Source organism: Glycine soja, chromosome 15 (assembly GCF_004193775.1).
Source record: "Glycine soja cultivar W05 chromosome 15, ASM419377v2, whole genome shotgun sequence".
In the NCBI taxonomy this organism is placed as follows: domain Eukaryota; kingdom Viridiplantae; phylum Streptophyta; class Magnoliopsida; order Fabales; family Fabaceae; genus Glycine; species Glycine soja.
In genome coordinates, this window is record NC_041016.1 from 49,796,468 (window position 1) to 49,868,556 (window position 72,089).

At 33.3% G+C, this 72,089-nt stretch overlaps 4 protein-coding genes and 1 long non-coding RNA gene across 19 annotated transcripts in view; 3 read left to right on the plus strand and 2 right to left on the minus strand.

Annotated features, from left to right (window-relative positions):
- The window catches only part of LOC114386728, an 8,663-nt gene extending 1,943 nt beyond the window's left edge, over positions 1–6,720 (minus strand). Inside the window, exons 1-11 of one of the 14 annotated variants that reach the window (XR_003661169.1) lie at positions 5,240–6,574; positions 5,022–5,090; positions 4,684–4,785; positions 4,371–4,594; positions 4,165–4,277; positions 3,981–4,081; positions 1,558–1,769; positions 1,313–1,454; positions 827–1,072; positions 657–753; positions 1–203 (exon numbers count right to left, since the gene is read on the minus strand). The exon at positions 1–203 is cut by the window's left edge and continues 1,943 nt beyond it. This is a non-coding gene — a long non-coding RNA (uncharacterized LOC114386728). The other 13 variants (XR_003661167.1, XR_003661160.1, XR_003661161.1 and 10 more) reach the window with 13 other exon arrangements.
- Positions 6,721–9,785: 3,065 nt separating this feature from the next.
- Positions 9,786–18,108, minus strand: LOC114387495 (ALA-interacting subunit 3-like). The gene is made up of 8 exons (XM_028347693.1): positions 17,759–18,108; positions 17,042–17,100; positions 16,839–16,913; positions 16,641–16,751; positions 16,427–16,497; positions 11,784–12,081; positions 11,072–11,361; positions 9,786–10,148 (listed from the first exon to the last, which is right to left on the minus strand). Exons 1-8 carry the CDS (start codon positions 17,832–17,834, stop codon positions 10,094–10,096), a joined length of 1,035 nt encoding a protein of 344 aa, XP_028203494.1. The 5' UTR covers positions 17,835–18,108; the 3' UTR covers positions 9,786–10,093.
- Positions 18,109–24,862: 6,754 nt separating this feature from the next.
- On the plus strand, positions 24,863–42,572 carry LOC114388228 (succinate-semialdehyde dehydrogenase, mitochondrial-like). 2 transcript variants are annotated; one of them, XM_028348599.1, is made up of 20 exons: positions 24,863–25,069; positions 25,881–25,994; positions 26,202–26,301; positions 27,651–27,699; positions 28,229–28,316; positions 28,420–28,530; positions 30,168–30,230; positions 30,349–30,459; positions 31,026–31,091; positions 31,176–31,253; positions 31,351–31,428; positions 33,897–33,963; positions 34,569–34,654; positions 34,927–34,959; positions 35,061–35,093; positions 35,605–35,705; positions 40,956–41,041; positions 41,219–41,325; positions 41,410–41,487; positions 42,221–42,572. In XM_028348599.1, the coding sequence occupies exons 1-20, from the start codon at positions 24,944–24,946 to the stop codon at positions 42,257–42,259; spliced, it is 1,614 nt and encodes a 537-aa protein (XP_028204400.1). In that variant the 5' UTR covers positions 24,863–24,943; the 3' UTR covers positions 42,260–42,572. The 2 variants fall into 2 exon arrangements, with proteins under 2 accessions (XP_028204400.1, XP_028204401.1); XM_028348600.1 differs by lacking the exon at positions 24,863–25,069 and adding an exon at positions 25,192–25,322.
- A 7,683-nt stretch (positions 42,573–50,255) lies between these two features.
- On the plus strand, positions 50,256–52,569 carry LOC114388275. Its single transcript, XM_028348687.1, has 2 exons — positions 50,256–50,408; positions 50,692–52,569. The coding sequence occupies exons 1-2, from the start codon at positions 50,318–50,320 to the stop codon at positions 52,245–52,247; spliced, it is 1,647 nt and encodes a 548-aa protein (XP_028204488.1). The 5' UTR covers positions 50,256–50,317; the 3' UTR covers positions 52,248–52,569.
- Positions 52,570–56,583: 4,014 nt separating this feature from the next.
- LOC114386262 (uncharacterized mitochondrial protein AtMg00810-like) lies at positions 56,584–57,486 on the plus strand. The gene has a single exon (XM_028346227.1). The coding sequence runs from the start codon at positions 56,584–56,586 to the stop codon at positions 57,484–57,486; it is 903 nt and encodes a 300-aa protein (XP_028202028.1).
- Positions 57,487–72,089: the final 14,603 nt, after the last annotated feature.

Consider the following 72,089-nt stretch of genomic DNA (forward strand, 5'->3'; position numbering starts at 1 on the left):
TTGAGTATGGTCTGACCCTCCCAAGTGTCTTATTATCCTTCCTTTTACTATCAATATATATTTGAGCTGGGTCCTTCTGGGGAGGTAGGGGTTGGGATGCCAACATAGTTGGGATGTCAGGCCCTTGCTCCTTTTTGCTAAAAAAAAAAACCTTCCATTCACCAGAAAACGTTACAGGGATGCATCCTTAACATTTATGGATCCTGAGACAATCAAGACAAAAAAAAAATGATCATCATGAAAAGTAAAAAATTAAAAGATAACAAAAAAAAAAAAGCAAAGCAAAATAAATTAGTTATAGTTGAGAAAGATTGGGACATTTTATTCATATAGAATGATCACTAAAAAGCAAGTGCAGGCCTTGCTTGTCATGTGTATGTACAAGTTGGACTAGAGCATCACATCATTAGTGGCTTTGACAAGACTAAGGTTCTGCTGAGAATGCACTAACAATTCATTAAGGATGACAGGTTTTTAAAGTACTGCATTTACACTAGAGTACATCTCATGTGAAGTAAATCCATCATCCTTCATGTAAAACAGGTGAAACACTTTTATCATTTTCCAAAACAAATCCTAGCACTCTCTGGGAACTACACTTCCTTTTTCCTGCAAAATTAATCTCAGGAGTTCTCTTCTTTTTTCCTCAGCAATACCTGTCATCTCTTCCATAGCATCTTCTTCAGTAATAATTCCATTGCCATGAGCAATGTGCAAAGGCAGCACGTTCAATTTCCCTTCCTCAGATTCTCTCTACAGCAAAAATAAAAACATTAGTTGCCATAAAACCAGGAAGGGGATCAAAGAGCAAGGACGGACTATATACCTTAAAACTGTGAATGTCATTAAGAATACGACCACATCAGTTCACGAGCTTATATAGAGAGTTCAACTCATGATTTTCAGCATCTTCATCTGAAAGCTTAGGTCCGACGAGATAGAGGGCTGGAAGGATAATTGGACCTAAGGCAAATGATATGTATGCATTTTGCATATAATCATCAATTGTTGGCACAGTCTTGGTTCTCAACCACTCAGCTTCTCTATATATTGATTGGATCAAATTCAACCACTGTAAAAAGTAAACAAAATTAATCCATTGGTTAAGAAAATTATCTTAATTGGGAAAACTCCAATGTAAATTTTTAAGTCATTCGTAAATTTAAAATAAAGTGTCAAACTAATATTCAGAAGAAAATTTTCAGGCTTCACTTTTCATATTCCCCAAACATTGTCATTGACAAACGACTACTGAAAAATCAAAATAACATTAGTCAAAAAATGCGGGCAGAAACACGAAGAAATGTCTCACAATTTTGATAACATTGTTTTTCACATTGTGCCCTTGCCAATTGACTGATTTCTCCCCAATCTCACAAACTGTGCTGTGAATTGAAGAAAATATTATCGTAACAGTCTCAGAACAACAAACAGTATTGATATCTACATCCCACCTGCAGTTCAGTTGTCAAGACATCACTGTTTGTGCATGAAAATTGTGATAGAATTCAAATATAAATCAAGAGATGGCCGTTTCAATTAATAATAGGAATATACTTCTCAACTAGTTGAATAAGATCCACTTGTTCCTCTTCAGAACCCCCAACATCAAAGAAATCATCAACAGTTGTGAGCACCCCATTTTCGCCCCTGATATGCGAGCATAAAAAATTTAAGGGGAGAAAAGAGTAGCTGCGCAGGAGAAGTAACAATAAGCCAGTTTCTGCCTTGCAAATTTTAGTGTGTCTAGTCTGGTCTCAACAACCCACCTGCATATGATAGTGTAGTAAAGTTAGATCAAACTTGAGGAAATGTGATAGGACAGTTATGTGATGTGTTGTATGGCAGTTAGGTGTGTTCCTTAAGTAGGTGTGACATTTTTCTAATTCATTATGTGTTAATTTGCTGATGGTTTGAAGGAGGAGACTCCTTGGGAGGGCTTTGGCCCGTGTTGATGTTCTATCTTACAAATCCAAGTTTAATTCCAGAATTGTTTCTCGAAAATCTTCCAGGTTGTGTGTTCAAACTTTTAAGTCTAACATTAGGTCCAACTTGTGGGATGCCATCGATGAGGATGGACTCAAGTGGAGGGATTTGAGAAGCAAATGAAGCAGATTTGCAATTCAAATAAACAAAATCAAGAGATCCAATTCGGACCATCATGATCAATTAAGAACAATGGGGAACACAGTGGAAGCAAATCATAGGGGACTTTGATGAGATGAGATCCTTGTTGAAGCTGACAGTCCAAAGATCAGAGAACAGAATGCAGGAAGTTCAAGCCATTATAGAACTCCTGTACCCCATGATACGCACCTCATGGATGTTAACTCAACCAATTATGAAGATGAATCATTTGAAACACTGAAGAGGTGGAGCTGCCCAATTTTGATGGGAATGATCCCATTGGTTAGTTGGCTTGAGCTGAGAAATGTTTTGAAATCCAAAATGCCAACTAGAACTGAAAGTGCCACTATTGTTTGTGTGTGGAAGGAACAGCAGTGCTTTGGTTCATAATTTGAGGAATAGCATTGAGATGACTTGGGAAGCACTGAAAACTGAATTGTTGCAGAGGTTTTCATGTAGTGGTGCTGCAAACCCATATGAGCAACTTGATGCCTTGAGCCAAAATGGTTGGGTAGAAGATTATGTTCAAAAGATGGAGAAGTTGGCAAACTACCAAAAATTCTCAAATAAGAACTAACAAGCATTGGATAATGAATGGCTTGATTGAGGTGACAAGAAGAAGGATTTATACTCATGACCTACAGGAAGTGTCAAAGGCCATTATTTTGGCAAGATCAATCAAAGAAAAGTTGTATGAGATAGTAACAGGTTTTCATAGCATCGTGCAGTGAAACCTGGTTCTGTTTGGTCAAATCAGACAGTTCAGGGAGCAATAGCCAAATGCATCAAGGTTGTTATTTTATGTCAGGGCATGGATTCTGGATATAATCTAGCCCCAGCAAGTTCAAGCCAAATGGGAGATACCTGCCTGAACCAAACTCAATTAGCCAAATATGCTTCTTCTGCTGCAAATTCCAATAGCAGTGTGGGTAGCAATAGCCAAACAGGGAACCAATCCAGAAACAAAGACATGAGGCATTAGCCACTCCAAGAGTATATTCACAGAATGGAAGGACACTGCTTCCAGTGTGGCCAGCCCTCTCCATAGATGTCCTATGAGAAAGCTTTAAGTGCTAATTTGGGGGGGAAGATGATGATGTAATTGGAATTCCAGAAAGGAAAATTGAAGCTGCTGAATTGGTGGAGCCTTTGGTGTCAACTGAACCCGTTAATGATAAAACAGTTTCCTAATTTCAGCCTTGAGGACAAGGATGCCTCTATACTAAAGAATTGATGACAGTTCTGATAGATACCCATTAGTTAGTTAGATAATAGAAAAATTGGAGTTAGTTAGTTAGTTAGTTGAGGGCTGGAATAATTAGAAAAATATAACACGTTTCCTATAAATAGGAAGAGGGGTTAGAGGAGTAGTAAGCCAATTAGAGAGCTAGTATTGTGGTTAGGGAGAGTCCTGGATCTCTTGAATATCCAGGGAAATTGTGCATTCTTTCTGTTCATCAATAACAGTATGTTCTTTGAGTGCTCAACCTGAACCAGTTTCTATCATTATCTGATGTGTTGTGTAGCAGTTATGTGTGTTTCTTAAGTGACAGTTTTCTGATTTATTGTGTTAATTTGCTGAAGTTGGTTTGAAGGAGACTCCTAGACCTAGTTAAGGCTTAGGCCTGTCTTAGTATTATGTCCTACAAATTCTGGTTCTTCTAATTTGTGCGTTCATACATTTGAGTTTAACAAAATGAATGTTCCTCAGTCGAAATATGAGTTGATACTATCTTTATGATACATATTTGAATAAAGTTGCTAAAAAAATCAAGCATTAAGTAGTAGCATGAGCAAAAGAACCCAACTATATATCTTTGAAATTTTCAAATGAGAAGAAAAGGAAGATATACCTTGAAAGTTGTTTCAACTCTTCAATGTGTATTGATTGGCAGATATTGAAATCTTCTACTGCTAGCTTTAGAATTTTTTGGTTTGCAAGATCTGGACCACACTAACAATCAAGAATTTGATCTCAAGAGAAAGGAACAAAAAAAGAGAACTTGAAAGAAGGGAAACAAACTAGCAGAGGCCAACCTATATGATGTTCTTAAAATTCTTGTTTCTACTGCATTGTAATGCTCCATTGATCTCCTGTTCAACAATCGCTCCAAATTTGCATGATAAGGAAAATTAAGAACATCCTTGACCTAAAATACAGAAAACCTTGCAGCTTTCGGGAAGGATTATAAGATTGTATAAAACTATGTAACCAGAGTTTTTGAAAGAAGACAAGAAACTACCTCTAGATCAACATAACGACGAAGTTTATCAGCATATAATCTGTAAGGGGAGGATTCCTGCTTCAGAAGATGTTTTGTCCACAAACTTTGTCTGACAAAAATTGATTCATCGGGATGTATAATGGCTTGTGAAGCCCTATATAGTTCTATAACAGCACCGACATCCTTCAAGTACCCTTTCAAGGATTCAGCAAATTTATCTTCAGAATATTGATAAAATGGATCTGCAAAGACAACATACAGATTAACTTCTTTGGCCTTGATCTAATAAGAAAAAAAACTTAAACTATTTAAATGTTACTAACGATCCAACCTGAAGATACATCATAGCCATTGAGACGCAGCATACGAAATGCCATTGCACAGGTGGTGGGGTCTAGGAATATATTCTCCACTCCTTGTATCCAATATCTGTCTTTTTCGCATATTATATATAGAGGGATTCAACAGATGAAAATGATAAGTATCTATGCTTTGACAAATATTTGAGTGCTTTCAAATTTACTATCAAAGAGTGCTGAATACTTTAAATAGAATGGTATCTCTATATCTTCATCACATACTTTTATAATTTCTTTCCAACTTCTCCAGTTACTGACATAAAGTTAATATTTTACATAAACAGGTGTATGCACCTCAAATGATTATTACCTGAATATTTCATCCAATACACTTCGAATTTCCTCTTTGAAATGATGATTAACACCCAACCTTTCAAGACTATCAATCATATAGAGAGGGCATATATATCCAGAGGATAAGTTGTCAGAACTGATTTTATTTTCAAAAACAAAAAAGAAAGGCCAATTAATCTACAAAAAAATAGTCAGTAAAATTAAATTAAGAGAAACATAATGCTGGAAACATACATGCATTCTCAAACTTTTCTAATACAGATCGGAGGTAACCAAGACATTCAGCATTCTTAAGGCGCTGAAAAACAGCTGCTGTTGTAGCAGGTGAATTAAACAAATATCCATTCTTTCTTTGATATTTCATGATTGATTTCCAGTCTTGTGATTCCAGCATTCCTTCTTAAACATATGCTAGATATGCTCTCCTCCCATCTGAATTGCTCTGATATGAAGCACCGACACTGACACGGACACCGGACACGTAAACACCTGTCAAACACATCAAACTCAACCCGGACATGGGTGTCGGTGTCGTGTCGGACACCGGACACGGCAAGGAGCTGGAGTGTCCGTGCTTCATAGTCTGACTACCTCAAAAACAAGCACCAGAAAGAGGTCAGCTTGAGGAATTTAAGCGAAATGAAAAATAAGACTTCTCTACTAAATTCTTGGCACCGAATCACAAAGATCAGAAATATTTTGAAGACAGGAAAAATCTTGAAATACATACAAGATATAGCCTGTAACAGTCGTACCAAAAAAATGCAAGTAAAGGGAGGAACAGAGAATTTTATTACTGAAAAGCAAGGATCTCAACGGAATCCCGCAATTACAGAGACAACAATGGCAGAAATGTATGATAGAAAAAGGAAGAACAGATTCCCAAAGGAGAAGGGAAATGACATCACACAAATTCCATGCCTCACTCCCTCCCACGTTTTGCTATTTATTCTACTTCCGGGACCACACATACTCGGCTAGCTTGGAGTTGGTTATTTTGAGCCTTGTGCTACGCCTCTCTCCTCCTAGTTCTGCCACGTGTCCCCCTGTTTGGGCCCCACTTATTCCTCCTTCATTGCCTCTTGCTGTTGCATTTGTTACATAGCCCAAAATGCTACCTTTGGAGCTCTATTTCTCTCTTCTGGATCATTACTTCCAAGCTTGTAGCTCCAATTGGAAGGTTAATGCCAAAATTTTGTGCATATTCAATCAAAGAAGGAAAAAGTATATCAAATCCTATGGGAGGGTGTTGATTCTCATCGTTGATTGAAGTAATGTTTGACTCAATAAACTGAGGACATAAACAAAATAAACATTTGCCCTTTTATATAATGATGAACATAAACAAAATAATCAACCAAGCAAGCAATAAACACCCCATTCTGGACCTAGAATCACATTTGAGAAAAAAGTTGGCCACTGCAAATTTTAAAACCTGTGCAACACTTGCTAAATGCAGCAGCTTCACCAAACTCTTGAAATGAAGAATGAAAAAAATAAAGAAAAAGAAGAATGATTCCATCTAAAAAAGTGAAAATCTGCATAGCCCTTTTGAACACAGAGAAACAAAGATGAAAAGGGACCTGAAGTTGAAGAAGTGCAGCAGAGAGGAGTGAAGTGTGAGAGAGACATGGCATCATCCAGTGACTGTGAGTGAAAGAAAATGGTGTCGCTGTTATTGCAAACACCAAAGTGGGGGCAAGTCTAAGTGTGCAACAAAGTGGAGTGCATGTGACTGTGCTGTGTTGTGTTATGTAGTATAATAATATACACCTTGTTTTAAAAAATATCATTATTATTATTAATGTTTTTTCTCTCTTCTAATGTATAATGTATGTTAATATAATCTCTTTCATTTAATTAGGGGTATTTTTAATGTAAGAATAATTAATAGATGAGATAATATGAATTGGGTTTTATGTAAAAAAAATAATCAAATTTTAAAAAATTATACGAAGGTGATAATAATTGATTTTTATGAATAGAGGAAATAGAGGAATGAGTGGGACCAACAAACAAAACAACAACCCAGGTGAGGTGTACTACTATACTACAGTCTACAGGTACACGACACTCTTGACGAGGTAACGAATTCGCGTATATTTCTTTGGATCTTTATGACATTAATGTGCACTAATGACATGAGTACTACAATTGCTAACCTTTTTTAAATAAAGAGGGCAGAAAGTTTTTGTTGAAGATTAAGTTGGAGTTGCATTGAAAATCACAGGATAACGTGTTATAATTAAATATTTTAATTTTTAATCCTTTAATTTGATACAAGAAATTTGTTATAGTTTTCTAGAATCTTAAGTTTGAAACATTTGTTTTTCATGCTTGGTTTGATTTTTAAAAAAGAAAACAACTGTTCTCAGGAAATATTTTCTGAAAAAACTTGGCTACTTTCCATGAAAATATTTTCATATCAATGGAAATCTAATTTGCTCAGATTAAAAAATAGGTTTTATTATGATAAAAACATCACGTTATTTTTATTAAATTATTTAATGTGATACATAATTAAAAATTGTGATAAAATAATATATTACTCTTTTTATTTCCAATAAATTTATATTAAAATATTTATCATTAACCAAACAAATTTAATCATTCTTATAAATTATCGTCTTTAGGATTCATGATTCCTAGAAATAATGATGATTCTTGGACAAAAAAAAATATTCTTTGTACCAAATAACCCCAAGAAACTCGTTAGCAGTATTCTTAAATAAATTAGAATAATTTCTACTGATCAATATCGAAATTCCTATTAAACATGTTATCCCTTACTGACCAAAATTTGTTAAAGTTTACAAAAATTTTATGTGTCTCTTTCTTATTTAATAGTCACACTTATGATTTGTAATTTTTAACTAATAATAACGTGTTAAAAAATATATATTAAAGAGTATATCTAAAATACTATTCTTCATAGAATGCTAATAAAAGAATAAAGTGAACATGTTTTTATTGAAATATAAAATATTTATTAAACCTTAATGTTTATTATTAATTATTATACAGTTGGAATACTTAAGATTTAATATTTTTAATTAAAATAAAATATATTGACCGACAAAATCTACTATTTTTATATTTTATTATTTTCATTTAAAAATAAATTAAAAAATTCAAATTCTAACTAATATTTGTAAAAAAAAAATAATTGAAGAAATAAACGTAAACATTTTTTCATTAATATATAAATATTTATTATTCCAATTTATTATTTATTTTAAATAGATTTAAATGTGTTTTTTTATTCCTAATAAATACCTGATTTTTGTTTCCTAATAAATTGTTCTGTGTTGAGTTTATAATAAAAATAATAATTTTATTTTTTATTGTTGATATTTTATTTTAATATTTGATAAATTAATAAATTTTATGTTTGATCCCTAATTTTAGTCTTGATTATTAAAAAATAAATTTTTTTATTAATAAATAAACACAAAATTCATTAATTTATCACAAATTAAAAAAAATATTAATGACCAAAAATAAATTATCATTTTATTAGAAACTCAAAAAATTTATTAGAAACAAACATAAAAATCAAATATTTATTAAAGATCAAAAATATATTTAAATCTTTTAAATAATTAAAAATATCTAATAATTTATAATTAATATTTTAACTAATACTTTAAAATGTATTATCCCTTTATATAGAACACATAAGAACCTTGTTAGAAATTTACTTGGTTTATTTTATAAGACTTGCTCTAAATTATCTCTTGTATTAATTATATTTTTATTAAAATGCTCTTAATTATTTTATAACTTTTTTAGTCAATAAATAATAAATATTATAAATTAATAGTAATATAAATTATTTCTTCCTCTTGTAATATTTGGAAAAAATGGTGAGTTCCAATAATTTTAAGAGTATGATAATGAGTCTAAAAATTTTAAGATGATTTTGAAAAGAAAAAAAGGAGAAAATAGGTCACAATAATTTTAAAGGTAACTTTATTATTAAGTAATATAATTGAAGTTAAAAAATATTAAGACATCGTTTAAAATAGTTTATATGAATTCCATAAAGTTATTACTTTTATAAGTTTTTTAAAATTACTTTAATAACATTTTTAGCAGGATTTATTAAAATAATTTTTTAACTTATTTCATTAAATTTATAAGAAAATAATATTTTCATAACGGAGTATATATCTATGTACTAGGACACACCTACATGTACCAAAATAATAATATTTTACTAGGACACACCTACATGTACCAAAATAATAATATTTTACTAGGACACACCTACATGTACCAAAATAATAATATTTTCATAAACATATCAGTACAAAAAAAGAGAAGATACATCGTATAATTTTCCAGGTACCTCTCTAATTAGGTAAAAAAAACAAAATCAAAGTACAGAGCAATGACCATATTCGATTATCCAAAAAAATTTCAAAATTGATGCCAGTTAGACTGACAGGTGGCATTGATGTAGAGATAAAAGCTCCAGGCGTTTTAAGATAATTTTCATGGAATAAATTATTTTTGTCCTAAAATTTAACCTCTCCTAATAAACCAACTTCATGAAGGGGAACATGCTAATGTTCAAGAAGCATTTCACATGAAAATATAAGATTGACTTGATAGTAAAGGTATAAGATTGACTTGATAGTAAAGGATGAAGGGAGAGATAGATAGGTCATGGATTTAGATCCCCCACACTAACAAAAAAACTAAAACTGACAAATCACATTTGCCGATTAAAAAAAAAAGGACATTTCACCTATTTTAGATCAGGAAAAGCCAAACAAAACCAAACAAGAACAACTATTTTCACCAGATTGTGTATGAACTGCAACTAGAACAACATATATTGGGACGCTATATATTATCAGAACATACAAGATATTTCAATTCTGATGCATAACACAGAAAAAGCAGAAAAAAGAAGTGTTTTGGTTTTCTTGTGTTGGGGAGAGGGGGGGATAAGAACACCTAAATTCACAAGTACTACTAGTAATTGGGTTAACATACATGTACAAAACTACACCCGCATTTGTAGCATACCCAAGGCCTATAATCATGGAAATGACCAACAAGCATAGTGAGTTTCTTTGCTCAGTGCCCTCCTGGATTCCTATTCCATGACAAATATGAGGGATCTCCAAGTTGCCTACAAAAAGACAGATAGAAAGATAGGTTAGGAATTAATAATAATTCAAAATTTCCTGTTGAAGTATGAATAAAGTTTAATTATCCAAGGGGCAATTTGTTTAAGCTTTAAAAAAAGGTGATTATATGAAACTGCTGTTTTTAGCTTTTTTTCTCCAGAAACTGCTACTTTTGACTTCTGAGAAAAGGACTAAAACAGATTTTCTTTGAGGTTTTTGATTTTTATTTAAAATCATAATTATTATAAATCTTTAAACATATATTTCAATTAAAAAGAGCTTAGAACAAACAGATCCTAAACTACTTTACACAATCCAACATATACGAATTTAAAACAACCTCAACATTTTTTCCTATATAAGTTCTAAACAAAGCTTTTAAATTATTAATCTCTAAATTATATACCTTGAATAACACTAAAGGGAGCTTCTTTTTTTAACAAAGTTAGTAGTTCCAGTAGGAAACAATATCATTTTCTTTCATTTTTGCTATACAGGAAGAAAACTCTCATAGGAGACAAGATTTCATAAATACACAGAATTCACAACACTGAACACACAGGTCATAAATATTACTCGGGATTTAATCAAAATTGACTATATAATCAAATGCAGATTTTAGAGTTAAAAAGGGAGAAGGGGTTTGGAATTAAACGCTCGGGCCTAATACTCCAATTAGTCTAAGGTCTAATTGCATGGTGTGTTTGTGCCAACTTTGCTGGTAAGAAGTCACAGAAACAAAAATTTAAGTTCCATGTGCTAATGTGTGAAACAGGTAAATGCATCAAACCCCATTTTTGATCAAACAAAGTTAAAAAATCAACAAAATTAGTAAGCCCATGCAAGGTACCACATGAATTTCCCTGCTATGAAAGGAACTTTCATGGTCTGAACATACAGCAATAAAGGATTTAAAAGTATTTACCTTGGCTTGACAAAATATACAACGGTAAAAGCCAATGCCAAAAAGAAACACAACCCTCCAACAGTGAGATAGGCAATGCCCAGGAAGTCATTCTTCCCACCAAGCCAGCTAGTAGTTGATAGAACAAGCTTTTTCTTGCCATTAAAGCTGTATGTGTTGTAGTTATTTTGCAGTGTTACATTTATTTGATCACCTGCATTGAGATCCACCTCTATCTTTCCATACAACTTCCTAAAAGTTGGCAAAGCAGCAGTACGCATCCAGACAATAAGATCCTCCTGCTTACTCAACTGTTCCATAAATCATTTAAAAAAAAAAGTGAGCAATATATCCCATTGATGAAAACTAGATTGCGAATACTTGGACTAACCATAAGATGAACAGAAAATATACTTGAAGTAATTGAAAAGTTGAAAAGGAGGTATATGGAACAGTGGAATAATTTTCCATGTGAAAAGTCATTACTATATGTACAATATGAATACCAATAGAAGTACCAACAGCACCAACAACAACAACAACAAATAAACCAAAACATGCAAGCTTAACACAAAAGCCCATGCAAGGTTAAACAAAGGCTAAATTAAGACTGCAATAACCAAACAACATTTAATTACATTGCTTTACTTTGTGAAGAAAAATAATTATACTTGAGGATAGAAGTTTAATACAATATTCCGATCACAATGAAAGCTCTCATGTAAATACTCACTGGTATGGATTCATTGAGACTTGCACCACCTCTAATAGCACTACTCTGGAAGTTTTTGGGGAAAACATCTTTTCCAAATTTGTGCTCTCTATCACTTTTCCAGGAGATGCCATTCTTGTTCACAGTCAAATTCTTATTGTCACGGGAGAAGCTGTATGTGTCATTGAATAAACTCCAGGCTATAAGACCACAAGGTACAATTGCCTTTCCATTGGCTATATCTTCAGGATTACAAGCACTTGTTGAGTTCTCTTCCCTACGATCCCGCAATTGCTCATCACTTCGGCTTTTAACATATCTAAAATATACAAAATAGCCATGATTATAAGAAAATAACCAATCATACACAACAGAATCCATTATAATAAATATATTATTGTACAGAGAGTTGCAGTATTCAACTGCACTCTCAGTTAAGTCAGTTAGGAGTTAGTTTGATGCTCTAAGTTAGTTAGTGAGTTAGTTAGTCATAACAAACTATCTAAGTCTCTAAATACTCAGTTAAGTGGCCAATATTCATTTTTCACTTCTTCTGTCTAAAGCTTTTCTCTCTCAAATTATCTTCTATGATCTGTTAGAAGCTTGGTAAGGTTGTCCATGGCTGCACAAAGCACCATGTCTCTTTCTTCTTCTTTTCCTCATTTGATTGCGCATAAGCTTGATGATTCGACTTTCCTTTTGTGCTGTCAACAAGTTGAGCCAGACATCAAATCACATTGCCTTCAATGTTTCGTTGTCAATCCTCAGATTCCCATTCATTCCCTTTCTGAAGATGATCATGAAGCTGGAATAGAGAACCCTGCGTATGAAGCATAGGAACAGCAAGATCAAGTGCTGCTTACTTGGCTCCAATCAACGCTATCAACGTCGATCTTGTTGCATGTGTTAGGATGCATTCATTCCTATGAGGTTTGGGAGAACATTCATGACTATTTCCATAAACAAGCACATGCTACAGCACATCATCTGCAAACTCAGCTTTGAGCTACACGTCTTGCAGAAAAATCGATGCGCGAGTTCTTGTCGCAGATCAAAGCTCTTTCCAATTCTCTTGCCTCCATCGGAAGGACAATTATGTTTCAGGAACACATTGATTCAATTCTTGAAGGCCTTCCACCAGACTATCACTTCATCATTGCAATTATTGAGAGCAAATTTGAACCTCTTCCAATCGAGCAAGTCGAGGCCCTTCTTGCTCACGAAGCGCGTCTGAATAAATTCACCAAACAAACACAGTCTGATTCACCTTCCATCAATTATTCGCAAGCACAACACAAGTCTTCCGCAATTAGCTCCGATGGATATTTTGTGCCAAACAAGACAGATCAAGAGAGTTTCTCGGCTTTCCGTGGCGGATCTGGCTGTGGTGGTAGTTCTCCCCATGGCCGTGGTGGTGTTGGCCGTCGTGGTGGTGGCAGTGGTTGCAGCCATTGTGGTAGCCGGTTTGCTAACTTCCAGTGTCAGGTGTGTTTCAAATTTGTTCACACTACTTCTGTTTGCTATTACCACTATGATCAATATTATCAACCAATTACAACAACTATTCACAGAATAGTAACAATTCTGGTGATACTAGACCTGCTAATGTTTGGACTAATACCAGTTACAAGTCTACCAGTACCAATCATCAGTCAAATCCTGGTGCTATGCTCACAGATGCTCAGCCCCAATCTAATTCCAATAATTGGATTCCTAATTCTGGTGCTTCATTCCATGTTACTAGAGAATCTCGAAACATTCAGCAGCTAGAGCCTTTTGAAGGTCCTAATCAAAATCTTCATACGCAATGGTCAAGGTCTGCAAATCCACTCCTCTGGTTCTTCCTATTTCAGTTCTCCATATAATCCCTCTATCTCTTTATCTCTTAATCATCTATTACCCGTGCCTACAATCACTAAAACCTTATTTCAGTGAGCAAATTTGCTGAAGACAATGATGTTTATTTTGAATTCCACTCTAATTATTGTGCTGTGAAATCTCAGGTTACCAATGAAGTCTTACTTCAAAGAAATGTTGGTTCTAATGGTCTTTACAGTTTTCCTCACATTCAATTTCAACCTTCAACTGGTGTGGCTTCTTATTGTTTGTCTAGTTCTGTCAATTCCTCTGTAAATTCATGTAATAAAAATGCAAATTTCATTGTTAATCCATGTAATAGGTCTAGTAATCTTTGGCATGACAGACTTGGTCATCCAAATCATCATGTTCTACAGCTTGTGTTAAAACATTGTAATATACCCACTGTTAATAAAAATTTGATTAGCTTTTGCTCTACTTGTGCTGCTGGAAAATCTCACAGACTTCCCTCTTCTCCCTCTACCTCAGTTTATTCTTCTCCTTTGGAATTGATTTATAGTGATCTTTGGGGCCCATCCCATGTTACTTCCACCAATGGTTTTCTATACTATATTGATGCCTTCTATAGATTTACTTGGATTTGTCTACTTAAAAGCAAAGCCGAAACTTTCACTGTTTTTAAGAAATTTAAGCCATGGCAGAATTGCAATTCAACACCAAACTTAAAAGTCTTCAGACTGACTAGGGAGGGGAATTTCATCCATTGGCACCTTTGTCCTCACACACATCATTAGAATGGGGTTGTTGAAAGGAAACATAGGCATGTGATAGAACTGGGTCTTACTCTGTTGCACCATGCTTCTTTACCTCTAAAGTTTTGGGACTTTGCTTTCACAACTGCTGTTTACTTTATAAACAGACTTCCCACAGTCTCACTGAATTTCTCAGTGCCTTATCATGTACTTTTCAACATATTTTCTGATTACAACTTCTTGAAAACCTTTGGCTGTTCTTGTTTCCCTTTGCTTAGACCTTACAACAATCACAAATTGGATTATAGGTCACATGAGTGTCTTTTCTTGGGTTATTCTACTTCCCATAAAGGAGACAAATGTCTTTCTCCTTCTGGCAGAATCTTTATCTCTAAAGATGTTTCGTTCAATGAATCCAAATATCCTTATTCTGCCTTGTTTGAGTCCCCACTTCCTTCCAGTCAGTCCTCTTCTTCTACTAGCATTCAGTTTCCTTCCATACCTATCATTGCTCCTAATCTGAATTTTCCTATTTCCTCCACTCAGCCTACTCAGTCTGAACATTCAGAACCTGCTACTGTTTCTTCTCAGTCTGTACCTAGTAATGTTTCTGTTCCATCAGAAACTGCTACTGTTCCTCTCCAATCTTCTGACACTGAGCAAACAGCTTCACCAGTAGCTGATGATGCTGCCATACCCTCACCTTCCATTTCTTCCCCATTCAACACCATCTTCTTCTTCAAACATCTCTCCTTCTACACCTAGACCAGCCAATACTCACCCTATGATTGATTAGAACTCTTTTATATTAGGACTGAAAACAGTAGAAAAAAACAATCAGTTAAAGACATTGAAGTGATAAATTACTATAAATATAAGATGAATACACACATAAAAAAATTCAGATGCGTGGAAGTCTCTATAAATTACATCCCATATAAATAGTAATATGCTATCTGCAACAATCCCCTACAGTTCTAGAAGTAAGATAACAGAATCATAGTTACAACTTTAAATATGCATAATAAAAGTTTTGTTGCCTTAAAAAAGATTTTTTCCAATTTAGATGCTAACTTATAAATGAACTTCATGCCAGTGCTCAAAAAATTTATTTTCTTCCTTTTTTTCCATTTTAACTTTATTATGTACATATGAACTTGTAAGTATCACCAAGGGCAAACAGCTCTGAATTAATATGTTCTTCTGACTGTACTGAAATTACAATTCTAATACCATGAAGTAAAAATCTACACGAATTACAATTTTACAAGTACAAAAATGCCACCCCCACAATTATTTCAAGTGAGTTGCCACATACTACATAGTCAAAAACAAGTTGAGGTGCCAGTAATGAGCAATGCTGGATACAATGATCTCAAGAACTGTTAAAGGATTTAAAGCAAGGCAATTTTTAATTTTTAAAGTAATTAAGATAGATGGCACTGGCTAGGGCACAACCATCAACTTTGATGTAGAAAGCTTGATTGAATTATATATATATATATAAAGTGATTCTGTATGTGTAACTTATCGCCAGACATTAAATATTAAGACTTCTGACAGAGTATAGAGCAGAATAATTAACAGCAGCAAATTGGGTCACTATAGAGGCATTGTGCAGTGTAACAACCTCTGGCAGCCTCATGTTCACCATCACATGGTGTTTTTTATACAGATCATGACTATGATTGCAGCCAATCTCAGCTTTAGTGCCATTACTCTAATTGCCCCCATATTTTAGGGAGGACCTGGCAATTCTACACCATTTTTTTACTTTATAAGCATTTTATGGCATATGAGGCATATACAAACTGAAACACAGCAACCAGAGATAAATATAACTAGATTATGCAGAGTAAAAGTGGAAAATAAGTTTTACATAAGGTATATAAAATTTCATTAGTGTTAAAAAGGGTTATGAGAACAAGCTTAAGATAAGCTTTTTAAACAAAAGGAGTAAAAGCATCAGTTTCTGGGCAGTTTCCCCTTCCAATAAAATATTTGTCAAAAACCACACTTTTCCCTCACTTTGTAAATGTGGAAATGAAACAGAAGAAAAGAATGTAAAATGCATGAGATAGGGTTATTACATACCGGCGATGATTCTGGTAGAAGTTGTCAAGCTGATAGTAGACATAAATAGGCGACTTCATATGCTTGTCCACCTTTTCAAAAGAGAAAAGTTTAAGAAAAGAAAAAATTTCCTTCATGTGACCTCCATGTATTATCAACCATGGGAACTGAGTTAATAGAAAGATGAGAGTAAAATGAAATAGATAAACAGGTGTCAACTGTCAAGGAAACTTACCGGTAGTGATATTTTGCACGTTTTATCTGCAGGACTCTGAATGTATGCTACCTTGTCAGTAACTTCATGTGGTATGCATGTTGATTCATACCTAAAAACAATTTCAACAACCTGATAGATACAAGAAAGTGAAAGTTGTACTCAGCATTATAGACAACTGTAAGCATAAATTCAACACATTATAGCACTCAACATTACCTTCCTTGAAGCAATTAGTGAAGCAACTCCAATAGGAACGAATACAATGCTAACAAGCAAGAATGCTGAAATAACCTGCATGGAAAAAATTAAACTAAGTACAAGCTATACCACCACATAAATAACGACACCAAGATGCATTGAGGTACACATTTAATAACGAGCAACAATGCAAAGTATTACAAAAAAGTAGATAGTGTTACCGCTCGTGGTGTGAGAATCGGCTTACACGCTGGAAGTTCTTGCTGGGTAAACTTTGAATCTGAAAGGCATTGAATTTTCAAAGAGATCTCATGTCAGCTCAGTATTCAGTGGGCACCCAAAAAAAGCACTGTTAAATCAGCCAAATGAGATCCCCTGCGATTTATTTCAAATCTGCAGGGTTTGCAGTTCACAATCCCACCATTAAAATTAGTTAAATTAAATTATACTATAAGTTAAATTTATCATTTAATAAAATTAATCAAACGTCAAAATTGATGCAATTCACTTCAAAACAGTAGAGAATCACAATCTAAAATCAGCACACACTATCCAACTGCATTGAACTCTTCCATTAGGTCAACAATCAACCAATATGAACATCGGAAGCTTTTTTAACACCACTACTCACTCTAAAAAGTTCAAATTAAATAATAAATAAAAAGTGGGTTTTTAGCTTTCACAGACGATCATATCATAATGAAATAGAACTCCAACAAGGGTACCTCTACCTGGGCATTATAAAGCCTTAATCCTAACACAGAAAAACCTCAACAAACCCAAAACCCCTTTTCTTCCTAACATACCCAAATAAAAAAAAATACGAAATTTCCATCACAAACCAAAAAAATCAACAAAAAACAAAAAATGGGTCACTGAAAATGGAGCTAAAAAGTCGAAAAAACACGAGATCAGAGAGATTGAGAGGGCATTATTACACTTGGGTCGCTTGGTGTTTCTTCTGGCAGCTGTGGGATCGGTGGATCCAGCACCGGTTGCGCTCGAAGACGCCATTTTTCCGAATCGAAATCGATCAGAGACTCTTCGATTTCGAAAACCCTCGTAATTCAGAGAGAATGGGAATTGGGGGAAGTGGGTGTGAGAGTGTGATTTCTGAGAAAAAGGGTATTGTATTAGGTTTCTTTCCCTTTCTCTCTCTCTCTCTCGTCTCTAACTTTGCTGTGGATTGAAGAATAAAGGAGAGAGAAACGCAGAAGATTAGAAGAATTGGAAGGTGCCAGAGTCAAACAAAATTACCAATGCAATTACGCACGCTTTTTGTTTTTGCTAATTTTGGTTTTGGCTAAGAGATGTTAATAAAGATATCTTTTTTATTATTATTTTTAAACAAAATTAACTGTTTTTTTAGAAATAACAAAACTAACTTTAATGCATCCGTGTTTACAAAGTACACTTTCTCAAATAATAATTAAATATTTTAATTTTATTAAACTCTCCATTTTTGGTTAAAAGAAATTGTTTCACAATTGAAATTGGTTACATTATGATTTGGTAAATAATTGTAGGATATATGCAAGTCCATTTTAGTTAGATTTGATTATATCCGTGACCCAAATCAATTCAATTTAAATTATTTTTGATCGATTTTTTAAGAAAAAAAATAAAACTCAATCCAAACATACCCGTTTATAAAAAATTTGAGTTAAGTCAATGGAATAAAACATTTAATTTATCTGTTTTTTTTTAAATCCAATATTTTTTATAGACTAAAATTTTTAATAAATAAAATATTAAATACATTACTTATAATTGTTTGTTATATGTAATCAAATAGTGGAAGAAAAGATCAAGAGGGGAATCACATTGTTGTCAACGGTATCACTTAAGCTAATATACTATGTTAAACATAGTTTAAAAATTGAAATATAATAAGCAAACACCACACTCACGAAATAAAAAAAAATCCAAAAACTATAATTATTACCGCATAGTTTGACCATTCATATGTTGTAAAATAGTCAAATAAGTAGTGCAATTAAAATTTTACCTAAATCTAAAATAGTTTAAAACAAATTAAAAAGCATAATAAATGTTCTACAACTAATTTTGCTGCAACAAATTTAAACCACAAAAATTTGAATCGAGAGAGAGATAATTTAATTCAAACTAAGGGATTAGCGGGCTCAATCAACAAGCCCATATATTAAAACCCATGACCTAAGTCAAGACTTAACAAATTTGACTGAGTTGGATCGGGTTTGACCCAAACACAAAAAATACCTAACCCAAGTTGTTTGAGTTGGTTTGGGTCAATCCAGGTTCAAATCAATTCAAGTTTGCATCTGTTCTCATTCTTGAATTAAAAAATGAAGACTTGAAAATTAGTCTCAGGTTTTTGTTTTTAATAATTTTACAATATCAAACAAGTTTTAAAAGATGTGACATTTGTATTGGATATTTCTAAACTAGGCATAATGGGTGATTTAGTCTTAGTTTTCTTATATTCATGCTTAGTAGAAACCAAACATGGTAGATTAATGAATTGATCTCAAAGTTTCATAGAAGTAATGAGTTTGGCACAGTGTAATCGATAACAAAGTTTAGTAATCAATTACAAAGTGTTAAAACAAACAACATAACTCACTTCTACTTGAAATTTGGCAAGAATCATCGAATTAATCGATTGTCAGTTTCAGTAATTGATTACATAAGCCAATTTCAGTAGAAGGAAGACTTTGTGACTCGAGATAATTGATTATCATATTTTGTAATCGATTACCACATTTCTAGAAGTGCATAACAAAGAGAGATTTGAACGAACTAATCGATTAAATCAGTTTTAGCTATTAAACTTATAAATATCCTCATTTGTTTTTCTCATTAGTGACTCTTGATACGATCTTATCTTTTAGAAAACACATTCTAAGAGTCATCTAAGGGAATTACTCTGTATTTTTTCAAGAGATTCAAGTTGATAAAGATTCATTCATTTTTCATCATGAGTTGATAATCAAAGGAAGAGCTTGAAGATGTTGTGATATGCACATCAAGGTGTATTTAATTCCAATTTTGATTTATTTCTACTTTCTTAATTTTGGTTAAGGTTACTAAGAGTTTTCTGAGTTGATAGGTTTTCAACTCTTAGAATTTCTTGTTGTAGGGTTCAACAAAGTTTTGGTTTTTCTCTTGTAGGGTTTAAGGAAAAAGTATAATTTTAGGGAATTACATGTGCATAGTGTTCATACTTGATTCTCTAATAGTGAAAGTTTTAAGGAATTTTAGAATAACTAGATGTAGATCTTCATGAGGACTAAACTAGTATAAATTCTATGTGTGATTCTCTCTTTTTCTAAACCTTAGTTTTGTGAATCAAACTTGGTAGTAGAATTGATGTGAAAGAGTCATAAAACTCATTTTTTTTAAGGTTTTTAAATATATTGGTTTTATGTGTTGTTGATCTTTCTTCAACAATTCTTTTGAGAAAATCTTGATTTGTAAAAGGGGTATTGATTTTTATTGAATCTAAGAAATAATTGGTAAAAATTCAAAGAATCTATTCAACCTTCCTTCTAGATCCTCGGTTATTCTAACACTCGTGAACACCCCTAACTAATTTTGGGTATGTCATTGTTAGAATTCATTTGATTCATAATTTGAGGTTGTATGTCTAACGGGTTCTTAATTTTAAAATGGATTTTGAACTGAAAATAATTTTGTGTTCAAGTGAGGTACTTGATGGGAAATTTCTTGCATTTGCATTTACACCTCTTTTTAATATGATTAAATAACTTTTTATTTTTATAATATAACTTTTTTATATATATATCCTTAATTTTTTTCATTTGTATGTCTATAATATCATATTATTTTAGTCTTCATCATCATGATTAGGTTAATTGATGAGGTGAGGTCGCTAATAAAAAATTATCTCACCATATCTATGTGGTAGTCAATTAAGACGAAAAAAAAGTTATACCTTAGCATGTCACATGTGAGATACATGTTTCCTTTTGAATGAAGTATTTTAGTGTTTTCTTTAGTAAAAGTATTCTAGTGTTAAATAATATGTATTTTTATTATTTTATTTATTTATGAGAGTAGTTTAGTCTTGTTATTTGTTGACTTTATATTTCTCTTTTGTTAGTCTTGTACATTCATACTTGTTTTTTGGTATATAAAGTTGAGCCTCTTCATCACCCATTTGATTTCTCTTCTTTTTCTTCTTCAATCTTGTTTATATTTGCTTTGTAAACATGACATCTGGAGTAAGTTTGAATCAAGTCACAACTTTCATGGATCCAACTATCAGTCATCTATAGTGCAGTTCGCATAGTTTGCATTCCACCAAACAATAATTTTTCAATTTTTAACTATAGATTCATTACTATTGGATCGAGCTAATTTTTGGACAACAGGTTCAGCAGACGTGGTTCTTTATTTTGTATGGTTGGATCATCGAGAAGATGTCTAGAGAGGGAGAAAAGTTGTTAGCGGTAGTAGCTCTATTTTCTTGGGCTTTTCACCTTTTTGTTTCTTATTTGTGAGCATTTGCAATAGCGATTTGTAGCAATAGCTATCCGGATGACCCATATGTAGTTTCTTATTGACCCTATCTAGGGATATAAATAACACTAAAGATGACTATTTTGTGTCCCCAAAAAAACACGTATGGACCTACGAATATGAATTTTTTTTACCTAAACTTAATCATATTTTGATCCAAATTGAAATAAAAGAAAAAAAAATAGAGAGAGAGAGAGATGATGTAATTGACAGAGAAAAAGGTGGGAGAGGGTCTAAAAATTGCACTATTCACTTCATGCATATGTCTCTTCAACATCTCCCACACTCCACCCTTCCATCATTACATTTCTTCATCATGTCCCTTAATTTTCTCCAATCAAAGGCCACCATTGGCCATCTTTGTCACCTTCCCTTGACCACCATTATGCCCAAGCTTTTCTAGAGTGTTCTCCCTCAACTATAAATAGACCTCAAGACAAGCTCAATTAATACCAATATCAACTAGCTTCCTAGTGCTAAGTTAAAAGGAAATTGCGAGTAGAAGAAAGCTTGGAGATGGTGCCTTGCTCTTGTAGAGGTTCAATCAACACTTGGAGGAGGAGAGGAGGAAGAAAAATCAACCACCACCTTGTCTCTAAAGCCACAAGAAAATTAAGGTGTGGGGAAATAGGGGTTCTTTCATATGTGATGTTTTCCCATGGTTTGGGTTGTATTGTTTCTTGGTGAACCTGCCACTTCATATTCTTGTTAAAATGCTATTTTGAAAATCCACAAAATGTTTGTATTCTTGATGTTTTGATACTTTATAGTGGCTGCCATGTTTTTTATTACATGCAACATTGTTGGTTTGAGGCACAAAATGCATAAAATGATGAGTGTTGTTATCAAAACTTTTAGAACATGAAAAGATGATGAGTTGGTGTTGGAAATAAATGAGATGCATGTTGAAATGAGCCATGGTGTGACCATGAGAGAAATAGATGAATAAAAAAAATTAGGTCATGCATGTGTGAGTGTGACATGAATATATGTGTTAGTGGGTCATGGTGTTGACAATTTGATTTCTAATGCATTGTTATAAAACTCGGCTTAGAATGGTCAATTTAACTTATTGAATCGAAAATCAATCATATGGTCAGTCCAAACACCTCCATGGATCGATTACACACTCAACTCGGTATAAATCGGTATGAGTCTACCTATTTTTTTTTTATTTTTAAGAAAGTCAATTTTTGAAGGAAAAAATATTGGTTGTTGGGTTAGCTGGAAAACTTTACCGTTTAATTTCTTAATTCAATTAAAACAAACTCTTTTGATTAATCAAAGTTTTCTAAAAAAATTGTCACAAAAAGATTATCAAACCAAGAAAACAATGAAATCAATATCATATGAATGCTATGATCCAAATTTGTTTGACGATAATAAAAAATAAAGATCTAAATGCTATTCTTTTGGGTTATAATGCTAAAATCTCAAGTAAGCTCTCTCGTCTTTATCTTGATCTTTTAAGGCCTCTTGAATATTCTACTATTTCTTTCATTTTTTATTAGCCCTTTAAGATCAATTTCATTACCAAGATTGGAATACAAGACTAAGGGTCAGAGAAAGAGAAAATAACACACGATTTATACAGGTTCAGTCCTCAAGAGAACCTACATCTAGTTATTCTAAGACCCCTTAGAACTTCCACCAATAGAGAATCAAGTACAAACATTATGCACATGCAATTCTTTAATTTTACTCTTCCCTTGAACCCTACAAGAGAAAGAACAAGAGTTGAAACTCTATCAACTCACACAAACCCTTGGTAACCCTAACCAAGATAAAAAACAAGAAAGAAATCAAAATTGGATTAAATACACCTTTATGTGTAGATCAATATCTTCAAGTTCTTCTTCAAAGAATGATCAAATCATGATGAACAATGAATGAATCTTGATCAACTTGAATCTACATAAGAAATGCAATGAAAATCCCTTAGTTGACTTCTTGAAGTATTTTCTCAAAGATAAAAATGTATCAAGAGTCACTAATGAAAAAAAACAAGAGAAGATATTTATAATTTTAATAGACAAAATTGGTTTAATCGATTATCCACCTAGGTAATCGATTAATTTGCTAAAATCTATCTTATTTTGCATTTCCAGAAATGTGGTAATTGATTCCAAGAAATGGTAATCGATTATCTCGTTTTAAACAGAGAACTTCTCATGCTTTTGAGTTTTCTGGAATAATCGATTATCTATATAGTAATTAATTATTTCAACCACACAGAGAATTCCTTAAGTTTTCAGACACATTTAATCAATTAGAATAAATTGTAATTGATTATCTCAAGCTACATAGACTTCCTTCTTCTAAAACTGACATATATATTCGATTACAAAACCAGTAATCGATTAATTCAATGCTTCTAGCCAAATTTCAAGTAAAAGATGATTTTGTTGCTTGTTCTAACACTTTGTAATGGATTTAAAAAACCTTGTAATTGATTACACAATGTTGAACTTAATGTTTCTAAGAAACTTAGAGATCAATCCACTTGTCTAACATATTTGAATCATGCTAAGCATGGATATAAGAAAACTACAACTATATCAAGCATCATGCATAGTCTAAAAACATAAAATACAAATGTCACATTTATTAAAATTTGTTTGGCATTGTAAAATTATAAAACCAAAACCTTAGGGCTAATCTTCAACACTTCAAACTTGAATTAACAACTCTCCCTTTTTAGTTTTGATCATGTTAAAAAAATGATGAGTATTGATGTTTTTCTTTGTCATTGCATCTGTGAAGTCTATATATAACTTAGCACAAATAGGTCTCCCATAATAAGTGTGTTTGTGATGGGAAAATGTCTTGACTCTTTTCATGAATGCGCTCACGGTCCTTGATGAATATTAGTAACCGTTTCCAATGAGACAACTTCATACCAATACTATGGTTAGCCAAAAAGGGGGGGGGGGGGGGGGTTCAACTATAGGGTAGGTATTTGATTAGCCAAATGCCAAGTCCTCAAAATAAGTATGATATGCTTAGCTCTCGTACCTCCTAATTCAGTATAGATGTCCCTTAGATTCCCTCAAGTAAGATCTCGTGTTCGAGTTTTATAGATGAAAAAACGTGATTAATAAAAGAATTTTACTAAAAATGATCAATCATATTTTTTGACGGAAATTAATTATCAATAAAATTAATGAATATTTTACACTAATATTGACCAAAAAAATATAAGGGGAGATTTTTAACTCTAACTCAATTAAGCAGCCTAAACTCATCTAAAATCTTGAGACATTTTTGTTGCATAAAAAAATCACCCAATATCCTTTTTATTCATAAAAGGATAATTTAAAATGTAAAACTTTATTTTGGATTATCTTTTTAAATTAGGAAATGGTGTTGGATGATTTTATTTGGGTAAGGAATCAGCCCAAATGGTCGTAGTGATCCGAATTAACCCCACATTTGTAGCGTTTTTCTCATGAGATTATGCCAATAATCATGCATCCAAATATTATTTATTAATTAAATTACATTATGACACATTGGCACATACACTATAGCTGATTCACTTCATCCAGCGCAAGTAAACAAAAACCACTGCAATTTTTCTATTAGGACGACCACCGCAAATGGCAGCATTGAACCTTTGCCGCATGGCACTTCGATCCTCGAAGCTTCTCTCTCGCCCTTATCATCGTCTTTCTGTTCAGTTGCAGATGCAGATGCAGCCCTCTTCTCCTTCACTCACTCGAAAGGCATGTCCCTTTCTGTCTTCTGAATTTTGCACCGTTTTCATTTTCTGACATACCCATTTCCCCACTGTGTCTAAATGTTTGAATTTTGATTGCAAAGTTTCAATCTTTTCTAATATTACCACGACCCATTTGAGCCTTTTGTGTGTTTGGTGATAGTGTACATGTTTTTCACCCATTTTTTCAAGAGTTTAAGTTTGATGTCGCACGAATTTTGCACTGTCCTTAGAAATCACCCCCTTCACATGAGTTTAAAGTAATGATTTTAAAATTTAATAATTTTCAACTACATAGTCTCTTGGAATTGCTCTTCATATGACTTTTAGAGTAATTATTTTAAAAGTCAACAATTTTTAATTTTATGACAATCCATGATTGAGTGATACTATAAACAACCTTTAATTCTTAGTTAAAAGTGTGGACGACTTGAATGTGATTTCTTTTTAGTATTGTTAATGGTTTGATGAGGGCGAGCCCTGGTGCAGCGGTAAAGTTGTGCCTTGGTGACTTGTTGGTCATGGGTTCGAATCCGGAAACAGCCTCTTTGCATATGCAAGGGTAAGGCTGCGTACAACATCCCTCCCCCATACCTTCGCATAGTGAAGAGCCTCTGGGCACTGGGGGACGAAGTTTTTATTGTTAATGGTTTGATGTCGAAAATTGACACCTGAATGACCAGTTTGATGTAGTGATCATTAGAGGACCAAGCGAATGACACTTAAGCCTTTCAGGGACTACAAAATGCATGTTTATTATTATTATTTGGGATATTCTTGTTACTTGTGCATGAGTCAGGGGTTTGTTTGAATGGCAGATGAGCATGGATGCACAGAGTGTTGCTTCTCAGCTTAATAGTTCTGGATTGTTGAGGACTCAGGGCCTTGTTGGAGGGAAATGGAGTGATGCTTATGATGGCAAAACCATAAAGGTATACATGTTCTTTTTTCTCCTTTTCTTCTTCCAATGATTTTTTAGCAAAGTACAATGGAAGAGGGGCAGCATGCACTTGCTGCTTCATGGTCATTGATGCTGCTGATGATCATAGTCTAAAGATGCAGCTTGTTTTATAACTAGAAATTTCTTTGTTTTAATAATACTGTTGTCTAAGCATCTTATATATTCAATGCCGTGGCAGGTTTATAATCCAGCAACTGGTGAATCTATTGTAGATGTTGCATGCATGGGTGGAAGAGAGACAAATGATGCAATTTCTGCAGCCTATGATGCATATGGATGTAAGAAACTTCCCAGTTTGATGCTGTATCTTATATTTCAGAATGGAATCAGAAGTGTAGGAGAGGATTAAGATATAATACCATAAATGACTGTATATATGTCTTTGCGTAAGATACTTAGGGGGTGTTTGGAAGAGCCCATAAAGAGCTTATTTCAGCTCTTTATGAAACTTAGGGGGTGTATGAAACTTCCCAGTTTAATGCTATATCCTATATTTCAGAGTAGAAGTAGAAGTACCGGGGAGGATTAAGATATATCTCATAAATGACTGAATATATGCCTTTGCCTAAGATACTTAGAGGGTGTTTGGATGAGCCTATAAAGAGCTTATGACACTTATAAGCTCTTTTTAGTTTATTTCATTAAGCTTCTTGGTGAAGTTTATCAAAACAAGCTCTTCTTAACTTATTCCAATAAGTTTTATGGTCAAATTTATAACTTAAACTCTCATGTGATAAGAGCTTAATGAATAAGTACTTAATTAAGTTGATCACCCAAACACACCCTTTTGTGTATAATTATTAAATAAGTTGGGTACTGATGTTTCTTTTATAACGTCTGGGATAAGTTTGCGTGAGATGCACACATAGTGTGATGGTTATGTTGAATAACAATAACAACTAACAAGTTTGGTGTAAGAAATGAATTATCTCCAGTGACTGGTCATTCTTTTTGTTTTCTTTTCTAGTGGGCTTGCAGACCTGTCAAGAGTGACATCTCTTGCTTCATAACAAAATATTAACTTCTGTTAAACAAAGTTGGGGTGGCTTCCAATTGAAACTGGGTGTAGATGTTAAATACACTATGCATTAAAAGAATTGCTACTTTATAGAGAGTATGGACAGACGACAGAGTTTTAGCTAACATTTGATGAAATTAAATATTAACCCCTCTTTTTTTGTGTTATTATGTTTTAGGATGACTTGCATAAAGTGAGGGATTAATATATTTCAATGTTCAGTCTATGCTCTGTGGTGGCTATAATGTAGTTGATTTGTTCTATCGTTTTAATCACACCTTTTCACTCACAATTTCCCTTTGCTGATGGATTAATGTTCATGAGTCCTTTTTGATGCAAAAGATGAATTGACTAAAACAATCTGTTATTTGTATCTTTGGACTGAGGGCGAGCCCTGGTGCAGCGGTAAAGTTGTGCCTTGGTGACTTGTTGGTCATGGGTTCGAATCCGGAAACAGCCTCTTTGCATATGCAAGGGTAAGGCTGCGTACAACATCCCTCCCCCATACCTTCGCATAGCGAAGAGCCTCTGGGCAATGGGGTACGAAGTTTTTATTTGTATCTTTGGACTATTCACAGTATTATAATAACTAAAATTTCCTGTGTGTAGCATGGAGCAAAACCACTGCCGCTGAACGAAGCAAATTTCTGAGGAAATGGTATATTTGTTCTCTGGTGATTGACCCACCTTTTTTGAAATACTTGACTTCACTTCTAACATGCATTTTTTTTAAGTTTTGGGACCATTATGTTGATGTTAATATAAATTTGATTTATTTTAGCCACAAATACAGCTTTATCTAGCATTGTTATTTATTAGTACCACTTTGTGTCAATTCAATTCATAGAGTTTTTGTACTGTATCACTAAACAGTTTTTGTTCATTTGATATGCAAACCTGTCATCTCCTTGTAATTGCAACTGTTGCTAGTGCTATGTGGAACTCCTATTACATTCATGTGTTGCCAATATTGGACGCTTGCAACTGCAAATTTTAGATGGAAAGGAAGTTAATTAAAGGCGTTAGACAGGTTTAATATAATTGGATCTTTTAATTTATGATGAAATTTATGATGCTGGAAACAAAGGTAGATCAGAAATTTTATAGTTACATCATGGAAGTTGCCTGAATTGTAATTTTCTCATGATAATAGTTACATCCTGTTAATTTTCTCTTCAATTTCCAAGGTATGATTTGCTAATGGTACATAAAGAAGAACTTGCACAGCTTATAACCTTGGAGCAGGGGAAACCTCTTAAAGAGTCTGTTGGGGAGGTACACAATGGGTGAAGAATTATTGTTTCTTTTCTTTCTTATGTATGTTCCCTAGTTGAATTTGGTTATTGGTGCAGTATATATGTAAATGACTATTTTGCAGATAAACTATGGGGCTGGCTTTATTGAGTTTGCAGCTGAGGAGGCAAAACGTATATATGGGGATATAATTCCTGCACCTCTATCTGATCGGCGATTATTTGTTCTAAAGCAGGTAAACTTGGTGTCTTAAATTTTTATTTCAGAAGTTTTCTGGGATAACTTTATACCTAAAGTGCAGGAATTTCATGATGGGATGTCTGTACCTAATGCAATGTACTAAAAGAAGTGGAGTATGGTATTTTTGGCATTAAAAATCATATCAAAGAATTAGTTTTGCATTTTAACATTATTTTTTCCTGGTCTACTGTAATAATTTAAACTATGACTCTTTCCCATCTGATAACTTAAATATATAGCAATGGGTGTACATGAGCTGCATTTCTGCAAGGTGATGAGAATGCCTGTGAAGTTAATTACTCTAATCATACCTCACAAGTATGGTAGTTGTTGATGTTTAATAAGATAGTGGAAACTCAACTCAAACTAATATAAGGGAAAAAAGTGAATCAGAGTAGGCAAAAATAAAAGAATGGTTTGTTTGATTGGCATGTTATCTTGAATCATATTCTTTAATTTATCTTCTTTTGGTGGTCTAAGGATGTTAGTTTTTGATGATTTGAATTGGTTACAACCATGGTCAATATAGCTTTTCATGGAAGGTCAACACATTTTATATGCATTGAAGTTTGGGGTTGCTTTCTTTGTTGCTAACTTGCTATTATTTACAATGACTTGACAATTGCTTTCTTTGTTACTGCAATTAGTCTAAATTATTAGTTGCTACTTTTGATTTGCTTTTAAAATGCTGTACATCAACTTGGAATATTTTATTTTATTAGCTTCTGGGGCTTGGTAGAACTAAGAAGGGTGAGGCTTATTGGATAATGGGATTCTGCTATCTATGCCACTCTATGGTGTATTTGGCTGATGTGAAATGCCTATATCTTTAAGGATTCTTCTCAGCTTAAATCTGACATGGGACAGAATCATTTTTATGGCTTCTATTTGGTATTTGGGTTATGGTCTCTTTATGGGAGTCTCCTTAACAGATACATAATGGGATTGAGAGCTTTATTGAATTACTGTCTGTATTTATTTCCCTGTTTATTTATTTTCTGGAGAAGAAAAAAAGAACAGTTTGGTTAAGTAGGAAATGGCACTCAACCAGTGTTGTTAAATAGTGGCCATGGCGCCACCATGGCAGAATGGTGTGGTGGTTTTTTTTGCCAACCACCATATGCAATTTGTGAAGGGATGCCTGCCATGGTGGCGCCATAAGGCACACTGGCGTGTTTATATGGCGGAATTTTGGCCTTCCGCCATCCGCCATCCGCCATTGATATTACTGCACTCAATTGCAATTGAATTTTATTGATGTGAAACATGGCTACTAAATAAAGCCAAAATATTGCAATGTCCAAGTACTGCTGAATTTTTTTATCTGAGATCATATTAAAAGAAATAAGATTTGATTCTAATGAATTGTAGCTACATATTTATATCTTGAGTAATTGGAAAGAATATTCCTTTGAATGTTGAGGAGGCACTTTCCTCAGCAAATGAAAAGTAAATTCCTGTCTTGATATCCAATGATTTAGTCTGTGTGAATGCTGCAAGAAATGATGGTTTCAATTGCCTTTAATATTGAAAGTTCTAGAATATGATTTTACTGATTTTAATATTCAATTTCTTCTTCATAATCCTAATATTTAAATACATGGCTCGTATTTATCTCTTTGGGATTTGCAGCCTGTAGGGGTTGTAGGTGCAATTACACCTTGGAACTTTCCCCTTGCTATGATTACTCGAAAGGTATCTTTAGTTTTGAATCTTCACTCTTCTAAATTTACCCATTTTCACTTTTTTAAGTGTTTTTAGGAGTCGGGGAATAACAATCATTTTAGGAGTTATTTGTTTTCTAATATATCAGGTTGGTCCAGCCCTTGCATGTGGCTGTACAGTGGTCATAAAGCCCTCTGAACTTACGCCTCTCACCGCTTTAGCTGCAGCGGAACTCTCCATTCAAGCTGGAATACCACCGGTAGTTTCTTGAACATACTTTTATGACTGCAGCGAAAGTTCATTGCATATTTTTCTGTCGTGATGTTTTGTAATTTAGTAATCAAATTTGTTGAAAATTGTCATTGTAGCATGGCAATTGTACATCAACAGCTTGATTATGATGTTTATAGAAAGTTCATTCTGATATTTTGGTATGTAATCTACTATGTGTTTATGTCAAAACTATATTTGAACATATGCAGTTATTTTGGTTTCTCTGAATGTGTCTTTTAGTAACTTTAATGCTTTACTATAATATTTTGAAACTGTACAATGTACATATTGTACACGTGAAGTAGGTCTTCAGAAGAGAAATACTAAGTTTGCTCCTAATCATCATTTGTTTCTTCCACAATGTTGTGTAAATATTTCAGCAACTATGAACCCAAAGTCTCTAGTTTACCCATCTCTTATGTTGCTACGTGTTTGCAGACCTTTTCTCTGCTTTTTCGTCTTTCATTCTTTTCCCATAAATGAAGCATCCTTTTTTTCCCCCTTCCGGCCCTTCTTTTATGATTTTAATGGTTATGGTATTTAATGACATAGGGTGTCGTGAATGTGGTAATGGGAAATGCTCCTGATATTGGGGACGCTTTACTTGCAAGTCCACAGGTTTTGTGACCATGTTATTTTACGAAGCAATTACCTTGTGAATGTAATTGAACATCTGAGAAAGAAATTATCAACCTTATTTAGGTAAGGAAGATCACATTCACAGGCTCGACGGCTGTTGGGAAGAAATTGATGGCTGGTTCAGCTGAAACAGTTAAAAAAGTATGCTTAGATATTGTTGTGAATTTCTTCAAATACAGGATCTATACATCTTGATCTTATATATATATATATATATATATGCCTTTTGAACTTCCAGGTATCTCTTGAACTCGGCGGCAATGCACCTTGCATAGTTTTTGATGATGCTGACCTGGATGTTGCAGTAAAAGGAACTGTAAGTTAGAAAGGACGAGAATGCATGGTGGCTGTAATGATGTTTTTGTTAAAGATATTGCTTTATATGGATTTCTTGTGTCTGATTTGTTTACAACTTAATCTATGCAGTGCCTAAGACCTTTTGATTATGCCTCTTAACAGTAGTGGATAATTCTTGTATTCTCACTGTGGCCTCAAAATGAATATTAGAAATGCAAGTAATTAATGCTGTATTTTTGTTTCTTGTGTGGCGGGTGAGCCCCAGATAGTTTGTGTTAGATTGAGAAAAAGTTATGGGGTTTCTTCAGCTATGTAGAACTTAAATTGCACAGGGAAAATGCAACTTGGCAGTTGCCCTTGTACTTGGGTAAAAAATAAGCTCTGAACAAAATAGCTACTCCATATTTCATAGAGAAACAGAAACCTTGATTGCATGTGTCACCAATTACCTATATGATTATTGGTCTTAACTTGATGACTGGGGATTGCTGGGTATTAGAGTAATATACAGAGAGTTGCAGTATTCAACTGCACTCTCAACTAAAGTGAGTTGGTTAGAAATTAGTTAGGAGTTAGTTAGTTGTTATAACTGACTTTTCTGGTCTATAAATACCAGATTGTACCACACTGTTCAGTGGCTTAATATCATTTTCTTTTCTCTCTGTTAAATTCTCTCTCTCTCTCAAATATCTCTCTTATCTTCTTTATGATTCTGTTAGAATGCTAATATGGTATCAGAGCTTGGTGAGATCTTCCATGGCATCACAACAGAATGCGATCCTCACTTCTTCCTCTTTTCCTAACTCCATTTCTCACAAATTTGATGATTCAACCTTTATTCTCTGGCATCAACAAGTTGAGCCAGTTAATAAATCCCATCGCCTTCAGCATTTTGTCGTTAATCCACAAATTCCGCTACGATTTCTTTCTAAAGAAGATCGTGAAGCAGGGATTGAGAATCCTTAGTATGAAATGTGGGAGCAACAGGATCAGGTTCTTCTTACGTGGCTGCAATCGACACTTTATACATTGATTCTTTCTTCAAGTCAAGCTTACTAAAACAGGTTCAGATTTGTTTTCTGATCCTACTTTGTATAGGTCAGTGGTGGGTGCTTTGCAGTACTTAACCATCACTAGACCAGAGATAAGCCTTGCTGTAAACAAAGTTTATCAATTTATCCATTTGGACACTCACTGGATGGCAGTAAAGAGGATTCTAAGGCATTTGAAAGGAATAGTTCTTCATGGTCAACATCTAAAGCCTGCTGTTTTAGGACTTCCCTACTCCATTAGGGCTCTTTGTGATGCAGACTGGGCATTTGATGTCGATGATAGGATCTACCTCTTGTGCAGTTGTATATTTTTGTCCTAATCTCATTTCTTGGTGGTCTTGCAAGCAGCAAGTTGTTGTCAGATCAAGTATATGTTAGATTTCTACTTAAAACCAATTAGCACTAACTGAAGTTGTCCAACAAATATATAAGCTGCACCTCAACAACTGAGGTAGGCGATGTGGAACTTCCTAACACCCCCCTCCACAGATGCTTGCCAATACAGGCGAGCCTACTAGAATAGGCAAGAACTAAGATGAGCTATAGGCTCTGATATCATGTTAGATTTCAACTTAAAACCAATTGGTACTAAGTGAAGTTGCCTAACAGATATATAAGCTGCACTCCAAGAACTGAGGCAGACGATGTGGAACTTCCTAACAGTATAGAGGCAGAGTATAGACGTCTCGCTCAAACTGCTGCAGAAATATCCTGGATCCATACTTTATTGACTGAATTGAGAGTCTCTTTCAGAACTCCTATTGTCTTTTGTGACAATAAAAGTGCTGTTGCCATTGCTCATAATCCAGTACTTCATGCAAGAACAAAGCATATGGAAATTTCTTTGTTCATGAGAAAGTTCTGACCAAACAGCTAGTTGTTCATCATGTTCCTGCTCTTGATCAGTGGTAGATGCTCTCATCAAGCCTCTTTCTCCGAATATATTTGGTTTTCTAAGAGGCAAACTCAATGTAATTGAGACTCCATCAAAGTGTCAACTACCTTGAGTTTGAGGGGGGGTATTATAGTATTGTAAGAGTTGCAGTCATTCAACTGCCCTCTCTGTATTAGTTACACTAGTTAGTTCTAGTGAGTTAGTTTACCAAGTTAGTGTTAGTTAGTGACAGCTGTTGACAGCTGTCATAACTAACTGTTTAGTCTATAAATACTAAACTATAACCTTGAGTTCAGTGGCTAATAAAATTTCCCTTTCACTTTTCTACAGTTTTTTAGTTCTTTTAAATATCTTCTCTTTAGAATTCTATTTGGGTGGTATGGTAACAACTAACAAAACTGCATAAAATGATATGGAACAGAAGCTTCCAATTTTTGGGTTAATTGCTAAAATTGAAAGTTAAGGGGTGTGCTGTGATTCTCCCTTCCCCTCTGTTATGATGATATCATTAATCATAACATTTCATTAATTTGGTTGCAGCTTGCAGCAAAGTTCCGTAACAGTGGACAAACATGTGTTTGTGCAAATAGAATTATTGTGCAAGAAGGTTAGAGATGAAAATGACAGTAAAATATCGATTTTATGATTACATTGCATTTATCTGATTTGCCATCTCTTAAAAACTTTATATTTGAATATAACATGTTTATGGTTCCAAATTTAGGAATACTTTTAGGAGAATTTGATACTTTTGTTGTTTTCTAATAGCTCCTTCTCCTAAATGGACGAGTTTCCGGAATGTGTCACACTCACATTCTAGCTGTTTCCTTAAAGTGCTTTTTTATCAGTATTGCTGATATAATCAAGATGACATTGTGAATCTGAGCAGGATTTTTACATAGCCTTTTGTGACCTTGTCATTTGGCTTATTGGTTGTGACTACTGCAGTGAGTAGTTTCTTATTTAGTTTTGACCTCGTGATATGATATGGTATTTATAGTGTTTTGAAAAAAATATTTCAGCAATGAAAACAGGAGAACACGAGATAAAGAATAAAGAGCATTGCAGTGACATTCTTATATTAGATTTTTCTCTGAAGAGTAGTGTTTGTGTTCGGCTGTTTGAAGTTCACACCAATGTGAAAATGTGCATTTAGATACATTCTTTGTTTAATATTAATTTTTTTTTACTTAACCAAGTTTCTTTGTGAAGGTATATATGAGAAGTTTGCAAATGCTTTACGTGATACTGTTCAGAATATGAAAGTTGGGGATGGTTTCAGTGAAGGTGTGGCACAGGTAGTTATTGGTCTTTGTTTTTTTTTTTTTTTTAAATTTATGAGTTTCTGTTTTTCTATTGAACCAACTGCCTATGGATATTGTCTATCTTGCATCTCCGTTTTTCCAACTTAATGGGGGTAATATTCATTCATATAGACTTAAGGTATTTTTTGATAAATATTTCCTTTCCAATATTCCCGTTATAATATGTTGTGTGCCATTAGAGTCCTCTCCTAAATTGAGAGAAAATGAGTCATGGTGTAACTGATTTCATATCCATCTCTAAACAGGGTCCTCTAATCAATGAAGCTGCTGTCAAAAAGGTTTGTGTTTCTCTTAGTATTTCATTTTCTTTATGCATTTTTGCAGGGTGTGTTCCAACTAAAAGGAACTTCTTGGTTTGCTTTGCGGTTTTTTCTTACAGGTTGAGTCCTTAATTCATGATGCTACATCAAAGGTTTGTTGCTAATCTCTATTATGACATCCTATTCAATGTCTTGCATTCTAAATAAAGGATCTATGGGAATTGAATAAGCAAAATTTTGATTGTGCAAACTATTTTGCCATCTATGATCCCTTTTGGCATTGCTAATGTTTATTAATAGTGCAATTTTCTGATGCATTTTTTCTACTGCATTGTATGCTTGAGCAACAGCGAGCCTTATTCCACAGGATGGGGTTGGCTACATTGACCAAACTATTCTGTTAACTTTATCAAAACCAAAATTTCAGAAATTTCTTTTATATCAACATCTTTTGTAATGGTTTCTTGACCTTTTCTTCATTCTTCTATTGCTGTGATGTATATACTTGAACAGAGAAACTTACATTTGAAATGATTTTTTGTTTTTTATTCTCTAATGTACATTTTCCTTTATTTTTCTGTTTGGAAAATATAGCAAGATGAATAAGTATGTCTAGTAACAAATAGTAATAGTTCTGACTATTCAAATCCTTTTTATCTGAAGGGGGCAAAAGTAATTCTTGGGGGTAAAAGACATAGCCTTGGATTTACTTTTTATGAACCCACGGTCATCAGTGATGTCAACAGTGATATGCGCATATCAAGGTAAACCTTTTATGATGTTATCTAGTTTTCTGATTTGCGTCTCTCATAAGACTTTTAAGTTTTGACCAGTAACTTTGACATGATAGTTTAATTAATTTCTAGACTAACTGATATTAATAACTATACAGTCTATACTTCACAGCTTGGTTATGTTATATTGTGTTGTAAGTTGGAAGTTGATGCTGCACATTAAATTTGGTGTCCATGCATTATATTAGTGAATTCAAACTTCAAAATACGATTAATATGATTGTTATTGGAAATTCAAAGGTTGTTTTTGAATATGCCCAGCTGCCAATATTGTTATAAATCTAAGTGTAGATATATATATATAGAGTGAAAGTGTGTTCTAATATTCTGGAATGAGAGAATACTTTTCATTACATTGATTAACAGAAGTGAACACTATTTATATGAGAGTAGGATGCTTGCAGTGGAAGCCCAGTTGTTTGATACAGCTGTCAACAAGCTTAACAGAATTCAAACAGAATCCTAATGAGCTCTAAAGCACTAAACTAACTACTCTAACATGGATGTTGTGTGCTGTGTTTCTGTTTTTAAATAGTACTAAATGGAAAAGTTGCTAATAAGAGGTGACACCCATGCGAATTATCAGCATAGACATATTGGAATGGGGGTTGTCAGGTCCATATTGTAATGGCGATGCTGAAAATTGGAGAAAAGTTTTGTAAGATAATCAGAGATTCAGAATAAGAGAGACTATGTAAAAATTTCCCCCAGCTAGATGCTTGTGAAATATTGACAGCATATTCTGTCACTGTCATTCTTGCATTCCTTAATCATACTCCAGTCAGTCACCTAGAATCTCTTCCCAATTAATCATCCTTGATTTTGGGGTAATAAACACTTCCTTAATTGTTTTCTAATTCTTGGCAGATCAATTATGGTTTCTCTGTCACTACAGATTAATTTATAGACTGTCTTTTCTGTGTTTTTAAGATAATAAACTGGAGGCAAATTGGGTTATGCATTATTGGAGTGCTGTAAAGGATCTGCAGTTAGTCAACTGCAGTCCTGGGTAGTTAGTTTACCCGAGTTAAGTTTGCTCAGTTAGTTAGAGTTAGTTGCTCAATTAGTTAGAGTTAGTTAGCTGTCCTAACTAACTAGCCTATAAATATAGAACTGTAAGCAGTGAATCTTTTGGTTTATGAAACTAGTTTTCTCCCCTTGATCATTTCTCTGTTATCTTTTCTATTATGGTATCCAGAGCCTAGTTCGATCAAAGTGATCAACAATGGCAGAATCAAACAAATATTTTCCCTCCTCATCTGCATCCCCTTCTGCTTTCCCCAATTCGATTGGTGAAAAGCTTGATGATTCCAATTTTCTGTTATGGCGACAGCAGATTGAACCGGTGATCAAATCACACCGGTTTCAATGTTTTGTTGCAAATCCTGTGATCCCTCTGCGATTCCTCAAGGATGTCCATCGCAAAATTGGAAAAGAAAATCTGGCGTATGAGGTGTGGGAGCAATAGGATCAAGTTCTTCTCACATGACTGCAATCGACGCTCTCAAAGTCGATTTTGTCGTGCTGCTTGGGGAGCATACATTCATATCAAGTCTGGGAGAAGATTTGTGAATATTTCAACAAACAAACATGAGTTCAAGCAAGGCAACTGCGCACTGAGTTGCGTTCTACGATGCTGAAGGATAAATCGATGCATGTGTTTCTTCTCAAAGTTCAAGAGATCGCTGATTCTCTTGCTTCAGTTGGAAGTCTGATATCTCCTCAAGAGCATATGACTGCTTGAATGTCTTCCCCGCGGTTATAGTTCTGTCATTTCTGTAATTGAAAGCAAGTTTGAGCCGCTTCCAATCACAAAAGTTGAGGCTCTTCTCTTAGCTCATGAAGCTCGACTTCACAAGTTTGATGAGGTTTCAGATTAGGGTTTGGTTGAAAATTCTGATCATACCAATGGTGTTAATGAGAAGCAGTATGTCCATACTTGAAGCAAACTTGACACTGAAAGTTTGCAAAGCGACCACCGTGACCGCGTGCACCACCGTGATTGTATCTACCGCCATGGCCAAAACCACCACGAGGTGCAAAATTTTCCGGTTCTGACTGCTGAAACTTATTTTAAGCAGAATGCGTATTAGCTCCGTACGTATGAGTCAGATTGACAGACGGTGGATCTGGCAACTCATCAAACTTGCGAAGCTGAGCTTCATGAGCTAAGAGAAGCGCCTCAACCTCTGCAATTGGAAGAGGTTCTAATTTACTCTCATTGATAGAGATGACCAAACTGTAACCTCGAGGAAGGCCTTCGATCAAAGCATCCACATTTTCTTGAGGAGAGATCGGACTTCCAACTGAAGCTAGAGTATTCAAGATCTCCTGAACTTTGAGAAGAAAAGCACGCATCGATCGATCCTTCAGCAAGGTGGATTGCAACTCAGAATGCAGTTGCCATGCTTGAGCTCTGGTTTGTTTGTTGAAGTACTTGTGAATCTTGTCCCATACTTGATACGTTTGGATACTTACCAAACATCACAACAAAATCGACTTCGAGAGCGTCAATTGCAGCCACGCGAGAAGGATTTGATCATGTTGCTCCCATATCTCATATGCCGGATTCTCATTTCCGATTTCACGATCAGCATCCGAGAGAAACTGCGGCGGAATCACAGGATTCACGACGAAACATTGAAGCCGGTGTGATTTGATCACCAGATCAATCTGCTGTCGCCACAGCAGAAAATTGGAGTCATCAAGTTTCTCACTAATCGAATTAGGGAATGCGGAAGAGGAGGGAAAGAGATTGTGTGATTCTGCCATTGCTGATCACTTGGATCGAACTAAGCTCTGATACCATAACAAAAAAGATAACAGAGAAATGAAAGGGCAGAAAAATCAGTTTCATTAACCCAATGATTCAATGCTTACAACCCTGTATTTATAGACTAGTTAGTTAGGACCTCTAACTAACTGAGTAACTTACTCTTAACTAACTAAGCAAACCTAACTCATGTTAGACTAACTACCCAGGACTGCAGTAGAGTAACTGCAGGTCCTTTAATATACTCCAATAAGTGGCTAAGGGTTTCCATCAAGTTCAGGGTTTTGACTTCAATGAAACATTTTCTCCAGTCATAAAACCTGTCACCATTAGACTAATCATTACTCTAGCATTAACTCATCATTGGGATCTCTTTCAATTAGATGTCAACAATGCTTTTCTCAATGGTACTCTTGAAGAATTTGTCTATATGTCACAGCCACCTGGTTTTGAAAACTCAATCGCTCTCTGGTACATAACTAAAGAAGGCTCTTTATGAGCTCAAACAAGCCCCTAGACAGTGGTTTGACAAACTTCAGTCTATTCTTCTGCAGTACAGTTTCACAGCAAGCGTGATCCTTCCTTGTTTGTTTTTAAAGCTCAACATCAAACTGTTCATCTTCTGGTATATGTTGATGACATAATAATTACTGGTAGCTCTTCTGTGCTGATTCAGAAACTCACTTCTAGACTCAATTCCAGCTTTGCTCTTAAGCAACTTGGAAAATTGGACTATTTTTTGGGAATTGAGGTCAAAACTCTGCCTGATAACTCTCTTGTTCTCACTCAGAGCAAGTATGTCATAGACCTTCTTCAGAAGACTAAAATGACAGAAGTTCAGCCTATTTCATCACCCATGACAACTACCTGCAAGTTGTCCAAGTCTGGTTCTGACTTGTTTTCTGATCCTACCCTTTATAGGTCAATTGTGGGTGTCTTACAGTACACTACGATTACTCGACCAGAAATAAGCTTTGCAGTTAACAAGGTCTGCCAATTCATGTCTAATCCTCTGGACACTCACTGGACAGCAGTCAAGAGAATTCTAAGATACCTAAAAGGGACCCCCAATCATGGACTTCAACTTAGACCAGCTATATCAGATCAACCCATTCCTCTTGGAGGTCTTTGAAATGCTGATTGGGCCTCAGATGTTGATGACAGAAGGTCAACATCCGGAGCTGCAGTCTATTTAGGACCCAATCTTATTTCCTGGTGGTCTAGAAAACAACAAGTGGTAGCCAGGTCAAGTACTGAAGCTGAATACTGAAGTTTAGCACAAGTAACAGCAGAGATTTTATGGATTCAAACTATCTTGTCTGAGTTAGGTGTTTCTTTCAAAACACCAGTGGTGTTTTGTGATAACCAAAGTGCTGTAGCACTGGCTCACAATCCGGTGCTTCATACAAAGACAAAACACATGGAAATTGATGTTTTCTTTGTCAGAGAAAGAGTTCTAACTAAGCAGTTGATTGTTCATCATATTCCTGGTCTTGATCAATGGGTTCATGCTTCAACCAAACCCCTCTCTCCAACCAGGTTTCAGTTTCTAAAAGGCAAACTCAATGTGATTGATACTTCTCCCAAGTCTAACCACCTTGAGTTTAAAGGGGGGGTATTGGAGTGTTGTAAAGGATTTGCAGTTATTCAACTGCAGTCTTAGGTAGTTAGTTTACCTGAGTTAAGTTTGCTTAGTTAGTTAGTGTTAGCTGCTCAGTTAGTTAAAGTTAGTTAGCTGTCCTAACTAACTAGTCTATAAATATAGAACTGTAAGCATTGAATCTTTGGGTTAATGAAACTAATTTTCTCCCCTTGATCATTTCTCTGTTATCTTTTCTATTATGCATGTGCTTTTATATACACTAGCAAAAGGATAGGCACTAACATGCTTCTCTATTCACATTTTTTACTTTTTTTAATTTAATTTATTGCGTATGTAATTAATACAGTTTTTTTTGTTATCAATATTAACTGATGTGAGAGTTGAGAATTGAAACAAAATAGAGACAATTTGCAGTAACAGTTAAAGGTTATAAAGGTTTTGAAAAAGTGGAGACCAAACATCATAGAGAGGGTGTCAGGAGCTTGAATGGGAGAGTGGGGAGTTGTAAATGAAGCAGTTGAAGGATAAAATTGGAAGTAAAATGTGTAAAACCAAAAAGGCATATTGGCTTTATAATTGTTATAGATGAGGCTAGTCTCTACAAAGTACAAACTGTGTTTGAGTTTGGTAGAAACACAACTATGCAAAACTGTTAAATCTTTTCACCGCATTTTCATTATATCTTCTGTAAAGCTAGTCTTCAACTGTCTTTGCCTTGATATCATCAAATGGAATTTTGTTGTTAATTTTCACTTGCTAGACTTTTTTCTTTTCTTTCTTTTCTTTCTTTCTTTCTTTCATTCTTGTTTTTTGTTAACTCACCTATATGATTTGTCTTAACTAGAGAGGAAGCATTTGGACCTGTTGCACCCCTTTTGAGATTCAAAACTGAAGAGGATGCTATCAGAATTGCTAACGACACTAATGCAGGTAGTTCTTGTGGCTCTAGTTTCAAGTTTGATTCTTCTTTATACAGCCTTGAAGAATAGTTTTTGCCCTCCCCCCTCCCCCTCCTATACAGCCTATGTTAATAGTTTTGTCATATCTAGTCACTCTTGGTTTAATGTTGTCAAACTTTGGACCATGGATCTACCTGTACATATGAAGGTTTGGGTTCATACATATTTACAAACAGTATCCAACGATCATGGCGTGTTGCTGAGGCTCTAGAATATGGACTTGTGGGTGTTAACGAAGGAGTAATTTCAACTGAGGTACATCTCATTCCTTATTAAATGATATCAAATGACAATGGAATTTTTGTTCATGGGTTTATCTACATGCATGCTTTGATGTAGGTGGCTCCATTCGGTGGTTTTAAACAGTCCGGCCTCGGAAGAGAAGGCTCCAAATATGGGATGGATGAATATTTAGAGGTAAGGACAAATTTAAAGTCTCCAGTTCTGTAATTTTACTTTAGAAACACAAGATTGCTTCATAGTCTGTAGTCATTGGTTATACTTGTGCAACTTTTATAAAACTCATTTTGGTTGTGGTTGAGAGGCTAGAAGAGAAAGGGCATATTTATGAAGAATTTTGAGCGTTGTGGACATGTTGGAGACAGTTTTGAATTGTTGATAGCATTTTTAGGTGTTTTGGGTCAATGTAGATGGATTGATGCTTGGTATATGAAATGATATTATTGTCCTCTGGGTCTAGGATGTTTACAAGAATGATGGTTGCCCAGTAAGATCATTCAACTTTTTCAAATGTAGTTTTGGTGGAGAATTAGAAAGATTCCTTAACTTCCTTTGTTCAATGTGTGAGGAAAAGAGGACAACTTCCTTTTATAGCAGAATGAAATAGTGACATACATCACACATTATCAGCCGAATGCTACGTTTAAAAAATGTCTACAATAAAGTTTCCTATGCTAAAATTTAATTTAATTTAACTTTCCTAATAATACTGTTCAGAGTCAGAGGTGTCTTTGTTATAGTTGGTGTCAGTATTATGTCAAACATGGATGTGCCTTCTTACGGAGTTCTAAATACTTCATGTGACGTTCTACATTGAATAATGCATGCGCGGTCAATTTGTCATTTCATTTTTGATAAATTTTACATTAGAATGTGAACTTGTTGAAGTATATCCCTATTACTTTTTCAGATCAAGTATGTTTGCTTGGGAAACATGCACAAAGCTTGAACAAAGGTATACATGAGGCAGTGGCTAGCTAGAGGGAAAAGTACTTACCTTCAGTGAGTTTGTTGAAGAATATGCATATAGCTGCACACGTGTTGTATACAAATAAGGGCAGGCTTGCAAAGGACCTCCTCATTTTTCTTTGTTTTTCCTTTTCTTTTCATTTTCATTGCTTTCTTTTTATGGTCTTTTAGAATATTAAAAAAATGCACTATAGAAGGTACCGCACGAGGTTAACAAAAACTATGAAAATAGCCTTTGACCCTTCTTGGTTTAACGGTGTTTCGTTGGCTACTTAACGTGAAAATTACGTTGAAATGCTACTTAACGTGATTTTAGATAAAATACTTACATGATTGATCTTACGCCGACGAATTAATTATGGATCTAGAATTGATGGAGTTAAAATAACTTTAGATAACTTCTGTATTGAATAAAAAATTATATTGAATTTTATTAACTTGCCTTTAAATAAGAACATCTAAACATAAAATCACTTTATTTCACTCATCCAAATAGGCTAAAAATCCAAATTGGCTCGATTTGGACTAAGGCGTTTGATTGTGTCAAATTTAACCAACTACTTAACACCCGAATCCCTAATTGTTGGACTTTAACTTTACTTTTATTTAAAGATTGTAATTAGGATATTTGGGTTTTCAGTAGGATTTCGAGATATTTTTATAAGATTTGGTCTTTTGGGATGAACGTGTGACACCCTCTACCCTCACAAATAACGAATACAAGAAAATAAAATCATGCGATTTTTTTTAAAACACATTTAAATTAAATCAATTCAAAAGAATAAGAGGGTTCACATTCACTTAATGAAAACTAGTAGAAATTGTTCGACTAAAAAAACAAAGTTATCTCGGCTTAAAACAAGGTTGTTTATACTAAATGAATAATAAAAAAACAAAAACAAAAAACATAACACAACTATATCTTTTATGAAAAATATAGCATGCGAAGTAATTCCTATGCCCCAATGTCACACTTATCAGAACATGTCTCTATTACAGATTAAGTCTCTCCGGCTCTAACATGGAATTCATCATATGATGACTCACCTGAACAAATGACAATTAGCCCAAACACAAACACACATCGGGAATGAGTTATCACATTCATATATAATAAAATATTAGAGTATGTGAAACATATAATACTTACAACTGAATTTATATAATTAGCACCATTTCACAAAATCACAAATATTATGTACATCCATTCAAGTTCATCCACTCCAGAAAATAACGTCAAACCACAATTATTAGCCCAATGAAAGTCAAACACATGCGTTATGCAACAAATACTCTAGACTCGAGCCTACATGCAATGTGGTACCATTTTTCAGTGAAAAACCTCGTCGGACGCCTAAGAGTACATGACAGGACATGCCTCACAATGGGTAAGTCAGGTCACTCTCACTAAGTGAAATCATAGGGAAACCAGTCAGGGTCACGCTATTTTGCGAGAATGCTCCAATCATGTGGGATCGGCACATGCTTACAGGAGCACTCAAAGCGGATGACCCCCAAGGCTTGCACTCCGAAGAGTCCGTCAGGGTCTCTCCCTCCTGATTCAGGTCCAACCCAAAAAAATATATTTGAATACACAAACTCTACCTATGAATGATGCAATACACACAACTACTCAATTGTTTTCAAAATCTCGATTGTATATATATTTTTTTTTAAAAATATTTTAACTCAGTGTGCCTCAAGTGATTAACTCGTCGGGTTCCCACAGTGGATCCCATCACAACTCATCGCGCATTAACTCGTCGTCCTTAAAGGGTCTTACAATTGTGTGTTTACATAATTCATGGTTCACAACTCAAAAACATACAACATCTCAAGAGTCATGTAATTCACAATCCATTACTTATCAAATAATTATCACTTACACATCATCTCAATCACATTTTCATAATAAAATAATTTATCGCATCTCATGCATCCTACATATATTATTCGATAGTAACATTTACTTGACACAACAAAAATATAAATTAAACTGAAATATATTAGTAATACAAATTCGAGGTAGTATATACGCACTAACCAAATCAAAATATTTAGTGATAAAATAATGATATGTACCTCTAAGTCTCGATTAATTAATCGGTAAGAATTTAACTAATAGGTAAGCACAATTATAATCAATGGAATATATATTTAACCTTAAAGCATACAAATATATTTATATGTAATAATATATATCATACATAGTTGAATTACATGAATTAACAAATATATATATATATATATATATGTAAATTTGTAAAGTGGAACTTGTAATTTAAAACAGAAAATGTAACTACTGCACAACTAATGATGATGAAGGAAATATTTACAGCATATTTAAAATGAAAAGCATAAATATTATATATCTATTTATTTCTGTACAACCATTTATAAACAAAAAGAATAATTGTAATTACTAACTTATGTAGCATATATAATTGAAAAGAAATAAAATAAAAATTTTATAATAATATTTAATTTATTTATGAAAAGAAAATGATTTCTATAACCTTACTTTATTTGTTATTATTATTATTATTATAGAAATCTCAAACAGTTGTATATATATATACAAAACCAACGTGCTACAGTGAGTGAATTGCAAGCAAAATATATATATATATTTCAACAAAGCCACAAAACCAACGTGCAGTGAATTGCAAGCAAAAAAAAAAATATATTTCAACAAAACCACAAAACCAACGTGCAGTGAATTGCAAGCAAAAAAATATATATATTTCAACAAATCCACAAAACCAACGTGCAGTGAATTGCAAGCAAAATAATATTTATATTTCAACAAAGCCACGGTACGTATGTTACAAGCACCAAACAACAAACCATCATACACGTTAATATTTAGTAATATATGTATCTAAAAAAAATCTGATTTCATTATATGATTAGATATAATTCAAAATCAGTCATATACGCATCCAGCAAACATGGGTAAACAATTCATATAATGCCTACATATATGATCATTATTATGTAATTTAAATTGAAATCAAAACATTGAAATAAGAAAATAATTCATATGAAATCAAAACTTGCAATATAGGTAAATAAATCAAATTTGTAAAAAGTGAAATTCAGTCACATGACAAGAATAAATTTGGGAAAATCAATTAAGAAACAACCCAAAATACCCAAAAATTGATCCTCTAGGAATCCCTATACATGTTCATTCTAATCCTCAAACGTGAATAACTCATCCCTTACCTCGACGTAGTCCCTCAATCGTTCTCTGTTAACAATTGTGGTGTCTCTGGTACTTTCTAGAGCTCTTCCTCCGGCGGTTGCTCTGTTAGGATTCTTGTGCGTCAGAGGAAGAGAAAGGGAAGTGTTTTGTAAAAGTTGCTCTAGGTTAACATTTAATTTATATAGTGGAAATTTATGACCTAACTATATATTTTTTTACTTATTTATTTATTTCTTATTTATTTATTAAAAGTTACGACTGTTACAGAACGTCTCTATCACAATTTTGCATCTTTTGAAGTCATTGGTGATTAAGCTTAATGCTATCTTATAATAATCCGACTATAAGAAGTAGAGAGTGTTATAATCCGACCAAACCAAATCGATTCTGTTAAGTTAAATGATTATTTTTAAGTTAAATAATTATTATTTAAGTATTATTTAACTTAAAAATAATTATTATTTTACTTGTTAAAATTTTTGTTTTCTATTTATATTATTGATTATTGAATTAATTATTATTCATATTTTGTTTAATTAGTAACAAATTTTTCTAGCATTTTTTAACACTTACTAATAAAATTTTTAAAATTGCAAAAACTAAACTGAATAAAACAGAAAAAAAATTCATTTGATTAAGATTTAATAAATAATTTAAACCAATCTAAATCTCACTTAATTTTCTTGCTTTATTTGAATTAATTTTAAGTAAAAATTACACCAAATTCCACCATAAACACCCCTAATCAAAAGGTTGGCGGTTACCACGAACCTTACGTTCATTTTGAAATCATGCATTATAAAATTGTCTTGTGAAGACAACTAGTTTCGGTCTTTTTAGATTTTGCTTTTTTTTTTTAAGTGGATCATGCATAACTTTCTCTGACACACTATTAATGGGTGAATTTTATAAGACAAGATTCACATAAAAAATTTTTACACAAAAAAAAAAGATTCACATAAAGTTCAATTAGTAACAGAGTGTAGTGAAATAAAAGTGTCTCGAATATATTTTTTACTCTTATACGTCTTTAAACAAGTGGTAAGATTCCTTTTTCATTTTTTGGACAAATAAAAACTTTACTAGAAAAATTATTCTCTAAACATATTTCTACTTTTAAAGCAAATCCTCAAATTATGATTGTAAGCAAGTTAATTAAAATCTTGAAGTCATTTTTAAGTCAAAACATTAAAATTATATATTGTGACACCCTCTACCCCTCACATATATATTAATAAAGGAATAAAAATTCAAATATTAATTAAAAGTATTTTTAAAACATTTTTAAATACAAGCTTTTCAAATGGGTAAAAGGCTCACATTCACTTTCTTCTACATCATATTCAAACTTGTCCAAATAAATAATAAAGTCATCTCGACTCAAAGAAAATCATATAAGTCTCATACAATTAATATAGAACCTATATCCTAATGTCACATCCTATCAGAGCGTGGTGTTCCCGTGTCCTCTAGCATGAGGTTCTTCATAGTCATCCACCTATTCATCTGCTCCCCCGAACACAAAGTTCAAGATCATCACAGGATCCAAACACAAACAGCAAATCGGGAGTGAGTTATCACATTGCTAACTACTAGAGAGAAACAACACAACATATAGTAGCCAAATACAATTTACTTAGCATATCTCACATTATTTCATCACTTTGTCATTCATCAATCACACCTTTCAATCATCAATCATTATACACAGGAATCACACACTCCGATCAAGACATAATAACACATCAATTTCATAATAAACAATTAGCAAGCGTATGCGATAGTTATGCTAAGACTCAAGCCTATATGCAATGTGGTACCATGTCAGTGAAAAACCACCCTGGGGCGCTTAGGAGTACATAACAAGACACACCACACAATGGGTTTGTCAGGTCACTCTCACTAAGTAAGATCATAGGGAGACCAGTCAGAGTCACGATGTTTTGCGAGAATGTTCCAACCATATGGGATCAACATAGGCTTAAAGGAGCACTCAAACCCGGTGACCCCCAAGGCCTACACTCCGAAGAGTCCGTCAGGGCCTCTCCCTCCTGATTCAGGTCCAACTCCTAAAATTATTTTGGCACACAGACTCTATCTATGAACTGTACAAAACACACGACTCCTCAATTGTTCTCAAAATAATTTTAACTCGTCGCCCTTTAAGGGTCTTATCATTAACTCGTCGCCCTTAAAGGGACTTAACATTAACTCGTCGCCCAAAAAGGGACTTAGCATCAACTCGTCGCCCTAAAAGGGACTTAACATCAACTCGTCGCCCTAAAAGGGACTTAGCATTAACTCGTCGCCCTTGAAGGGACTTATGATCGTGTGATTGTACAATTCATAGTTCACAACTCGATGCACATATATATCTCAATCATATACATACTCAATTTATCACATACACTTAATCCCAATCACAATGGTATAATCTCAATTTAACATGTTATCACACCTCATGAATCATGTACACTTTACCTATGAACTATGCAATACACACATCTACTCAATTGTTTTCAAAATCATTTTAACTCGTCGGATTCCCACAGTGGATCCCATCATAATACTTGTCGCCCTTAAAGGGTTTTACAATTGTGTGATTGCACAGTTCATAGTTCACAACTCAATACACACATCTCATCTCAATACACATGTATTTAATCATCCGTCACATGTTCAATTTATCATATACTCACAGTTTGAATCATCATTTCATAACCTCAACATAACAATTTATACAAAAGATTTCATCACAACATGGGGTGTAAAATCCCTGAAATAGTTTCTCACAATTATATCACAATCAATTAATCAAATTCATGGGTTAAACACAAAGACATCAAGAGCACTCAAGTTTATCAATCAATTCTCATCAGGACATCAATTGGTACATAGAACACAATAATATCATATTTATAATCATAAAGAGAAAATTACAATTCAATAAACATCCCAAAATAAACCCAAATTTAGTTCACTAAGGATCCCTACACATGTTCATTCTAATCCCCAATTGCGATAAACTCATCCCTTACCTCTAAGCGGGCTCACGTGTCTTCAGCCAGCGATAGCAACATCTCTAGCGGTTTTTGGAAATTCTTTCAATTATTCATCCGACTGCTCCGATAGAATTCCGAAACGTCAGAGAGACGGAGAAGAGATTGAAACCTCCACTTGTACTGTCTTCATACGATTCCTTTTTCTCCCTCCACGAATATTATCTCGCAAATCCCAACGGTGGAAGCCTGCAGAATTGAATTTCGAACAACATATCCAAATTTCACAATAATTCAACGGTTAATGAAACCGGGATCGTAGTTTTACCAAGACAGCTCTGGGTTTCTGCGGGAAAGAAAAAGGCTACAATGCGAAGGGTGTTTCTCTCAGTTCAGACATGATATCGAAATTCTCAACGGTGAGAATGCTCGGAATTGTGTTGCGAACATGATACTCAAATTTCACGACGATCCAACGGTGAACGGGTTCGAGATCGTCATTTTTCTGAGACTGGTTTGGTGGGCTGCGGGAAAAAGAAAGGATTTTGAGAGGAGAAGGGAAAAAACGAAAATGAGGCCAAAAAGAGGCAGCTGACTTAACATAACTATTTATACCTAGGGTACTCAGCCTATTATTTGCTCTATATTTATTTATTTATTTATTTATTTTTTTACTAAAAAACTTTTTAAATTTATTTGCGAAAAATTGGGATGTTACATATATCATCAACCAACAACTAATACAAGATTTTTTTTTTTTTCATTTAATACACTCGAGTGTCCTTTTAGTTATGAAGAACGTGCGTAACTAACTTTGGATAGTTCAAGTCGCATACATTAGTCAGCATCAACAGAAGTTATTGATGTTGAATGCAGATTTTGTTAATCTAAATGAAAAAAAGGTAAACAATGAATGAGTTACGATAAATCTATTAAAAAGTATATCCTCTATGGAATTTTTAGTATATTTGTTTTTCATTATATTATATATGGATATGGCCGTATGGGCTACATCTTCAATATATTATATATGGAATTTCTAGTAACTGACTAGCTCTACAACTTTTTTTTTTTTTTTTTTACAGAAATAATTGACTACAACTTTAATCACCACTTTCACGGAAAGCTTATCTATGCATAACACAGTGACTAATTGCAAATTACTATACAAGTACGTTATTTATAAGAGATCTTATGTTCCCCCAAAGTATTTGAATACTTACCATTACTGTTTTACTTCCGAAAAATTAATATTTGGTGTGTTAAAACACACGCAAACACACTCACTTTTGGGTTAGAGATGTTGCTTGTGTTTAATATATTTTTTATAAACTCAACAAGAAACATGTAAAAGTACGCACTATATACATACATATTAATTCTTTGGTAGTTGATACAGGGTGTACTTGACACGTTCAATTCAATACACGTTCCTGCTTTGTTTTGCTTAGTCAAAAATGGCAGCTAGTACTAGTAGCACTGCAAGCTTTAGCTAATAAACGTGAGCAATTCATTATCAACAAGTATTTAAATAGTTGAAAGAAAAACATCGATCCATTCACACAAGCACTTGGTTTAAAAAATATGAGCAAGTTACCTTGACGCGATAAGATTGCTAGGTAATAAGAAGTTTCGTGTGGGAAAACATATTCAGAAATAAGTAAAATAGTATTTCACATTATAAAAAACTTGCACGTTTATAGTTCAATTATATACTATTTGCAACGAGAGAGGAATATGACTTACATTCGCTATATATAACAACCAATAAACCACATTTATTATCACACAAACGTTACTCAATCTCCTTTTGTCCAAGAAAAACACAACAATGGGGAACCAATCCTCTTCAAACAAGATAGAAACTCTTCCCATCGACACAACATTTAAGCTTCCAGCAAATATACCAGTTTGGCCACAAGGTGCACTCCCCCCCGCGTCCTTCTTGATATTGTAGTGTTATTTTTAACTTCTAATCACGTTTTTAAAAAAAACCACTTGCAACTGTGATTTTGGTCACAATGCCAAGATTTTTTGACTCAACTACTGTATTACAGTTTCAATTATGATCTTATCAACAGTATTTGTCTGTCATTTCCTATGATTTCAATGACTGCGATAAAATTGCAATGACAACTCTAATCTAAAACCTTACTTCTAATTATGTGTTTCTTAGGCCTTCATGAATTGAAACTTTTCATGTAGGTGGTGGATTTGCTACTGGAACCATCAACATAGGAGGGCTAAAATTGTTTCAAATTTCAACATTCAACAAAGTTTGGAAAACCTTAGAAGGTGGACCAGGTGATGCAGGGGCAGCTTTCTTTGAGCCAGCAGGAATACCTGAGGGATTCTTCACACTAGGCCACTACAGCCAACCCAACAACAAGCCTCTTTTTGGATCAATTCTGGTGGCAAAAGATGAGACATCATCAGGTGACAATAATGGAGCTTTGAAGAAACCAATTGATTACACACTTGTGTGGAGCAGCAAGTCCCAAAAGATCAAGCAAGACAAAGATGGCTATATTTGGCTACCAACAGCACCTGATGGCTACAAAACCTTAGGCCATGTTGTCACCACCACACCTGAGAAGCCTTCACTTGACAAAATCAGGTGTGTTAGGTCAGATCTCACAGACCAGTGTGAGAGAAGCTCATGGATTTGGGGACCAGACAAGAGCAGTGATGAGAAAGGTTTCAATGTTTATGAAGTGAGGCCAAGCAATAGAGGGACTCAAGCTCCTGGTGTGCTTGTAGGAACATTTTTTGCTCATAATGGTGAAATTCCTTCCCCTCTCCCTATTGCTTGTTTGAAGAACACCAACATGAACTTCTCCTCCTCCATGCCTAATTTGCCTCAAGTTAAGGCACTTGTCCAAGCCTATTCTCCATTCATGTACTTGCATCCTGATGAAGAGTTCCAACCTGCTTCCACCAAGTGGTATTTCACAAATGGGGCATTGCTTGTTAAGAAAGGAGAAGAGTCCAAACCTGTGCCAATAGACCCTACAGGTTCTAACCTTCCTCAGGGTGGCAACAATGATGGTGAGTATTGGTTGGACCTTCCTTCTGACAAAGCCAACAAGGAAAGGGTGAAAAAGGGTGATTTCAAGAGTTGCCAAGCCTATGTTCATGCCAAACCCATGTTTGGTGGAACATTCACTGACCTTGTCATGTGGGTTTTCTACCCATTCAATGGGCCTGGAACAGCCAAAGTAGGGCTCATAGATATTCCACTAGGGAAAATAGGAGAACATATTGGAGACTGGGAGCATGTGACACTAAGAGTAAGCAATTTCGATGGAGAACTAAAAAAGGTGTATCTCTCACAACATAGCAATGGTCAATGGGTTGAAGCTTCTCAGCTCGAGTTCCAAAGTGGGAACAAATCAGTGTGCTATTCCTCCTTGAATGGCCATGCCATTTATCCAAAAGCAGGACTTGTCATGCAAGGCCTTGATGGGATTGGAATAAAGAATGAAACTAAGAAGAGTGAGAAGGTGATTGACATGGGTGTTGGTTTTGAAGTTGTTTCTGGTGAGTATTTGGGGTCAGCAATTGTAGAACCACCTTGGTTAAACTTTTTGAGGCAATGGGGTCCAAAAATCACTTATGACATTGCAAAGGAGCTGGACAATTTGGCGAAGGTGTTCCCTGCTTTGGAAGCCCTTGAAGATGGTTTGCCAAATGAGTTGTTGGGACAGGAGGGACCCACAGGACCTAAGCTCAAAAGAAATTGGCAAGGTGATGAGGTTTGAAATGGAAGACTTGGTGAATGGTGGCATTATTGACACCATGCAATTAAAAAAGGAGACTTTAATTTGGTTGGTTTGCACTATCTGTTTTGTATTTTTATAGGGTTCACAACAAACATGTATTTCTTAATAATAACTGACAAAGTTGTTTCTTGTTTGTATTTGCATGCCAGCTTTTTCGGGTGTTCCCACAACATTAAAAAGCATGTGATATTGCTCTTTAAATAGTAGGTAGATGGAGGACAGAAGAAAATTGAAAAGATTTTTGTGTGCACTTGGCTTATAATGATTATTTTCCCCAAAGATATAAATATTTTATCACTAAGTTGGTTTGAGTGGTATTAAATTTAATTTTCTCGAGTAAGATCATGATTTGAGTGATATTAAATTTAGTCTTTTAAAGTAAGATCTTGAGTTCAAGTATCATAAATAAAAGAAATGGATGAGAGAAGATAATTTCATTAAAGGTGATCACCCAAGTTTTATAATAACAATTAGTCATTGGTTGAAAAGTTAATGTATCTAATTTCATAAAATAAATGTATCTAATTGTACAAGTCCTAATTATTAAGGTTATGTTAGATAAAATTAGTTGACAAAATTAGTTGAAAAGTTAGTTGAAAAGTTATCAAGGTTATGTTAGATAAAATTAGTTGACAAAATTAGTTGAAAAGTTAGCTAAAAAAAGTTAGTTCAAAGCTTAAAAGCTAGCTCATAGCTGAGAGCTAAAAGTTAAAAAGTATTTGATAAAATTAACTAATGAAATTGTTGACAAGTGTAAACTAATAAAAGAAATAATAAAATCATGATTTGTTTAAAAAAGATAATTAAGAAATTTGATAAATATATTGAAGATAAAAATAAAAATAAATAAAAAATTAGAAGCTAGAAGTTAATATTTTAAAAAATGTTAATAGCATTTAAAAAAATATTAGAAAGTCCTAACAAAAGTTTGATAAAAAATGTTAATAACCTTTTAAAAAATATTAGAAGGTATTAAAAAAGTTTGATAAAAAATGTTAATAACGTTTCAAAAGCTTGTGTACGCTATATTTAATTTTTTTGGGGAGAAAAAAAAAAGAAATGAAAAGGAATAACGTGTGAATGTAAGTAAAGAAGTTGAAGATATTTCTATAAAAGTATCTGTATTTTAAAAGTCAACTAAGAAAGATGCACACCATCTGGTTGGGTCGTTAACGTTCTTTCTCTTCCACATGCATGAGTTTCTTTTAAAATAAAAAAATTAATGACAGATATAGATTGACATAATAGTTTTCATGTTTCCCTTCTCAATCTTTGGTCGAATAGAGAAAGATAATGTCTTTTTTTTTTTTTTTTTTTTGGGTAAGGAGACAATGTCTTTATCTAATAGGTTACAGTTTGAACCTATGTAAATACGATTTGAATTAGGAAATTTTCTTTACCTTAAACGCCCCCCTAAATTTTTTGAATAAAAAAAAAGTTTATCCTCGAATTTAAGATTTATACTGAATACTCAGAATTGAGTGGCCACACATGTAGCCCACACTTCAGTGACAACATACCATTTAATTATTAAGAAAATGATAGTTGTGAGACATTTTTTAAATGAATGGTTGTGACATTTCTCCAAGGATCATGAGATGAGATGTGTGACTCTTGATCAAGTCAAGAGACATTTAAAAAGTTAAATCTCTTCGTTAAAAGTCATTAGATTGTCTATAAGTATAACCAATTATCTACATGCAAATGGCTACAACTTGAAAGAGATGACTTTTGATTTTGTCAAACTTGAGAAATTCAATGGAGGGAACTTTCTTTGTTGGCAAAAGAAAATTCACTTCCTTTTTACTACTTTGAAGGTGATGTCTTGAATACTCCAAGGTCAGCAGATAGGGAAGAGGAGACCATGGCTGAAATCCGTGAGAAAAACAAATGGGATAATGATGATTACATTTGCATGAGACACATTTTGAATGGGATGAGCAACAAATTGTTCGATATGTATCAGAATTTTGGATTAGCCAAGAAACTTTGGGAAAAACTTGAAGTAAGATACATGACGGATTGAGGACGCAACCAGTAAGAAATTTCTTGTTAGTCATTTTAATAAGTATAAGATGGTTGATAGTATGCCTGTAATGAAACAAATGCATGAAATTGAATGTATTCTAAATAACTACAAACATCACAATATGCATATGGATGAAACCATCATTGTCTCCTCAATCATTGACAAACTTCCTCTTTCATGGAAAGGCTTTCAATGAAGTCTAAAACTGTTAGATATTAATTAGAAAAATAATAATAACAAGTTTTATGAGCCTTAAATTGTGGAAGATGAAAGTTGTAAGGTTGTAAGTTACAAAGTCTTGAATAAGCAATTATGTGAGCATTTAGTATTCTTGAATAAGCAAATTATGTGAGTGGTCACTCTATTTTAGTATAAATAGGGGATTATACTCTTGTATTTTGTGTGGCAAATGAAATAAAATTTTCTTCTTCTTCCAACAAAGTGGCATCAGAGCTTGAGTTCTAGAGTGTTGAGAGAGAAACACTTTGTGAGTTGAGAGATGACAAACAATGGCTTGAGTATGTTTCATGGTGTTGGCATATGAGATTTGAGCACTTGAATTTTGGAGCACTAAAATCCTTAGGAGAGGAGAAGATGGTGAAAGGGATGCCTCACATCAACCATCCTAATCAATTGTGTGAAACATGTCTCCTTGGAAAGCATGCAAGAAGGAGTTTTCCAAAAGAAGCTAATTCAAGAGCAAAGGAGCCTCTCCAACTTGTTTACACCGATGTGTGTGGCCCAATCAATCCTCCTTCATGTGGTAACAATAAATATTTCTTGCTTTTTATTGATGATTATAGTAGAAAGACTTGGGTTTATTTTCTAAAGAAAAAATCTGAGGCATTTGTAGCTTTTAAAAATTTTAAAGCTCTTGTGGAAAAGGAGAGTGATTATGTAATCAAAGCTCTAAGATCCGATAGAGGTGACAAATTCACATCAAAAGAATTTAATGAATTTTGTAAAAAATATGGGATTCGTCGCCCTCTAACGGTTCCTAGATCTCCACAACAAAATGAGGTAGCGGAGAGAAAAAATAGAACTATTCTTAATATGACTAGATTTATGTTGAAGGCTAAAAATATGCCAAAGGAATTTTGGGCCGAAGCTGTTGCATGTGCCGTTTATTTGTCCAATCGCTCCCCAACAAAGAATGTCAAAGATCAAACACCACAAGAAGCATGGAGTGGAGTGAAGCCAAGAGTTGATCACTTGAGAGTATTTGGGAGCATTGCATATGCTCATGTACCCGACCAAGGAAGATTCAAGCTTGATGATCGAAGTGAGAAACATGTGTTCATTGGCTATGATGCAAGCTCAAAAGGCTACAAATTGTACAATCCAAACAATGGAAAAACAATTGTGAGCCGAGATGTCGAGTTCTATGAAGAAGGCACATGGAATTGGGAGGAGAAAGAAGACACTTATGATTTTTTCCCGTACTTTGAAGAAATAGATGAAGAAGCCTTGACTCCAAATGATTCAACTCCAGCACTTTCACCAACTCCTTCAACCAATGAAGCCTCATCATCTTCCGAAGGGAGTTCAAGTGAAAGGCCAAGAAGAATGAGAAATATTCAAGAATTATATGATGAAACTGAAGTTATAAATGATTTGTTTTGTCTTTTTGTTGACAGTGAACCCTTAAACTTTGATGAAGCAATGAAAGACAAAAGGTGGAGACAAGCCATGGAAGAAGAAATCAAAGCCATTGAGAAGAACAACACTTGGGAGTTATCAAGCCTTCCCAAAGGTCATGAAGCAATTGGAGTCAAATGGGTGTTCAAAATCAAGAAGAATGCAAAAGGAGAGGTTGAGAGACACAAAGCAAGACTTGTAGCTAAAGGTTATAAGCAACAATATGGAGTTGATTATGATGAAGTGTTTGCACCGGTTGCCCGCATGGAAACCATTCGTCTTTTTATTTCCTTGGCAGCTCAAATGAAGTGGAGAATTTTTTAGCTTGATGTAAAATCGGCATTTCTAAATGGCTATCTTGAAGAAGATGTCTATGTTGAACAACCAATGGGTTTTGTCATCGAAGGTCAAGAAGGAAAAGTCTTGAAATTGAACAAGGCGTTGTATGGTCTAAAGCAAGCACCGAGGGCATGGAATACTCGCATTGACAAGTACTTCCAAGACAATGAGTTTGTCCGTTGTCAAAATGAGTATGCTCTTTATGTTAAAAATTTTAATAATGGTGATGTCTTATTTATTTGTCTTTATGTGGATGACCTTATCTTTACCGGCAATAACCCAAATTTGTTTGAAGACTTCAAGGAGTCCATGTCTCGTGAATTTGATATGATAGATATGGGACTCATGTCATATTACTTGGGAATGGAAGTGAAGCAAATGGAGAATGATATCTTTGTCTCACAAGAAAGCTACACAAAAGAAGTGTTGAAGAAATTTAATATGCTTGATTGCAATCCCGTGAACACACCTATGGAAGGTGGCTTGAAGTTATCAAAGTTTGATGAAGGAGAGAAGGTAGACTCCACGGTCTTCAAGAGTCTTGTGGGGAGTTTAAGGTATCTAACCAATACAAGGCCCGATATTCTATATGCGGTGGGAGTTGTGTGTCGCTTTATGGAGGCTCCTACCTCTCCTCATCTAAAAGCCGCAAAAAGAATTCTTCGTTACTTGAAAGGTACAATTGATTTTGGATTGTTTTATTCTCCCTCCAATAACAATAAGCTTGTGGGATTTTGTGATAGTGATTTTGCCGGAGATGTTGATGATAGAAAAAGTACTACCGGATTTGTATTTTTTATGGGTGATTGTGTTTTTACATGGAGTTCTAAGAAGCAAGGCATTGTGACACTTTCTACTTGTGAAGCCGAGTATGTAGCTGCAATTTCTTGCACATGTCATGCCATTTGGCTAAGAAGATTGTTGGAGGAACTTCAGTTGTTGCAAAAGGAAAGCACAAAGATCTATGTTGATAATAGATTTGCACAAGAGCTTGCCAAGAATCCGGTGTTCCATGAACAAAGTAAGCATATAGATACAAGGTATCATTTCATTAGAGAGTGCATTACCAAGAAAGAAGTAGAATTGACTCATGTGAAAACTCAAGATCAAGTTGCGGATATTTTCACCAAGCCTCTCAAATTTGAAGATTTTCGAAGATTGCGAGCAAGACTTGGTGTGCAGAAGAATTTTCCAATTAAGGGAGGATGTTAGATATTAATTAGAAAAATAATAATAACAAGTTTTATGAGCCTTAAATTGTGGAAGATGAAAGTTGTAAGGTTGTAAGTTACAAAGTTTTGAATAAGCAATTATGTGAGCATTCAGTATTCTTGAATAAGCAAATTATGTGAGTGGTCACTCTATTTTAGTATAAATAGGGGATCATACTCTTGTATTTTGTGTGGCAAATGAAATAAAATCTTCTTCTTCTTCCAACAAAAACATCGTAAAGATGATATTTCTCTTGAACAATTGGGCAATCACTATCAGTCATTTAGAAGAAGAATATCGTAAACAAGATGATACTAAGGAACTTTATGTTCAAGAAAAAATGCATGTAACAGAAGAAGGGAATCAAGTAAGTCTTATGAGAAAAGGAAGCGAGATTTTGAAAAATCTCATAAGAACAACAGTGGAAATGATAACAAACAAAGAAAAAGAAAAGTATTGCTACCTTTGTGGAAAACCAAGACACTTGAAAATGAATGTAGGCTCCTGAAGAAAGAAAACAAAAAGAAGGAATCTAGAGCAACAAAAGATAACCTTGTAGCTGTCATTTCCGAAATCAACATGATTGAAGATGTTGGATCATCGTGGATTGACATTGGTGCAACCTGCCATGTGTGTAAGAACAAATATCTCTACAAGACAACTAAGGAATAAAATGGTGTTGTTCTATATATGGGAAATGCGTCAACTATCCAAGTCAAAGGGAAAGGGATGGTGGAACTGAATTCACTTCAGAAAAAATATTAACTCTCACTGATGTATGCTATGTACCTAGCGTTAGAAAGAATTTAGTTTTTGTACCATTACTTAATAAGTATGAGCCTAAGTTTGTGTTTGAGGGAGATATGTTTATCCTCTCCAAAGGGGAAATGTTTGTAGGGAAGGGATACCTTTGTGAGAATATGTTTGAACTGAATGTGATTAATAATAATAAGTGTATTTTTGCTTATATTGTTGACTCTTGTGATTTATGGCGCATTCGTTTGGGACATGTTAATTTTAGGAAAATAGAAGATATGATGAATTCATATTTAATTCCTAAAATAAATAGAATTTCAAAAGAATGTATAACTTGTATGCTAACTACGGTTACTATACTTACTTTTAAAAGAGTTGATGAAAGAAGTTCTAAAATATTAGATTTAATTCACTAAGATGTTTGTAATTTGCATGGATGGCCAATCATGGGCGGTAAAAGATATTATGTGACTTTCATAAATGATTGTACTAGATATTGTTGTGTATATTTTAAGCATTCAAAAGATGAAGTTATAGATAAACTTAAGTCACAAGTAGAACTTCAACATGAAAGTTTTATCAAATGCCTTAGGAGTGATAGAGAAGGAGAATTCTGTAATCCTAATTTCTTTGAGTCTATTGGTATAATTCATCAAACAACTACACCTTATTTCCCACAACAAAATAGTATAGCTGAAAGATAAAAATAGGATATTAGAAAAAATGATAAATGCCATGTTATCCTATTTTGGTATGGCAAATTAAAGGATATCAGAGAGAAGCAATGTTGACAGTATGCCAAATATAATAGAGTTCAAAACAAAAGGAACAAGATAACCCTATATGAACTTTGAAAAAATTGAAATCCTAATCTCAACTACTTGAAAGTTTGGGGTTGTAGAGCAATAGTAAAGGCTTTTGAATCAAAAAGAAAGAAATTGGGTGAAAGAGGAATTGAATGTGTATTTCTAGGCTATGCTAAAAATAGCAAAGCTTATAGATTCATGATTATTATAGAATCTAATGACTCATATGCTGTAAATCTAATAATCGAGTCTAGATATGTAATTTTTCAAGAAGAAAGGTTTTACTCAATTCCAAGGCCCAAGGATAATGTTCATTCTAATGCACATGATCCAGAAAAATAATGTATCTAATATAAATGCATTGAAAAGGTCATAACCTAGAAGAGAGGGTTAGGAAAGAGAAAACTTATGGACATGTTTCTTGTTGAAGGAACAAATGAGTCCATAGATAGTTATGGACCAATTTGATATAATACTGAAAGTGATCCAGAAACATTCAAAGAGGCAATAAAGTCTCAAGATGTTGTTTTCTAGAAAGAAGCTATACATCCGGAAATGAATTCTATAAAGGGGAATAAAACATGGAAATTTGTAGACCTCCCACCAATTTCCAAACCAATAGGATGTGAATGGATTTTCAAAAGGAAAATGAAGGTAGATGAAACTATTGATAATTTTAAGACAAGATTAGTGGCCAAAAGGTTTACATAAAAAGAAGGCATTGACTATTTTGATACATTTTTTTGCATCTGTAGAAAGGATCATTTCCATTAGAGTGCTTTTTGATCTACCTTCCATCTACAAGTTTATCATTCATCAAATAGGTTTGAAAATTTCAATTCTAAATGGAGATTTAAGTGAAGAGGTGTATATGATACACCACAAGGGTTTGTGGTAAGAGGTCAAGAGGACAAAGTATGCAAATTGAAAAAGTAATATGGGCTAAAGCAAGCTCCTAAGCAATGATATCAGAAGTTTGATAAAGTTATGTTATCCAATGGATTTAAATTAAATGTATATGACAAATGTGTGTATAGTAAATTCCATGATGGAAAAGGTTTTTTGATTTGTTTGTATGTAGATGATATGTTGATTTTTGGTACTGATATAAATGAAATAGAAAATACTAAGAGCTTTTTGTACAACAATTTTGACATGAAAGATTTAGGAGTAGCAGATGTGATTTTGGGAATTACAATAACTAGAGATGATAACAATATAAGTTTATCCCAATCACATTACATAGACAAAGTTTTAAAGAAATTTGGTTACTTTGACTGTCAATCTATTTCTACCCCTTTCAATCAAAACATCAATTTAGTACCAAATAAAGGAAATCCAGTGACACAAATTGAGTATTCAAAGGTAATCGGGTGTTTGATGTATGAAATGACATGTACTCGACCAGACATAGCATATGCTATGGGAAGATTGAGTAGGTATATATGTAACCCAAGTAAATACCATTGACATGTTCCAAGAGTATTGAAATACTTGAAAGGAACAATGAACTGTAGTGGATATCCTTCAGTGTTAGAAGGTTATACAAATGTCAGTTAGGTAACTCATACAGAAGATGACCCTTCAATTAGTGGGTGGATTTTCACTCTTGGTGGAGGTGCCATATCTTGGGGTTCCAAGAAACAAACTTACATAGTCGACTCCACCATGACGGTAGAATTCATAGCATTGGCGGTAGGTAGCAAAGAGGCAAAAGACTAAGAAATTTGTTGTATGAGATGCCAATTTGGTCCAAGCCAATGACACCATTATCCATACATTGTGATAGTCAATAAACATTGTCAAAGGCATGTAGTCAAATATATAATGGAAAATCTAGACACATCAGGCTTAGACATAACTATGTGGATGAACTAGTTGCAAATGGAATAATATCCATAATGTTTTATAAAGTACAAAATTCAAAAGTCTCATTTATATAGGTTAAGGACACGTATAACAATAAGTTACATTTGTTTTGTGAAGATCATTGTGATCGCAAATACTAATATATAGTTGCAAGCTACTTATGTTTTTATATTTTTTTTTGTCTAGTTATGCTGCTTGCTTTTATGTGAATATCATTCTAGACTCATTTTGGAATCCATCCTCATTTAAAATTTGAAATTAACTGTTATAAACAAGTTAAATTTCAAAATAAATTTATCATTTAAAAAAAATATTGAAAATTTCTTTTATTACTAAAATAGAACCGGTACGATGTAACTTACTTTCAACTGGATAATATTTATTACTTAGTTTTTATTTTCTAATTAAAATAAAGTTGAGAAAAGTTATTTACTTTTTTATTTTATTTTATTATGGTTACCCTACAATGTTTTTCCTTCTATGGTTGCACGCATTTTTTTTCTTCTTTTTTTCAATGGTGTCCAAAATTGAAATGTCTCCTTTAAATAGGGTGAGCACACTTATAGTAGTAAATTATATGTGTTTAGTGAATATCATTATCATCTAAATAGTAATAGTTGCAAGCTACTTAAGTTTTTGTATTGTTTTTTGTTTTTTATAAATCTAGGTCTAAACTACCAGATTTTAAGCGAATATGATTCTAGCTTCTTTTTTGAATTTACGTAACATAATCCTTACTTTTTCCATAGTGTATCTTGCTGAATGACCCAAGATCAGGCCTAGGATTGATGCCCAAATTAAATTAGTTTTTTTTTAATTCAAGGTATTTATTGAAATGAATTGCATCTTTGAAAATTACTCTTTTTATTTTGTATCCATAAAAAAAAATTTCAAATTCATTCTGGGATGACTGAGATGTTTATTTTTCTTATGAAGAGGGACAAAAGAAGTATTTTTCAAAATTAAGAAACTAAAAAAATAAATTTAAATTTCAATAACAAAAATAAAAGTGAACTAAATTTAAGAGACCCAAATCACACTTAAACCAAAATTTATCTCCTTGGTCCTTGTGATCAACTATGCCAATTATATAGTCGTACATTATGGGAGATATGATTTTTGCCTCAGTCAACCAGTAGCTAACTTAATATTTGTTTTATAATTAACTCTGTGATCAATTTTCATGTAACTAGTATATCCATGATTTGAATATATTTACTTTAATGGGTTGTTATCAATTTTTTATTTATTGAGAGTGTATTTGGTTTAGAGAGAAATAGAAAAAAAAGAAATAGAGGATTTTTTTTTGAATTAAAGTAGATTATAAGAGGTGTGAGTTCCATGAAATAAAGTATAAAATTTCTTTTTGATATATTATTTCTCTCTTTCATACCAAACACATATTAATTAATTGGAGCACATTCCAAAAATGATAAAAAAATATTGTGGAAAGCACACTTTTTGAAATGTAAATTGCTCCTTATTGTTTTTTTGTTAGTAAAACAAAGTATTTCATTTAATAGGTACTAATAGTACCAAAACATGTACAAAGTGTAACCAAAAGAAACCCTCCACCACCAATATAATGATAATTCAACATTTATAGCCCAAAGACACTATAAACATTGAATAATCATGTACTGTAGCCAATATTCCCTCTAGTTTATATACAAAATATTTCCCCCATGACTTAGGCCACCAAATATACAACTGGAAATAGCATGACCCGCACACCAATTTCAATTAATTTCCTAGCACTACCTGAAACAATGCTTTTAATATCGCTTATTTTGGACATTTAACATTAGTTTTGAACCGATGTTGAAATAATCATCGTTAAAAGTAGATCATTTGTAACATCAGTTATAAAAATCGATGTTAAAATCCATTATACAACATTGATTCTCCCCAAAATTGATGTGATATAATAGTAGTAAATAACAAAAAAAAAGCATAAACGACATTGTTTCTACAATAGGAATGGTTATCCAATAGATAATAATGGTTCCAACACTTGCTATTAAATATTTGCAATGAATATGGTATTTGTAAGGCAATTGTTACCTCAATAACTGGACTTTTGGGGTATCTGCGATCGGTGACTTTGGGGCTTCTTGTTGACTTACAAATTTCGTTGCCGGTCATAAGCAAGGATTTCCAATTTTCATGTATAAAACTAAGAATAGAGACATGACATATATAAATTGTATTTTTTTTTTTTGCTTTTTTATGTCATAAACACACTGTCTAGCCAAATTGAGATTCTAAAAGCTCCCGAACAATTCAACTTGGGTAATTGAACAATCTCCAACATTATCATCACTAAGGTCCATTATCATTAAGCTTACCTAACTATAATCTTACTTCTATGTTCTATGATTCTCAAGGCAGGCATATTTTTTGCATGCAATAAAATGGAACAACGGTAAAGACCAAATTGGTCAAAGAGGCTTGTTCAATGTTCAATACTAGTGTACACTCCCAACCTGTCTATCTTGAGTTTAACTACAATTTCTCTAAAATGTTTAATATTTTTTCGAAGCTCAATCCTGAATGATAAAGGTAGCCTAAATAACTAAGCCACATTTTATTAGCGCATTAGATAGAGGTAATATCAATAAATTTTTAAGACATGGATATTATCACTACCAAATATTGTACTTGAAGTTTTGTCATTCTTACCATAACAAGTCAAAGAAACAGATGCATGTTGTGAATAAAGAAACAAATTTTCTTGCCTAAAAAATATCAAAATTGGTTTAATGCGTTATTAATTTTTAGTTTTTGATTGGAGAGAAGAAGAACTAAGAAAGTGAAATAATGAATATGAATAAGTATCATCAGTTTTTCTTGTTCCATTGAAGACCTAATTTGAAAAGTTTCTAGAAAATGATGTTAAGAATGAATATATAGTTGTATGTAGATTGCAGGGAGAAACAATAGTTAATGTGCTACTAAAATCCAATTGGAAACCATCGAGCACATCAATCAACTAGCGTGGGATGTTTTAACTTAATTAGTGGTTTTGAGTTCAAATCTTGGTTATGCAGCTTTATTAAATACTTAGAGGGAGAATTGTCACCCTTAATTGTCCAGTTGTCCTACATGGTTCAAGCAAGATTACCTCATTTGAAAAATATGTGGTCTATATAAAAGAAAAAACCTTTAACCAATAGAATTTACAAATTAATGTTCCTCATCATGGAATTTGAAAAGGGGTTTCACATTACAAAATTTAAAACCAGAACAATAAAATTGTCACAACCTACATATTGTAGTTAGCTAGTAAAGTTCACTAGGACTTTAGAACCAGAAATTCCTTTGAAGTACATAAATTAAGGAGTCTTCAAGTTTGTATCACACATCATTTTGTATCTTCCTCATTTTCAATCAATTTCACTTTATTGAATTACTTTCTATGTAAATTAGATGACACAACTTAAAGAGTGAGAGTTTTTTTTCTTATTCTCAATTAACACACTATCTATATTCTCTCTTATATCTTGAGTATGACTTTTACTTGTAATAGCTAAGACTAATAAAGTTTTCTCCCACTCTCCTTACATCCACGTATAAGTATGTCACAATTATAGTTTTCTAATCCTTCTCAAGAAAATGTGAATAAATGATGTGGAATCAAAGTTATTCAACATGTAGGATAAAAAGTTTATACTAGTCCCCCATTTTCACCTTATGATTGATGAGTAATTCAACTTTCAAAAGTAAGACAAACTGATGATTAGGATGACATGTGAAGTTGTGAAACAAAATTTTGAATTTCTATTTTTTGTGCTACTTTTAGTAAAATAAAAGTCTTCCTATGTGTTTAGTTTTCTGTTTGTAAGACACCAATCATCTATTAACATATTTCAAACCTAAAAACAACTAAATATATTGATGGATTGAGAAAAAATGCAGGTTACATTCAACCCTATGTTTTCTCAAATGTATCCTTAGTGACATTGTGAGAAAAAGGATAGAACTATATAGACACACACATATATGTATGTATTTATGAGTAAAACTTGAGAAAGAGATCTTGCTGGATGAGTAGCAGCGATGGAGTGCTTCAAGGCCTCACCAATGGCCTTGCTTTTTTTTTTTTTACAAATCAAATGAAAATTATTCATATATATATATATATATATATGGTTCAATAATATTTTCATTTTCTACAATATCTTTTTATCAAGGTAAAACAAAAATTATGAAGAATGTGTATAACGAGCAAAAGCAGGTGAGCCAACAAAAGAAGATAAAAAAGGAGGGAACAAGCTATGTTGAGTTTTATGCATGGATAACCATGCCTCAGCCTCAACTTGAAGATTCTTATAATCTGATAAATTAAATTCATAATGCAAAAGCTGTGAAGAAGGAACTTGAAAAGGTATATATCCCCTTTTCATTTTAAACTAAGAATGGAGTAGGACATCCTTAATTTGTTTCCTTTTACTACTTTCTAGGCTACATCAGCTTATGGTTACCAGATAGTTCAAACTCTTATTTAGATATTGAGCCAGATGAACGTGTAAAGAAAGCCATGAATGAGATTAATGTTGGTATGTTATGTTTCCTAGATGTTCATCATGTGCTTGCTTCAATTGAGTTATATTCATATTTATCCTTTTCAACCATGCTAACAAGTGTTGTTGTGTTAGTTTAGTGTGGTATCTAGAAATTTCCTAGTTGAGAGGTTTTGATTCAATAACATATATACTTTTCATGAAGTTAACAAGTCTGATTAGGGAATCATTTTTCGTTTTAGAATATACTTCCCAAAATCTTGATTTCATTAGCATCATTATCCTATAAAATTGTTTTCTTATACTTTGTGCCACCTTAAATACACAAAATTGTACATACTTATACATGCACTTTTAGCTAAAGACTTATATAGTTAATTTCTAAATAAGTTTATTTGATGCATGTTCTTTATTTTTCCTAATGCATTGTTCTATAATGTTCTTTTACCATCATCACAAAGAACTTCAAGGTTGAGGATGGCTATGAATGACAAAGCCAGAGCAAAGAAGATATTGTAGATAAAGAAAGCAAAAGAGGATGCAAAATCAAAGTACTTAGCAAGCCTTGGAGTCGTTCATCAATGCCAAATCATAGTTGATTACCTGAGAGACAATGTTATTATATCTATAATCAATGTTCTAATATGGAACACATTATTCATAACATTAAATTCATAATGCCAAAAGTATTGCTTGATTATACTTTACTTGGACAAATATTATAGGTTCGACTGGTCCAATGACCTTGTTCCCTCTATTGAGGCTTTCTAGAAATACCTTTATTTGAAATACAAAAAATTGTTTTGCTTGTGACCATTAAGGATAAACTATAACACTCGGATAAACTAGAAGATAAGAAAGAATAGAAATATTTTTGCAAACCCAAAAGTCAGAAGCAATACATCATCTCTCAAATATACAGAGAACCTTCCAATTAAATCTACTTGCAAAACAATAAACTATCAATATGTATTCTAGAAATCAATGCATTTTAACATTTTTAGAGTTCTAGTATATGAAGTATGAATTTTAATTAGATTTCCCTTGTGTTCTTTAGTTTATAGAGTGATTTTCCCTTACAAAAACCACAATATTTCTCCCAACTTTGATATCTTATAATGTTTAAAAAATAAAAACTTTGAACACAAACTTATTGAGAGAGAGAGACAAGTAGCGGGTTAACACCGTGCTAGAAAATAGTGGACTTGAAGTGACATAGCGGAGGAGTTCAGAAGCACCGTTGTGGAGGATTTCAAGTTGCGGAGGAATTCACAATGAGTGCAAGAATAAAACACTGAAACAAATTAAATTTGGGCCAAAACACAACATCAGTTTTTGAAAAACCAATGTTAACAACCATCAAACAACATTGGTTTTTGAAAAACAGATGTTAACAACCATCAAACAACAATGATTTTTCAAAAATCGATGTCAACAACATCAAACAACACTTTTAAAAAACCAATGTCAACATGGTGATGCTAAAGCCATATCTTCTAGTAGTGCATATTTAATTAATACCATAACCACCAACCTCAAGCTCTACATGATATGATTCAACAAATGTCTAATTAGTTCAAATATCTTTTGCAATGGATGCAAGATCTAATGACAAAAGCAAGACCCAAAATAATCACACTACTACAAAAAAAGTCTTCAACATTAGTTCGAGAGGACTTTTAACATCGATTTAGAACCAGTGTTGAATTGACCGTTGTGGAAAGTGTACAAATTTCGACGAAGGTTCAAAATCCGATGTTGAAAACATTTTTTACATCGGTTGTAGATACAACGGATGTAGAAAGTGTCTTTACAACATTGGTTTTGCTCAAAATCGACATTGTAAAGGAAATTTTTACTAAACCGACTTAGAAATTGCATTTTTTTAATATCTATTTTGTTTCAAAATGAACCCAACCACAAATTCAAAATAGACCTAAGCATTCTATTTTGCATATAATATTTCATTTTATGAGCTTAGTAGAAATTAACCAAATCATTTTATATTCATCTTTATATATTAAATTCAAGTCTTTGAAATAAGCAATAAATTCTCAGTGTAATTCATGAAAAAACACATACTATATGCATTAGAAAAAAGACATCACTCCAATTGAGGTAGAAACCTTTTTTCATTGATTTTGTCATACTTTTATTTCTTAGTTCCTGGTTTAAGTCTCTGCCAAGGAAAAATAAAAAAATAAGAAGCAAATAAGATAAGGTTTACAATAGAGGTAATTAACAATAGAGTAGGGTGGATAACAATAATCACCTTCCTTTCAAGAAGTGCATCAAAATATAACTAAGAAACTCAAGACTATCTCTTCTACTTTACTCTAAGCATCAATCTTTCGAGAAGTATATATATTAAATTCAAGTCTTGGAATAAGCAATAAATTTTTAGTGTAATTCATGAAAAAACACATTATATGCACATTAGAAAAAAAAAAGACTTAAATTAACTTACTCTAATGAGGTAGAAATATTTTCTTCATTGATTTTGCCATCCTTCTGTTTCTTAGTTTCAACTTTAAGCTTGCCAAGGAAAACTACAAAAAAAAAGAAGATATTTTGACTTCTCTAAAAAATTGCGAGTCCAACTCCTTTAAAGTGAAGATACTTTAGAATATAAGATGCACTTACACTCATTGATTTCAAGTCCCTGTTTTTGTCTTGGATTCCTATTAATTCATGAATCATAGAAATCTTACTAAATAGTAGAATGTTAGAGGTAGTAGGTCTCATAAAAGAAATCTCAAAGTAATTGCAAAAAAGGAAACCAATAGAGATTATTCAAAAAGTCAAGTTTCATGTCTGATTGTAGATATGAAGAAACTTCCCTTTTAGGCTCCAATCCGGTTGTAAAGTGGAATCTTGGAGAATAGTTGATGGAGTTTGTCCTGACTTCCCTCCCAATTCAATGCTAATCCTTTTATATGTTGAACTTGTACCAAAAGAACCCCATTTTATTAAATTGGAATTGGAATATGAAAATTTTAATTTAATTGTAAATAATGCGAGATGTCAATTATTGAAAATTGCATTCAATGATAGAACATTAACCATTGAAAATACAAGAATTCATCCCAAGCTAATTTTTAGTGATTTATAGCTTTAATTTTTCAATTCTGTTACCCTTATTTTTAAAAAGGTAACTTGTTGGTTCATGAAGGCTAATATAGACATGAATAATTACATGTTATAGCATGTTTAGTGAACTTATTGGGAAAAAACATAAGATTTTCAAATTTCACAAATGCTATAGTCTTTTCCCAGAGTTGTTAGCACTTTAAAATATAACCCTTGTTTTTAGTATAGACATTAGAGTGCTATAAGTACATCCTTAAGGAACAATGGACAAACCTTAATTGACCCAATATTTTTGGTACCAATTGCAACAAGTGCCATAAACCCTTCCTACCATAGACATTCAAGAATAAGCTAAAAATTAGAGTCAATAGTAAGTGTGTAATCATAAATTGAAGAGTGAAATAATTTAATCATAGAGGGTGGCATGAGAGAACGTACCAAACTTGTCTTTAGTTCCATAGATATCTTTATCTTTTTCCATGGCAAATTGATAAAGAAAGTCATTTTATTGTTTTGACATGATGCAGAAGAAACTCAACAATGCCAAAGAAATCAAGACTTACAAAGCTAACAACATGCACAGGGGGACAATCTCCCTGTGTGATTATGTAAACCATCTCAAGAAAGTATAAACTATGTTTCTGTTTACAAACATGATCTTGGATTCTGAAAATAACATAAACCAAATATCAATTCCTCATTGTCCTAAAACTTTTTTTCCATGATATAAGTTTTGTTGGTTTAGCAGAAGTTTTGGTTAACTGAATATTTAAGTTTTATCCTTAAAAAAAGTTCCCATAACTAACATAACACTTCACCCCCAACACCTCACCAAAATAGCTAGTAGTAGTAAGATAAATACACATACACATATAAATAAAGCAGAAAAAAAAAGAGAAAGAAAGCTTGTGTTTAGCACCTAGATGAAAGAAAGCTTGGTTGGGACATTGAAATGAATTGAGGGGAATGGGGTTGTGCCTGCCATGGATGCTGAAGCTAATGCTAGAAAAAATATGTCCTCATTATACAGACATGCAGACACTACTACAAGGATTAATGTAAGTAACTTTGCAAGTTTACATGCCTTACAATTATTATATAACACATTAGATCAACCATATTATTCTTCTAAGTTCTCACACATTATATCATATAATGTGTATGGTGTAGCATGCATATGATGATGGTGGGATCAAGAAATTGTATGTTATAGCATCATGTTTAGTTGACAAAGACATTCACCATTAGATGGAATATACACACACACACACACATGATTTGAAACTGGCATCTAACTGTAAATAACTATAACAACTAGCCACAAGAGGGGGCATGCTTGTTAAGAAACTAAGATAGGAGAAAGAAAATTTTCAAAAGATGTTGCAATTTAGTCCAAATCTTACTCAGCACACTCGCTTAGCTTGCCAGAATTTTGGCTTTCAACAATCTTCAAGATCAAGGACTTGTTCTCATCTTGGTACTGCATGTAAGGAGAAAGAAAAAAATGGTTATATGAGAGATAATAGTATCAGAGAGACAAAGATGCTAGGGAAATTGCCTAGTAAATGTGTTGTGGTGTGAAAAACAACAAAAATAAAAAGTCCTAGTTGAACTATCTTCCCTTAAAACACAATATTACACTAAAACTATGATGCATGGTGATCGTAATAAATTTCAAAAAATATCTTCGCTGGTTGAAAACAATTAAAAAAATTTTGGGTGTATTTTTTAAATGTATGTATGCAAAAAAAAAAAATTATTGCATACCATATCACATTCATTAGTGTGAATTATTTATGTTCCAACAATGCAAGTGAAATGATAAATATTACTAGCATTTTCCTGCATGCAATTTCCTTCCTTTCATCTAACATTAATGTCAAACTTTTTCATAAATTAAATGTCATTATGTGTCAGTGTTAGGAAGTAATCAAACCATTTATTCAACTTAAAACACTTCAAAAGTGTTCCACACAATGGAGGAGTTAAACTAAAACAGAGAAGCTAGAGACATGCTTGTACCAATCCAAGGACAACACTTCAGAGAAACTAGTAACTTCATACTCAACACTTTAATCCATGAAACGAATAAAGCAAACAACACACCAATAAGTCTAAAAGTGGGGTGCCACCAAAATAGTGGAAATGTTAAAAGAATAATATTTTCTTTGGAAAAAATAATTAAAACCAATCACAAACTTAAAGGGGGCCAAGAAAAAGTCTAGTTAAGCTTAATAAATGCTGAGAAGAGGCTTGTGAAGTAATAAAGATAGAGATTTACACGAAGATATATAATAATTTGAAGTCTGAAGAGAACAACAGATGTCATGAAATTTCCAAAAACAAACAGAAAAATAAAGAGCATTTGTGCGAACACTGCACCAAGCAGTTAGCAGAAGGTGACAAAGAATAAAGAGAAAAGGGTATTATGATGGAGTGGTAGTAGTACTACTAAATTTTTTAGAACGGCCCATGAATGATGCATCAAGCCATCAACTACTACATAAAGTAAGAAGTTGAAAACACTTAGTTGTTTCATCACTTGTTTTCAATCATACTATTATGTTATATATCCTACTAAATTTTTCTTTTTCTTATTTGGACATCATGCCAATCTTTAAGCATAGTGTACTCCATCAAAAATATTTCATCACTAAAGTTCTATGTGTTGCACTTTAGCTTAATTCTACCTGAATATATGCAATTATGGATGCTTAGATATATAAGAAAGCAAAGATTGTCACAACACTTGCATGAAAACCGAAATTAGAAAAAGCATTGCCTATTTACCATAGCAACAATAATTATATATAGCAATTCAATCTCATTCATACAACATACTAATATTTAACATAAACATGGATATCTATGTGGATGACCCAATTGCCACAACTAAGGAAATGTCCTGCAGGAATGAAACTCATTAAAATGGATATATATATATATATGTGTGTGTGTGTGTGTGTGTGTGTGTGTGTGTGTGTGTGCGTGCGCGCGCGCATGCAAATGTGTAAGTACAAGAACTAAAACCTCACAACTTTATCTTTCTTGTTGAATGATAGGTTTTCTATTGCTATAGTGATGCTATTCCGAGGTGAGAGTGGATATGATCACTACCACTAGTGTCACTATCTAACATGTGTTGCAAATTCTAAATGGAAATGCAATGACAATTAAACAAAAGAGCATGAGCTATTCGTCCTTCATGAATAGCTACTATAGCTCTTACAAATTGGGTTATTTCGTTACATTTTTCTTTGTTAATTCCTATCAAAAATCAGTTATTGGTTTGATTGTGGATTTAAGTGTATTATACAAATATGAAGAAATTCATTTGCCATGTTTAATTCATATTCCATCTACCTAGTTCTTTTTACTTTAAATTTATCCCTTATAATCTTAGAAACCACCAATCTAGTCTATTTTATAGTTTGGAATAAATTGATTAAATTCTACATATTCTTATGATTCTCGGTCACCTTGATAATTTAATCATATTGAATTCAATTGCCACACCATGAGCTAAAGTGGTTTTAAAACAATAAGTAAGTTAGAATAA

Coding starts and splice junctions, on each gene's coding strand:
- LOC114388228 (XM_028348599.1), top strand. CDS start 24,944: ATGGCAGCATTGAACCTTTGCCGCATGGCACTTCGATCCTCGAAGCTT. Junction 28,531..30,167: donor GATTATTTGTTCTAAAGCAG/GTAAACTTGGTG, acceptor TGGGATTTGCAG/CCTGTAGGGGTTGTAGGTGC. Junction 41,488..42,220: donor GGATGGATGAATATTTAGAG/GTAAGGACAAAT, acceptor TTACTTTTTCAG/ATCAAGTATGTTTGCTTGGG.
- LOC114388275 (XM_028348687.1), top strand. CDS start 50,318: ATGGGGAACCAATCCTCTTCAAACAAGATAGAAACTCTTCCCATCGAC. Junction 50,409..50,691: donor TATACCAGTTTGGCCACAAG/GTGCACTCCCCC, acceptor CTTTTCATGTAG/GTGGTGGATTTGCTACTGGA.
- LOC114387495 (XM_028347693.1), bottom strand. CDS start 17,834: ATGGCGTCTTCGAGCGCAACCGGTGCTGGATCCACCGATCCCACAGCT. Junction 16,752..16,838: donor CACTAATTGCTTCAAGGAAG/GTAATGTTGAGT, acceptor TGTATCTATCAG/GTTGTTGAAATTGTTTTTAG. Junction 12,082..16,426: donor TTCTACCAGAATCATCGCCG/GTATGTAATAAC, acceptor TGTATATTTTAG/ATATGTTAAAAGCCGAAGTG.
- LOC114386262 (XM_028346227.1), top strand. CDS start 56,584: ATGTCTCGTGAATTTGATATGATAGATATGGGACTCATGTCATATTAC.